This window comes from Vitis riparia, chromosome 4, assembly GCF_004353265.1.
Source record: "Vitis riparia cultivar Riparia Gloire de Montpellier isolate 1030 chromosome 4, EGFV_Vit.rip_1.0, whole genome shotgun sequence".
NCBI classification, from domain to species: domain Eukaryota; kingdom Viridiplantae; phylum Streptophyta; class Magnoliopsida; order Vitales; family Vitaceae; genus Vitis; species Vitis riparia.
Window position 1 is genome coordinate 13,617,974 of NC_048434.1, and position 72,089 is coordinate 13,690,062.

General features: G+C 33.7%; 1 protein-coding gene across 2 annotated transcripts; it reads right to left on the bottom strand.

Moving 5' to 3' along the window:
* Positions 1 to 42,508: 42,508 nt before the first annotated feature.
* On the bottom strand, positions 42,509 to 51,830 carry LOC117913201 (transcription repressor KAN1). Of its 2 annotated transcripts, none has more exons than XM_034828167.1 (6): positions 50,321 to 51,830; positions 50,119 to 50,195; positions 49,610 to 49,655; positions 49,180 to 49,336; positions 43,053 to 43,146; positions 42,509 to 42,957 (listed from the first exon to the last, which is right to left on the bottom strand). In XM_034828167.1, the coding sequence occupies exons 1-6, from the start codon at positions 51,234 to 51,236 to the stop codon at positions 42,844 to 42,846; spliced, it is 1,404 nt and encodes a 467-aa protein (XP_034684058.1). In that variant the 5' UTR covers positions 51,237 to 51,830; the 3' UTR covers positions 42,509 to 42,843. The 2 variants fall into 2 exon arrangements, with proteins under 2 accessions (XP_034684058.1, XP_034684057.1); XM_034828166.1 differs by having other exon boundaries at positions 43,053 to 43,149.
* Between the last annotated feature and the right edge of the window lie 20,259 nt (positions 51,831 to 72,089).

Sequence of the window (72,089 nt, forward strand, 5' to 3'; positions counted from 1 at the left end):
TTTAAATTAATATGACCTAGGTTTATACACCAAATGTTTGATTAATGCTAGGTTCATTCTTGAGATTTGACTATTCTCATCACTTGACAAAGTGATAATGGGCACACATGGAAGAAGTAGTATCTCCCACTAGCTTGCACAACTAGCCTTGCCATTGAAGTTAAGGTAAGTATAATCCTATCATATAACCTTCTTAGTTGTTGAAATCTCTATAAATATTTACAGATAGTGGGCCTGGAATCCATCCACTAGGATTGGTGAAATCCACCACTATCTAATGATGTATACTTTCCTCCTTCCTTAGGTAAACCGGGCATTCCTTTTCTAGTGTCCTAAAAAAATCATAAAGGAATCATTGTCCCTGAGCTTGCTTTCTTATTCTTTCTCTTGAACATTTATTATTTGGTGTTGTTCTTGTTTTTCTTGGTAGAAGAACCTAAAAGACCTTTGACTCCTATATGAACACTCTTATAATTTTTGAGAATCTTCTTAGTCTTCCCAAATAAATCTATTAAGGTTTCTATGATCATGTAAGCTCTAGTGTTCACAATAGTCCTAAGGATGGCTTGTTTAAAATGACCTGCCCTTATCACCAAATAAACCTTACAAACTAGAAAGTGAATATCAAAGTCCTTAGTAATAGACATGATTTCTTATAACAAAAAAAAAAAAAAAAAAAAAACAACCATGTACATAACATAATTGGGTATACAAGGTCTAGGACCTCAGGCACTACCAACTCTCCTAAAAGTAATTGTTGTCAAGAAATGCGCATACTTTAACGTTATAATGCATTCAATCAAGTGCCCACAATATTTGAACACAAGGGGACTTGATGGACACAACCAACCTCCAATCTGCCAATACCTTTTCTCTTCAAAAAGTGATATTTTATTAAAAATAAATAAATTTTACAATTTCATAAGAAAAACAATTTCAATAATTTTTTTCATTTTGCTCTTATATATATAAAGTTTGAATCTTATTGTTAGAAAATACTAATTTGAATTTATTAAAAAAAAAATCAACTTACTAATGGAAACAAAATTTCAATTTACGAAATAAATAAGATTTGGATTGTATTAACATGAATGCATCAATTTCAATTTAAAGAACAAGATGATTCTCACTTATCTAAAAAAAAAAAAAAAAAAGATTCATTATTAAAAATATGATTTATATTTTTTAAAAATCCATTTTTTTGGTTTTTTTTTTAAAGAGTAACTTATTTAATAAAAATTACTTCAATTTTATAAATAAAAAAAAGATTGCAATTTATTTATAAAGAAAATGGTTTCAAATTTATTATTTAAAGAAAAAACTGTTTTCATATTTGTTAAAATGTTTCCATGTTTATTGCTTTTCTAGATTACTTTGGTCTACATTAAAAAATATATATATATTTTAGATTTTGGAAAAATAGTTTCATATTTTATTTGAAAAAAAAAAATTCCAAATTTCTCCAAAAATCATTATCTAGTCATTACCAAAAACATCTTTGAATCTCTTAAAAACATAGCAAAGTAATAATAATGAAATAATGCACTTTTCGAATAAAAAATAAAATAAAACAAATATATATATAGCAAAGAATGAACAAATGGAAGGATTGGGATAAATGAATAACTTTACAATGCAATCTTAGTGGCTATGGTCCTCTCCACGACTTCCAAAAATGAAGCTAAAAAAATATACTAAAACTCTCAACCTTCTTTCAAAAATGCAACCAAAAATATAAAGAAAGCAGAAATAAAATCATCCACCTTCCTAAAACATAACAAAAAATAAATATGTAGGGAGTTTAAAACCCCTAAGAGGGCTATCTTCTCCCATTTGCTCTTCCCCATGCTATGTCTTCAACCACTTCACTTGTCTCCAACCAATCTACTGCAAATTTGTCTATTCCTGCTCTCAACAATATGCCAAAATACCAACCCCAATACCACAAAAATAAAAATAGGCCAAAATGAGAACAATAAGCCCATATAAAAAAGGAAAAATTTCAATAGCCTAAATCAATAATATGTAAGGCCCAATACCAAACAAGAACACAAATCAATGAGGCCAAAATGAAATAAGCACACCAAACATAAGCCCAAATCTAAAATATCCATTGTGGGAATAAAAATAAATGAACTTACTTATATCCTACACCTATGGACAAAGATGCAATAATGGGAGATCGGTGGCCATGGTATGGATGTGTAACTGGTAGTAATAGGGAAAGGAGATGGAGGGTGGGATGAGAGGGAAGGGATATGGGATGGCATATGGTGGCTGCCATGGTGAGAAAAAATTGAGAGAATGAGAAAGAAAAGAGAGAAACACACACACACACATAGAGGAATGGATGGGAGGGAGTGTTAGTCCGTTGTTATAGAAAGGCGGTGGTATCACCCATTATGGCATGACAATGGTGGAGTCACTGAAGGATGGGAAGGTGAAAAATAAATAAAAAATGAAGAATGGGCGAAGAAAAGAAGGAGAAAGGAAGTAAGTATGGGGGGTTGTGAGTGGAGAAGAGAGAAAATATGAGAAAAAAAGAAAAAAAAATGAAAGAAAAAGAAAAAGATGGTGGGAAAGGGGGGATGTGGTGCGGCTATAGGTGCTCTGCACTCTCTAGATAGGCCTTTAGAGTTTTTTGAAAAAATGAAGGGTGAAAATCAAACCAAGAAATAGAAGGCTATGATTAAATGGGAATGAGTGGGCAAAAAAAAAAATTGGATCAAAATTCAAAGACAAAATAAGGCTTAAAACTAAGAATAAGAATGAATAAATAATTAAAATTAAGCCCAAATATCAAGGACAAAATTGTGTTTAAAAACCTACCAAAAAACACTTTGGACAAATTTTGGGGCTTACAAAGGACTATTCCATAATTTTAAGAAATATATTCCATGAGACTAGGTATAATAAAACATGGAATAACTAATTTCATATAGTAATAATTATTTCATTCCCTCACTAGCATCAGCTAAGTTCAAGTTATCTTTAAAATTAGTACCATTTTACAATAATTTATTAAATTTCAGTCTCGATTTAATAAAAATAAAGAATCCATCAATTTAATATGATTTAAAATTGAGAAAGGTTATGATTTCTTCTTACTTTTCATATTTTTTTAAAAATAGAATAATTTTAAAAATAACAAGTAATTGTAATGTGCAATCAACATGCACTAATCCTAATATTTTTAAAGTGACATTTTTCTAATTTAAACTCAATCCTAGACTTTGAAAGTTGCAAATGATAATATTATAACCCTATTATAACCCTAGGAAAAACCTTTTATTTGAAACCTTAGTACCTCAGGAAGACTAGCAAACATTAGTTCAACCAGTAGAATTAGTTCAATATAATCAACAAAAACTGATACTAACCAAGTATATTTCAAATGTACCAATCATAATTAATAACATAACCTTAGTGTTACCTCAAACTTATCTTGTACCTACTATAAGCTTATGTCCTTTCATTTTAGGTTTAAATTTTGTACATTCTTTACAAAGAGGGATAACAATACAAAATAACCAAGTGAGTTTTCATCATAAAACCACAATAATTGTTTATACAAACATAAAAAATGTCTTAAATAAAAATCATAATGTAACCTCTCATCAAATTAACAAAGTAGAAGCACAAAAGGATAACATAATTAATGATTACTTAGAACAATTAAGAAATGCAGATAGATTAAAAAACCTTATATTAGAAGCATAAAAAATAGGAATTATAGGAGAAGATCCATAAAAACATTGGAATAAAAATAAGACAACCTGTAAAATACCAATTAAAAACTCAAATTTAACAATAAAAACGGCAGATATAGCATGTAACCTTATAGATACAAAGGAGTTTAAAATTCAAATAAAAGAACTATTGTAGAATAACCACATAAAACCAAGTTTTAGTCCCCATAGATCCTCGGCCTTTTTAGTAAGAAACCATAATGAAGAAAAACGAGGAAAAACTAGGATGGTTATTAATTATAAAAGATTGAATGATAATACATATGATGATGCCTATAAAATTCCAAATAAAGATTCTTTAATTAATTCTATTCAAGGATGCAAATACTTTTCTCAACTAGATTGTAAAAGTGGGTTTTGGCAAATTAGATTAGAAGAAGATAGTAAACCATGGACAACGTTTTCATGTCCTTATGGATTATATGAATGGAATATAATGTCATTTGGACTAAAAAAAATGTTCCTCGGATATTCCAAGGAATGATGGATAATATTTTTGGTAAATATTCTTTTGTTCTAGTATATATTGATGATATTCTTATTTTTTTCTTATACTATTCAAGAACATATAAAGCATTTAAAATTAATTTTTTAAAAACTAATTAGTCATGGATTAATAGTAAATAAAAAGAAACTGAAATTATTTAAAACCCAAATAGAATATTTAGAATTAGAATTAGAGGATGGACAAATAAAACTGCAAGATCATATTGTAAAAAAAATAAATAATTTTCAAGACAAACTCGAAGATTTAAAAACCCTTCAAAGTTTTTTGGGATTATTAAACTATGTATATTAAACTATGCATAGGATTTTTTATTATTGTAAAAAAAAAATATCAGTTTTTGTATCCATCTATGGTGACCCAAGAGAAAATATGGAATCTTGAGAGTTCTTTCTGAGAATCAATGGTAGTTAAAAAAAAAACTACTGGAAGTTCTTCGTTTAAGATCCATGGCAGCACAGTGATGTTGACTTGAACTCAAAATTAGGGTTACCTCCTAGTATTTTCTTAGGGCAAGCCATATATGGATTTGAAGCTTAGGAAGTCATGAATCCAATGGTTCAAGCGGATTTTAATTTAGCTTTAAAACGATGGAGATATAGTTTATTGAAGCAAGGCTACACAAATTTAGCTTTAAAACGATGGAGATATAGTTTATTGAAGCAAGGCTACACAAATTTAGCTTTAAAACGATGGAGATATAGTTTATTGAAGCAAGGCTACACAAAGAGCCTAGCAGCATAGTGACATTAACTTCAACTCAAAATCGGCACTACCTCCCATGAGCATTTTGGGACAAACCACCTATGGTTTTGAAGCTAAGGAATTCAGAAATCTAGTGCTTCAAACAGGTTTCGATTTGGAGTTGAAACAAAGGAGTATGACTGTTTGAAACAAGACTGGACAATGGGCATGCAGTTATGGGATTGAGTTCGAGCCAAATATTTGTTTTTGGTTGTTTGGGCTCAATTTTGGGCCTCTTTTTGGGCTCTTTTGTGGAAATTGGGACCATTAGGTTTTTCATTTTTCAGTAACCTTATCTTTAGTTGCAAGGTTTTTTTTTGGTAATTTAGATTTTATCCAAATTTTAGTTACCAAACATGCAACAGGATCCCTAAGGCCATGGGAATTATTTATTTAATTTCCTTTTATGTCTTTTATGTTTTTTTTTTCGCATAAAATAGATTATGGTATTTCTAAGTTAATGAATTTTCATTTTTTTTTCCTTTTTTTAGATAATTTATTAAATTGGAATGTATTAGGAATTGGGAAATTTTTATTTTAGGTAAACACAAGTTGTAAAGAAATAAGGAACTTAATTCCTTTTTAAATTAAACTCTTAGAGATTTTTTTTTTAAATAAATCTTTCTAGATTTTAGATCTCTAAGAATCTTTTTATTTTAAGAAGTTTTATTTTTCCAAGTCTTTATGAAATAAAATTTTTCCTATTTATGACAAGATTCTAATTTAAAGAAATAAATTATTTTTGAAAAATATATGATAGATAATTCATGGTTAAGATAGCTTACCAAGATATTATTTCAAATAAAATAAATTAAAACTGTAATTTTGGATTTTCTTAAAAGAATAAATTTTCATGATTTTTATTTCCATCATTATTTATTTAAGAAATTGGTTTTTGCCATTTGGAATTTCAAATTCTTTTTTAGACTTTCCTTTATTTGGTTTAGATGGTTCTCCAGACTCTTTTCCCTAGAGAGAATGAGAATGACACCTAAATTGGTCCTCCGGGCTTTTCCCCCCTGAGAGAATGAGGAAATCATTTAGTTTGAAAATGAAAGTTCAAGAATAAGGAATATGAAAGACATCCCTATTTGACACAAGAGTCCCAATTCAAGTAATAAATAAAAGTTTGGAAATTCTCATGATAGATAATTTATTTTAAGATAGTTACCAAAATTATCGTAAAATATCTCTTCCAAAATATTAAGTGGGAGTGGGCCATAGGCAAGCCCATACCCTCCAAGATTGAGCCCATCTTGATTTTGAGCCCATCACCATCCTAAAGATGGGGTGGCCTAAGGAATCAAGGGATATGGACTATCCTTTATGGACAAAACTATATATGTTTGTAGTGGGAGTGGCCAATCCTAAAGATGAAACTCTTCACTTGGTAACATTGATGTCAAGGATCTTGGTTACACACTTAACTTAGACATGAAGTGGTAGAATCACCTAAAGTGGTCTTGTTTGCATGGGTTAAGGGCTAAACATAAAAATATGTTGATCAATGCCTTAGGATAATCTTAGAAGGTTTAAGGCAGGTTGATTAATTAGAGAGGATTACTACTTAATAATAAAAGTCATGACCTACGTAAAGTAGGCTTGATTCTTATGATACTAGGATAACTTGCATGGATATATGTAGTTTAAGAGAACTATATTTTTGCTAAATTAATTACCAACTTGCCTTGAATGCTCGGTTTCTTTTTATTAATGCATGGAATTATTATATTCTTTACAGTTAACCTATCACCTATTATCTTTTGTTTAAATTAGACTTAATTATATATTGAAAATAATCTAGATATAGTATTAATTGCATAGAAGCTGATTTTGGAAGAGTTTGTTATTTCCTTTGAACAATCCTATCATAAGATAAGGGAAGCATATTAAAGGTGGCATAAGACAGATCAAAAGACTAAGTCTTTCATACTTGGATCTTTAGATAATGTGTTGTAAAAGCAACACATGTCTATTGCCATAGTCTATGCTATTCTCTTTAAAGTTGCAAGGGTTATTTGGTGATAAGAGCAAGTCAACTAGACAAATTGCCCTTGAGACTATTATGAACACCAAGATTCAAGTTATCTTGGAGATCTTACCAAATTCTTTTGGGATGGGTAAGAAGATTCTCAAAGAGTAAAAGGGTGTACATATGGAAGTCAAGGTTCTTCAGGTTTTTCTAACAAGAAGAAGAACAACATCACCAAATAAGGGAAGTTCAAGAAAATGAATGAGAGAATAAACTTATGGGCAATGATTCCTTTGTGACTTTTTAGGATACTAGAAAAGGAATGCTCAGAGTACCTAAGGATAGGCAAGTACACATCATATTCTCATTGTAAAATAAATATTGATGGATTTCACCAATTGTGATAGATAGATTCCAGGCCCACTATCTATAGTTTTTTACAGGGTTTTCAACAAGTGAGAAGGTCACATGATGGGATTGTTCTTACCTTAGCTTCAGTTGCAAGATTAGTTGTGCAAGTTAGTGGGAAGTATTACCTTTTTTGTGTGAGACTCCATTATCACTTTGCCAAGTAATGAGAATAGTTAGATCTCACTAAAGGAAAGAATCTAACAATAATCAAACATTTGGCTTCTAATGCCTAGGTTATATTAATCTAAATAGGATCTACAGACTAATTAATTTTGACCTTCTTTAATCCAGAAGATCTTTCAGTCTATGAATCCTATATAGATGGTCAAATGACTAAGAGGCTTTTTTATTTTTAAAGGACTTAGAACCAAGGAATGTTTGGAGTTAGTGCATACTCTCATATATGAACCTTTTTTTTTTAGTTATATATGGAAAGTATGGGTATTTGATCATTTTATTGATAAATACTCTAGTTTTGATATGTTTACCCAATAGGTTATCTGATTCCTTTGATGAATTCATTGAATTTAAGGCGGAATGAGATAACCTATTGGGTAAACATATCAAGACACTTTGATTAGATCGAGGCAATGTTTCTAGTAGGTTTAATCCTTTCCATATGGAGCATGAGATGATATCCTAATTGTGTGCACCAAGGACTCCATTGCAAACTGGAGTAATGGAAAAAAGATATTGAACTTTGAAAGACATAGTGAGATCGATGATTGGTTTCTCATTATTTTCCATATTCTTTGGGGATATATCATAAAGGATGTATAATACCTCTTTTTCTAAAGAGGTGTATCACTTTATAAGATATCTAAGAGGATTTAAGGAAATTACTTTATAGTCAGGATTATCATAAGGCGCTTGTTATTACAAATGCTAGATTTCTGATGAAGACTATATGCTATGTAATATGACAAACAATGATATAGATTGGAGAATACTAAAAGATAGTCATATCATACACAAGATACTATGGATCTAGTACCAACCATTCTCATTTCTAGTACACTAATGTCTTGTCGTAGTAAAAGGGTTGTTAAACAACCAAACTGATTCATGTATTTGGGAAAGTCTTTTGAGGCCATTTTAAAGGAACATGAGATCAATCTCATAGATTACGATAAAGCAATGAGCGATGTGGATGCACATCTTTGGAAAAAAACTATGAAGGTAGTGTTAGAATCCTTGTGATTCAAATGTAGTATGGGTTCTTGTAGAAGCACCTGAAGGGATAAAACCCATATGTGTAAGTTGATCTACAAGAGGAACAAAGGAGTAGATGGAAAAAGTTGAGATTTATGTGGCTAGGTTGTAGCTAAAGGTTATAGTTTGAAACATTGTTTCGAATATAGGAAACCTTTTCACCAGTAGCCATATTCAGATCCATCAGAGTACTCCTACCTATTATGGTGTATCTTATTTATGAGATATTGCAATAGGATGTTAAGATAGTGTTCTTAAATGATTATCTTGATATTAACATCTATATGTGTGTACAAGAAGGTGCAGGAAAGCATGGTAGTCTTTATGAACTTGTATGTTGATGACATTCTACTCATTGGTAATGATGTAGGGCTATTGTCATCAATCAAGATCAGGTTGTCTACTCAGTTCCAAATAAAAGATCTGGAAGAAGTGTAGTATATTATTGAGATTAAGGTCTTTAGGGATCATAAGAATAAAAAAATAGTGTTATCTCAAGCTACCTACATAGATAAGCTTTTGGTCAAGTATATGATGCAGGATTCCAAGAAAGGTTTGTTACCTTTTAGGCATGGAATTCCTCTTTCTCAGGATCAGTGTCCTAAAACACTTGAGGAGAAAGAGCACATGCAGTCAGTACCTTATGCCTCTATAGTGGGTAGTCTTATGTATGTAATGCTATGTACTAGGCTAGATATTTGCTTTGAAGTGGGTATGATGAGTAGATATTAGTCTAATTTAGGTCCAGAACATTGGACAACTATCAAGCCTATACTCAAGTATGTTAGGAGAGTGAAGGATTATGTGTTTGTGCTCCAAAGTGTTGAGATAGTTTAGGTGGTGACATGATGGTTGACGAGATACCTTCTGTAGAGAACTTGGTTGATCCTTTCATCAAGACATTAACATAGAGTGTCTTTGTTGGTCACAGGGATAACATGGGTTTTAGATGAGTATTTGTCATGCTTTATAGGCATGATGCTTTGAGAGCTAGTGGAAGAATGCTAGGATAGAGCACTTAAAAGCATGACATGATGTAACAAATTTGGAATTCATTATTTATTAATGATACTCCACTTTCGCTTTTATCTATTCTTATTCCATGTATTACACTTTGTGAGCATTCTTGCCTGCATCTTTTGCATTGTATGTGACTTAGGTGCATTAGAAGTTGCATAGAAGATCTAAGTCATGGGTTTCTTCAAAATAGATGACTTGTTCACAACCAGTTCATGGGTCTAGACAACCTATTAGAGGTTGTAGTGCACCACATCTTAATTGGAGGGATGGTTGATTTTGGCTATCGGGATGGGTTTCCCATGGTGAGTGCACTAGTGTGTGTATGGTTACACATTGGATAGGACCTACAGTGGGTCATAACTTAAGGCGATCAAGTAGTCATGACCTCAACAAGCTGTTTCATTGTGTTGTCTCTCAACCTTGAGAGAATATTGAGTTTGTGCTAAAGTTAGCAATGACTTTAACCTACAGGTGAGATCATAAGCTAATCATCTATTCCCTATGGATTGATTCATTGTTGATGGAAGTCGGTAGCAATAAGTATTCTCAATGGAGGCACTATGATATCTCTTGGGATTGAAATAGTGTGTCCCCTTGGGTGATCCTAAGGAGGTGTGTTCATGGAAACTATGGCCATAGTAGTTCCTTAAGTGGAACTTGACATAAGTTCTTTGACAGCTAAGATATATCAATTGAACACACAATAGGAGGATCTATAACTCAAGAATGATAGAGGTAGTCTTGAAAGGCTAATATTTTTCACCTTGTTAGACTATGGATGCTGGTTTATAGGGAGACTGAACATAATGGATAACAGGTCACGGACCCGAGCACTTGGTGTCTCGTTGTTATTTACATAGGATATTGGAGTTCAGTTGATTCTCTATAGTGGGATGTTGAATCAACTTTACAATTGGATTTTGATGGAGCCAGTATTCATGTGGGTCCCAGTGGTTCCCGCTCTGAACTCATATACCTTGTTGGCACGAATTATGAGGGTTAGATTGACTCTAGGTTCACTTTTGTGCAAGGTTGCACAAGGGTAAGTGAACAAGATCTCTAGATTGTGTTAATTGATTAATTAGTAGGCCCTATTGCATTAATTAATCAATTAGGACCTGTTTTGGGCTAGATTAAGTGACCTAAGCTCATGTGGGCTCAAGTTGCTTAAGCCCACTTAGGAACCCTATAAATGCCCCCTAAGGGTTAAGGTTTCCATAGTTTTTGTCTTTCATCATCCAGAGAGATTGAGAGTCATAGCATCCACCTTTTTTTATTCCCCATTGGAAGTGTGTCAAAATTAATGTTCAAGTCATCAGGCAAAAGACTTTGGGTATACGAGACTTCTGTGATTTCGATTTTCATCTACATCAATTAGAATTGATCTGGGAATATTCAGATCAAATGTATGTGGCTTTATTCTCTAGATCTGTGTTTTCTATGGTATTCTTATTGTTTTTTAATACATGTTTATCTATTGCGATAGATTTAGAGAGCCTAGGATAGATTTTTCATGCACCCTACACAATCCAAGGCATGAGAACAAAGTAATCTGGGGTTCCCAACAGTTTTTTAGCCAACAATAATCTATAATTGCAATCTAGCTGCAATCACTTATGTAAAGGATCTTAAATATCATGGAAAAACTAAGCATATAGACATTAAGAATGTTTTTATAAGAGATATTATTATAGAAAAGAAGGTGATCCGCAAATGTTTGCCTACATGTGAGATGATTGATGATCAATTCACAAATCCATTCTAAGAGACATGTTTTCTATACATGTAAAGTCATTAAGATTGCGTAGGTTATAATTTATGTTGATCACATGTAATGGATCATTATTGATTAGATATGAGATCATCTATACATGATAAAATGACATGAGTATTTGTTATTCATATCATTGAATATGAACTTGGTACATACACATATGTACTCTTAAATGTATGTCATCAAGTAAAGGTTGGCTCTTTCACACGAGCAACCGCCCCAATCAATGTGTTTATGAGTTGGGATGAGATACGATATACTAATGATGATAATTGAGTGAAAAGTATACAAAGACAATTTGTGTCGCCATGATTAAGCATCAAGATGAGGTTTAGAATAAGTGATATCTTAACTGAATGTAATCACCTACAATTACATTTACTTGTTTAAATTGGACTTGAGTTCTAGCATAAAAGGTTTAACAAGAGTTATAGATGCAAAACTTGAGCAAGCTATTAGTATGAAGCTATTAGTTAAGCTCTATATGGTGGTAGTTTGACATACACTCTCCAAGTGAAAAAGAAACCTTCATAGCATATATTTCATACTACATGTGTTTGAATGTGATTAATATGGAAAATGAGTGATTAATACCTACATCCTTATTGTGTGAGATCTTTAGGGATTGTTACAATTATAATAGTCAATTATTGTACTCTTTGTATTTTGGCTATGTTTTAAGGTGACAAATTAATGTTGATACTTTGATATGTTTCTGACGAAAATTAAATAATTTATCTTTATGAGTCATATTGGACAAGCACTTAATTTGAATCTAGAAGGCATGAGATTAAAACAAAGATTTTTTTTTTAAGTTACATTAACAAAGATGTCTTCACGGTCAACCGGTTATATTGCTTTTGTAGGTTATATATACAATTGTGAATACACTTATAATATCGTATGGTATGCAACTTTGAGGGATTAAGTGTATACATTAAAATGTAACTAAATAAGTATAGGTACAATGAAACATGATTATAATTGTTCACTTATAAATTTTGAGGTTAAGCTATTATATATTCCTAATAGGTACATAAGTTTATATTTCCCAAATTGCAGGTGTGCTCACATAGACGCATAGCCTATTTGCATATATGAACGACCTTCAAAAGGCTGAATAGAATGGACTTAAATGTTATTGATCGGGTTATTTCAGCCCATCTTGTGCAAGTGAGAGATGTTGGAGTTGGGTTTGGGTGCTCAAGTGGAATGACTTGACCAAACCCAACAAATGAGAAATAGGGGGAAATAGTTTCTGGGAGTTTTAAAACTACCACTAAAAAAAAAAAAAAAAAAAAAAAAACTTTCTTCTTTCCCACTCTCTCTCTTTATGCAAAAAATCTGAAAAAACATGCTTTTGAAGAAAGTCATTTCTCTTGGATTTCTTCTATTTTTCTTTGTAAAAATGAAGGTCAAGACACTTGTGCTATGGAACCAGAGTGGTTATCATTTTCTGTAATTTCATTCACAACTTGAGGTAGAGAATTTGTCAATAAAATAATCAATCGAGATTTTAGGCATTTCAAAAGATAATCTAAAACCTTATTTTCTATCAAAAACATCCTTAAAGCCAAAGCCATAGCCCTCAAATTTATTGCATAAAATTATTATATATATTAAGAAAAATATGTTTATTCCTTAGATTTATTTTCATAAAATAAAACTAAATCCACTCCTTGTTCACATTATTTTATATACAGGAAGTTTTGGAAAAAAGAAAAGAAACCATAAATTTTATTTTATTACCAAAAAATATTTTCAAAAAGACATTAATCATTCAACATTTCTCTTTTATTTCCAAATTAATTTCAGGAGATACCCTTATCATTCATTTATCATTTTTTTTTAAAACACAAATATAGAGTTATAGTAAAGCAATCCTAAAACAATGCTCATATTTATACTATATAATAAAAGCTATAGTGGAAGTGTATTATTCAAGTTTGTTAACTGTTTCTTCATCCTTATTTATTCAATTATTTACAATACTATCATTGACCATGTAACACATTATCTTCAATTATTTTTATTTCAAGTAAAATAATATATATATATATATATATATAAAACCATGGCCAACATTCCAATTTTGTGGTGAGGCCTGTGAAAGACATACTGTAGACCCCTTCAAAAACCAATAGTTTTTCTTTTGTTTTGGGACCACCCGGGAGAGTGAGATTTTTCCTTCTTTTTTTAAGTAGGAGGGAACCTCTTTCTAGAGAAAAACCAGCTGCATGGACGTGTGGCAAGGAGCATGGCTAGCCATGGTGGTGGTTGAGATGGTGACATGTTGGTTGAGCAAGAAGCAGGGAGCAGGTGATATCTAGAGTAGAGAGGAGGAAAATTGAAGGTAGTTAGAGAGATGAGGGTTTTTCGGAGAGTTTGGGGAGCAAGAAGAAAAAGGGGAGGGGTTTGATGAGCCAAGAAGATCGCAACGTGTTCCTTAGAAAAACCCAAGGTTCATAACATGATAAACATGCAGAGCAAGTAAGATGATCGTGCAAGGAGCTGTTAGAGATTAATTGTTGGCATAGTTCTGTTAGAAGACTTGGTCTGATGTCTGTTAGCTATTATTATGCTATTTGAATAAGTATTAGCTATTTATTTGCTAATAATGGTTGAGTCCTTATTTTCAATAGTTATGGTCGTGAGAGTAGGAGAAGGTGGGTTTTTCCTTGTATATTTAAACTATTTCAGTATGCAGCAAGAGCAAGAAAGTTCATTCAAAAATCCAAATATTGTGGCTCGTTCTTGCCCTAAGAAGAATTTTGTTTACTGATTATAGTAGCTTTGATTGGGACCTATCATTGGTATCAGAGCTCGGTTACTTTGATGGCAACTAACAAGGAAAGAATAGAACAATTGGAGGCTGGGCTAGGAGGACTTCAAGGCGGAATGAGTCGAATGGAACTTGGTCTGACTGACAAGTTGCATCAAATGGAGGAAACCATCCACAGGCTATCAAAAGCTTTGCTTTCCAACAAAGAAGGATCCAGTAGCAACACCAACGATCATAAGGGTCGTGTCCGCAACAATAGAGACAACTCTAAGGAACAAATGGAAGGGGGACAACAAATGTTCTTATCCAAGTTGGCCAAGCTTGAATTTCCAAGGTACTCTGGCAATGATCCAACTGAATGGTTCAACAAAGTGGACCAATTCTTTGAATATCAAGGCATCCCAATAGCACAAAAGGTGTCATTGGCATCATTTCATCTTGAGGGTGAAGCTAATCAGTGGTGGCAATGGTTACGCCGCTCCTACAGTGAAGAAGGGAAAGAAATGGCATGGGCAGATTTTGAAGAGGAACTCTGGGCTCGTTTTGGACCTACAGAGTGTGAAGATTTTGATGAGGCTTTGTCAAGGGTGAAACAGATGGGCTCACTACGAAACTATCAAAGGGAGTTTGAAAAGCTAGGAAATCCGGTGCAAGGATGGACACAAAAGGCGTTGGTTGGAACGTTTATGGGTGGTCTTAAGTCGGAAATTGTCGACGGCATTTGGATGTTCAAACCCAAATCATTGAAAGAAGCAATCAGCCTGGCACGAATGAGAGACGACCAGCTAACTCGCCAACGTAGATTCACAAGACCTTTGCAACCCAACTGCCCGCAGCCTGACTTTTCTACTCAAATGAAATCCAAGCCAACACCAACCATGAAACGTCTCACTTGGGAAGAAATGCAGAAAAGGCGAGCACAAGGCCTCTGTTTCAATTGTGATGACAAATTCACCATGGGTCATAAGTGTTGAGGACCGCAACTTTTGTTGTTGGAAGGGAACTCCATTCCAAATAAGGAAGATGATATAGATGAGGAGATCAAAGAACCCACTATCAATGAACAAACTGAACCCGAAATTTCCTTCCATGCTCTAACTGGATGGTCAACCCCCAAAACCATGCGGATTACAGCTAAGACTGGGCAGCATGAGGTGGTTGTCCTCATTGATAGTGGTTCCACACACAACTTTATTAGTGAGAAAGTAGCCGACATGTTGCACTTACCTGTGGTTCCAACCAAGCCATTCACTGTCAAGGTGGCAAACGGAACACCATTGAAGTGCCAAGGGAGGTTTGAGCACGTGCATGTGATACTTCAGGGTATTCCTTCCTCTCTTACTCTCTACTCTTTACCACTAACCGGGTTGGACTTGGTGCTAGGCGTACAATGGTTAGAACAATTGGGAATAGTTGTATGCAATTGGAAGAAACTGACAATGGAGTTTCAACGGGAAAATCAAACACATGAGCTACAAGGGACAAATACACAAACCATTCAAGTTGCATCCTTGAAAGTTGTTTCAAAAGAATTACGACAAGGAAGTTCTATGTTCGCAATCTGCCTGCAATCAACATCAAATGAAGTACAACAAGCTATCCATCTAGACATGCAACAATTGATTAAAGCATTCGAGGACATTTTTCAAGAGCCAAATCAACTACCTCCAGCAAGAGAGATTGACCACTGAATTACTTTGAAAGAAGGAACCGAGCCCGTCAACGTGAGACCCTACAGCAAGTGTGCATTCGGCCAGCAAGAGTTGGAGTATTTAGGTCATATTTTGACTTCGCAAGGCGTACAAGTAGATCAAGGAAAAATTAAAGCAATGCTAAATTGGCCAAGGCCTACTAATATTTCTGAATTGCGTGGGTTCTTAGGCCTAACAGGTTACTATAGGAAGTTTGTTCATAACTACGGCATCATTGCTCGGGCCCTTACCAATTTGTTGAAGAAAGGACAATTCACGTGGACAAAGGATGTCGAAACAGCCTTCCAAGCACTCAAATAGGCTATGACTTCAACCCCTACACTTGCTATGCCTAATTTTAATGAACCTTTTGTCATTGAATCTGATGCTTCAGGAGATGGGATTAGTGTGGTTCTAACCCAGCAAGGAAAACCAATAGCCTTCATGAGTCGCGCCTTAGGAGTGTCCAAACGATCATGGTCCATCTATGCTCGCGAAATGTTGGCCATTGTTCACGTCATCCAAACTTGGCGACCATATTTGTTAGGACGAAAGTTCTATATCCAAACAGATCAAAGAAGCCTCAAATACTTGCTAGAGCAACGAATAGCAACACCGGAGCAGCAAAAATGGGTGGCAAAATTGTTGGGATATGACTATGAAATCACTTATAAACCAGGATGGGAGAACTCAGTAGCAGATGCACTATCAAGAGTGGTAAGCAGCTAGTCTTAATGCTTTATTTGTTCCACAAGCTCCTTCATGGGATGAAATCAAAGCAGAGGCTATCAAACATCCATACATGGACAAAATTGGAAAATTGGCAACGGACAACCCAGGTGCTCCTTACACATGGCGAAATGGGCTAGTGTGCTATAAAAATCGAGTGGTGATACCCCCAAACTCTCCGATAATCAAGCAATTATTGCGAGAATTCCATGATTCTCAAATCGGGGGCCATTCAAGGGTGTTACGGACATACAAAAGGCTTGCACAACAATTCTATTGGTCATCAACGTTTCAAATAGTGCAGGACTATGTCTCTTCTTGTGATGTATGCCAACTAGTTAAATCTGAAACTCTTGCGCCAACGGGACTCTTACAACCATTGCCCATTCCATGTCTAGTATGGGATGACATTACAATGGATTTTATAGAGGGGCTGCCAACTTCCAACGGCAAGAATACAATCCTTGTGGTGGTAGATCGCTTGAGTAAATCAACACATTTTTTTGCCTTAGCCCATCCTTTCACCATAAAAATGGTAGCTGAAAAATTCGTTAAGGGAGTAGTCAAACTTCACGGTATGCCCAAATCCATCATTAGTGATCGGGATCCAATGTTTATGAGCCAATTTTGGTAAGAGTTCTTCAAGTTATCAGGCACACAATTGAAAATGAGTTCTTCCTACCACCCGCAAACGGATGGGCAGTCAGAAGTCGTCAACCGATGTGTCGAACAATATCTTCGCTGCTATGCCCATCACCAACCACGAAAATGGAGTTTCTTTCTTCCATGGGCAGAATTTTGGTACAACACAACTTACCACGCATCAACAGGAATGACACCATTTCAAGCTTTGTATGGGCGTCTACCCCCAAACATTCCACACTATCTGATGGGCACAACTCCAGTTTATGCAGTCGACCAAAATCTCGCCTCCAGAGATGCAATATTACGTCAACTCAAGACCAATTTACATGTTGCTACCAATCGCATGAAACAGGTGGCTGACTCCAAATGGCGAAATATTGAGTATCAAGTAGGCGACATGGTCTTCCTTAAACTACAACCGTATCGACAGCAATCGGTATTTTGTAGAGCTTCTCAGAAATTGGCAAGTTGATTCTATGGTCCTTATCAGATAGAACAACGAATTGGCAAGGTAGCATATAAATTAAACCTTCCAGAATGATCCAAAATCCATCCCATTTTCCATGTTTCACTGCTTAAAAAGAAATTGGGTGAGCCCAACAATACTACGGTTGAATTGCCTCTTACTGATGATGAAGGAGAAATTGTCCTAGAACCTGAAGGAATCTTGGATACACGCTGGGTTAAGAAAGGATCACGTATTTTTGAAGAAAGCCTGGTTAAATGGAAACGACTACCACTAGACGATGCTACATGGGAGGATACTAAAATGTTGCGGGATCGATTCATTAATGTGAACCTTGAGGACAAGGTTCCAGTGCAAGACAGGGGTATTGATGAGCCAAGAAGATCGCAACGTGTTCCTAAGAAAAACCCAAGGTTCATAACATGATAAACATGCAGAGCAAGTAGGATGATCGTGCAAGGAGCTATTAGAGATTAATTGCTGGCATAGTTCTGTTAGAAGACTTGGTTTGATGTCTGTTAGCTATTATTATGCTATTTGAATAAGTATTAGCTATTTATTTGCTAATAATGGTTGAGTCCTTATTTTCAGTAGTTATGGTCGTGAGAATAGGAGAAGGTGGGTTTTTCCTTGAATATTTAAACTATTTCAATATGCAGCAAGAGCAAGAAAGTTCATTCAAAAATCCAAATATTGTGGCTCGTTCTTGCCCTAAGAAGAATTTTGTTTACTGATTATAGTAGCTTTGATTGGGACCTATCAGGGTTCATCATTTTCATCTAGGTATGATTGAGACATGCTTGATATTTCTCTACTTCAGATTGTTCTGTCTCACCTCCTGCTATTTCCGAGTCCATGTTGATGTTTGATTGTGGATACTATATGTTGTGCATATTGGTGGAATCCGAGTTTTTCTTTGTTTATTTATGTATTTCATGACTAGTTTGGCCTTATTTCTTCGGCTCCATTTCGAGTTCCACATGAGATGGCCTATCATGCTTTCATCTCTATTTAAAAATGTGCTTGGATTCCGTTCACCTGTTTAAGCATGTCGATTAGAGCATGAAACAGGGCTTCGTTCGGCCATTGGTTATCTTATTTTATCTTCACTCTCCATGCTCTGTTCTTGCTGTTTACTCTCTGTTTTCGGTGCCCGTTTCTCAGGTGAGTGTTAGACTGTGCGCATTCCCTGTTTTGCTCTTGACTGGTACACTAATAAATGTCTCTAAGTCTTAATCATGTTGTCGTTTACTCTTTGGCGTGTTAAAAAAAAAAAAGCAAAACAAAACATCAAACCATCATGACAGCCCTCTAGAGGTTTTGGAGATGAGAGTTTGCATCCTGGAAATTTCACTTTTCTGCTAATAGTCTTGAGCAAACTATTCAGCAAATAATGGGTACAAGCGAAAAAAGTTGGGACGAGGGGACTGTTATCCATGTACTTCGAACAGCTCACCACAATCCAGAGCGAGCTATAGATTGCTTGTATTCAGGGATTCCAGAAGTGGCACAACTTGTGGTTCAAGGCAACTCATCCCCCAACAGATCGAGAAACTGATGGAGACACATTCGGTGTTGCTGCAGTAGATTGGCCAAATTTATCTTGGCCTCCGGAGCGAGTTTTGCTTACTCTAGACAAGATCAGTTGGGTTCGGGGCTTGCCGCCTAACGAATGATGAAGGGCCGACTGTGGTAGCAGCCTCGAGTTTGTCGGCAGGGGTGGTGCGACCAACATGAGCAGCGGGAGACGATTCCAATTGAAAGTGACGTGATTGCAATGAGGTTCGCGTGCTTTGGGTAGGTTCTCCTATCAATGAACGCTTCGGAGGCTTAAAATGCTTGGCATTTTGGGGTTTGTAGACGTAGGAGTTTCAGCGTTTTGGTTTGGAGATGTCGGCGCCTTTGGCGGCATTGGGGCGGTCTCGGATCTGACCGTTCACACTGGTTTTCAAGAGTGGACCGCTTTTCCAACTCTTCAAAAGTGATAGGTTGGGAGTTTTGGAAGAAGTGCTAGTTATCTTGACATACACTACACATTTTTTTAGTTTTCTTTAAAAACAATCCTAATGTTTTGCTGTAGAGAGGTGACGAAGTAAATTTGGCTTTGGGGTGCTGACTGAAACAAGCTTTTGCCTAATCACCAAGTGGCCCTTGTTATCGGTCACAATGGGATCCTTCAGAATGACACACAAACTTTGAAAATTAATTTTTGAAAATCCAACTTCCTAATAGTTCAACTCCACAATTCTTCATCTTTAGAATTTTTAGTTCCTAAATTTAATTCCAATTTCCAAAATTCCAATTCTCACTTTTGTTTATTATTAAAATTTATTTTTTTTAAATTTCATCTTTAAACAATTCTTCATCTTTAGAATTTTTAATTCCTAAATTTAATTTCCAATTTCCAAAATTCCAATTCTCATTTTTGTTGTTATTATTATTATTATTATTTACTTTTAAATTCCATTCTCGAATATTTCTTTAAAATCCCATTTTCTTAAATTTTTTTTTTTTTTAAATTCCATCTTTAAACAATTCTTCATCTTTAAAATTTTTAGTTCCTAAATTTAATTTCCAATTTCCAAAATTCCAATTCTCATTTATTATTATTATTATTATTATTATTATTATTATTATTATTATTATTATTATTATTATTATTATTTTATTAATTTACTTTTAAATTCCATTCTCGAATATTCATTTAAAATCCCATCCCTAAATACTTCTTCAAATTTCCAATCTCTAAATTCAATTTCCAAATTCCAAAATTTCAATTTTCACAATTATTTATCTAATCATTATTATTTTCGTTATTATTATTATTATTCCATTTATTTATTTATTTTAAAATTCCATCTTTAAACAATTCTTCAAAATTTCGACTTCCAAATTTAATTTCCAATCTCAAAAATTTCACTAGTCACGTTCATTCGTTTAATTATTACTTTCGTTACTATTATTATTATTCCATTTATTTATTTATTTATTCTAAAAATTCTATCTTTAAACAATCTTTCAAAATTCTATCTCCCAAATTTAATTTCTGATTTCAAAGATTCCACTATTCATGTTCATTCATTTAAGTATTATTTTCTTTATTATTATTATTATTCCATTCATTTATTTATTTATTTTAAAATTTCCATCTTTAAACAATTCTTCAAAATTTTGACTTCCAAATTTAATTTCCAATCTCAAAAATTCCACTATTCACGTTCATTCACTTAATTATTATTTTCGTTACTATTATTATTATTCCATTTATTTATTTATTTAGTTATTTTAAAAATTCTATCTTTAAACAATCTTCCAAAATTCCGTCTTCCAAATTTAATTCCTAATTTCAACGATTACACTATTCATGTTCATTTATTTAAGTATTATTTTTGTTATTATTATTATTATTCTATTTATTTTAAAATTTCTATCTTTAAACAATTTTTTAGAATTCCGTCTATCAATTTCAATTTTTGATTTCAAAAATTTCACTATTCACATTCAATTGTTTAATGATTATTTTCATTATTATTATTATCTCATTCATTTATTTATTCACTTATTCATATATTTAAAATCTCATCTCTAAATAATTTTTCAAATTTTTAATCTCTAGATTCAATCTCCAATCTCTAAAATTCTATTTTTCGCAATTATTTACCTAATCTTTATTATTTCATCATTATTATTATTCCATTCATTTATTTATTCACTTATTCATTTATTTAAAATCTCATCTCTAAATAATTTCTCAATTTTTCAATCTTTAAATTCAATCTCCAATCTCTAAAATTCTATTTTTCGCAATTATTTACCTAATCTTTATTATTTCGTCATTATTATTATTTCATTCATTTATTTATTCACTTATTCATTTATTTAAAATTTCATCTCTAAATAATCCTTCGAATTTCCAATCTCTAAATTCAATTTCCAATTTCTAAAATTCTACTTTTCACACTTATTTATTTAATCTTTATTATTTTCGTTATTCCATTCACTTACTTATTCACTTATCCATTTATTTAAAATTTCTTCTCTAAATAATTCTTCAAATTTCCAATATCTAAATTCAATTTCCAATTTCCAAAATTCTCATTTTCGTAATTATTTGTCCAATTATTATTATTTTCGTTATTCTATTCACTTGTTCATTTATTGAAAATTTCATCCCTAAATAATTCTTTAAATTTCCAATCCCTAATTTCAATTTCCAATTTCCGAAATCCTAACTTTCGCTATTATTTATCCAATCATTATTATTTCGTTATTATTATTATTCCAATCATTTATTTATTCACTTATTCATTTATTTTAAATTTCATCTTTAAATAATTCTTCAAAATTCCATTCCCAAATTTAGTTCTCTGAAATTCCAATTTTCCAATTTTCGAACTTAATTTTCAGTTTCCAATATTCCAATTCTCGCATTTATTCCGTTACTTATTTATTATTATCATTATTATTATCATTTTATTCATTTATTTCTAAAAATTCTGCCTTCGAATGATTTCCAAAATTTCCAATTTTTTATAATTCAATTTTCATAGTTTCTACTTCTCAAATAATTTTCAATTTTGATTTCTTTCCAAATTTAATTTCCAAAGTCCCAATTTTCGTAATTTAATTTTTTAAAATCCCAAACTCTCAAATAATTTTCAAATTTCCAATTTCTTTCAAATTTAATTTCTAAAATTCTCATTCTTACATTTAATTTTTAAAAATCCAATTTTCAAATAATCTCTAAAACTCCAATTTTCAAATAATCTCTAAGATTCCAATTTTCAAATAAATTTCAAAAATCCAGTTTTCCTTCGAACAATTTTAATTTCTGTTTGGTGATGCGTGTGATATATTTTGTGCTTTTTATTGTACATTGACCCCATTTAGTAAAAAAAAAAAAAGTTGTAATATGAAAAATGAGAAAAATAAAATAAAATCATATTTATGCATTAGAGAAGATAATAGAAAAAAAATATTTTATATATTAGAGTTATTTAATATTTACCAATTACATATATTTATCATTTACATAATTGGATTCTAAATTTAATATTTATATTTGAAAATATTTTATTGGAGGTAGGGATAATTCAATATTTTTAAAAGATGAATTATCTATTTTTGAAAGATAAACTCCCCAAACCAATATGCAAAGAGCGGCAAGCCCAAACCAATATAACAACCCTCAGGCCGAATTCAAATTAAAAAATCTATGCCCAGCGACACAAATTCAAATCAATGTTTCTAATTCAAACCAGTCAATGGCCAAAGCAAAATCAACAAGTAAAGCCTAAAATAATGCAAGCCCAAATCAAATCTAACGACTAAGCCCAAAGCCCATGTTCAAAATGGTCATAGTCCAACACAAGTTTCATATAAAATCAATGATCCAAGGCCCAAGAAAACATCAAAGCCCAATGACCAAACTTCCATATATAAATGTTGAACAAATTTATAATCTCATTTAAATAATAAAATTTTGGGCAGTACACTAAATTAATAACTTCACTAAATGCATAAAATAATAGTTTTAATTAGAAATCTTTAAGGGCCCAAGAAAATATAAATTAATAATTGATAAAATTGATTAAAAAAATAGCAAATGAAAATTCATAATAGAATGAATTTTGAAAACTTTTATTTCTCTTTCTCAACTCAACTATTTCTTGAAATTATTGCATACTTGAAACATTTTTATTTTATCTTTTACAATCAATAATCTTCTTTTTCTTTTTAGAGTGTCACTTTTTAACTCTTGTTCACATTCATTATTTTCGGATATATAAGTGATAAGTATTACTAAGTAGAAACATAATATTTTGTAGAATTAAAATTTATTCATTAATTGATAAAATAATAACCCCACTAACATAAAAATTTATGTTGATTCCAAGACTATTATCTTACAAAGGGTTTATTGTAGATGTAAGGAAGAAACCCACCCCAATATGGAATCTAGAATAAAGAAAAGTTCCACAAGGTTGCGATGACAAAGTTGGTAGGTGTAAGTAATAATGGTAGGTTGGAGAGAGTAGTGATGACTGGTCGATTGTTGGAAAAAAAAACAGCAACAATAATAGTGGAGATATTAATGTTGGCATTGTTGGGCCAATGATAATGTAGACAAATGGTGATGAAAATGGTGATTGGTGTCGAGGTTGCATCAGAGGGAAAGACAATGGAGGGCATGAAGAGTCATAGGTTGATGAGTGAAAGTGATTGAGGACAGCTTGACATCATTGAAAATGGGTAATGTTGTGGTGTTAGTAACGAATGGATGGCGCAGGAGCCACGTGACTAACATGATGACCGTGGTTGAAGTTGGGGGTAGTTGTGTGTTGGGTCTTCTAGGTTTAGAGATTGAGATAAGAAGATAATCGGGGGGATTTGAAGAGTAAAGATTTGGTCTTGTTATGGGCTTCAACCCTATTCTTGAACTTAAAGAAAGGCTAAGGGAATGAGCCTGAAAGCAATGTAAAAAATACTTGTGTATAATGGCAAAAATTTTAAAATATTTTTCCTTTTTTCAATTATTATTTAAAAAAAATGTTATAACATTGATTTTTTTCTTTTTTGCATTGTTTTAAAAACAAGATCGGATCGGTCAGTCCGATCGGTTATACCGTCAGCCAGTCACCAATCCGATCTGGTTAGACAATTTGAGTCAGGGGGAGCCTTTGAACCGACATCGGATAGCCAGAACCGACGATCGGACCGATGAACCGGATGACCCAGCCAGTTTCGGGTGAACTGAATGATTCTCCTCCCCCTCCAACGCTTCATCAACCTGCCTCAACGCTGTCGTCCCTCTGCAACCTGTCCTTCTTCCCAGCCCCTCGTAGTGCCCTCACCAAGATTTTTTCCTTTTTTTCGGTGCTAAAACCCTTCCTTCTTCCTCGCCTTTCCTCATCCATATTTTTTCTCTTTCCGTTTCCGTTGCCCTTTGCAACCCTTCCTTCTTCCCAACCCATCACGATGTCCCCACCCAAATTTTTCATTTTTTTTTCCCTTTTCCGATGCCCCCCAAAACCCTTCCTTCTTCCTTGCCCTTCAATGCCAAAACCCTTCCTTCTACCTCTCCCTTCCCCACCCAGTTTTTTTCCCTCTCCGTTTCCGGTGCCTTAACAGGAATCGAAGTCTTGGAATCTTCCTCCCCAAGGCTTCTACCCTCACCATCCACATCACCCACCTCTGAGCACGACACCGACTCGTTCCACTCCAGTGTGTTCGTCGAAAAAATTGAAGAAAGGCATCGAACGGGAACTACAAAGACAACTGGCAAGGAAATTGAGGGTTGTTGGAGAGCAAAATCAGGGATAGGAATGGATAGATAGGGTTTTGTGGAGAGCAAAAAGACAAGGGCACGAGGAATTGGAGAAGCAAGTGAGGAGTGTTGTAAACGGGTGTGGAAATGGGCTGAGAAGCATGACCCTCAACTGACTCCGCCACATCATCTTCATCTTTGCATATTGCCCGATGCCTCTCTATTCACTTTTTCCCACACCCTCAGGTCACTTGTGGTTGTATATAAATTAAAAAATGCCTTATATTTTTAGCCATACGGGTGTATGGTCTCTTCCACTACTTTCATCATTTGGTCATCAACAACTTAGAGTTTTGGGTCAAAATGACCCATTTTAAAAAAAAAAATATAACATCTAACCACTTTTTGAAACTTATGTTTAAATTGGCCTCTTTGGTGCCACGTAGGCGTCATGTCATTAAAATTTTTTTTTTTTTCATCATTTTAGTTAAAGCCGCGGTTGGTAACTGTTACTTCATATTTGAACTAAAGCCGCAATTGGCAACTGCAGCTTTATTTCTTTAACTAAAGCCGCAGTTGACAACTATGACTTCTTTTTTGAACTAAAGTCATAGGTTTTCTCCTTGTGGAGGCATGTGAGATTATATATGTTTTTTATTTTCCACTACATTAATGTTTAGTGGATATTTTTTATGATTTTAATTAAACTATTAAAAATTACATTTTGTAGTAGACTTTTTGTAATTAATTTCATTAACTAATTTTGTAAAAAAATCTATATATGACAACTACGGCTTAAGAGTATACTATTATTTCGATAAAGATAAATTTGTTATAATACAAATAAATTAATATCTTAAAAAAAACAAATTAAATATTTTAAATTAATAAATTATACAATTTTATATATTATTTATATGTTATATAAAATTATTATTTTAAGATTATTAATTTAGTAATAAATAAAATATTCATTTATAATATCTTCTATTTATTAATTTATGTTTGTTGAAGTAATACTAGATTTTTAAGTTTAAATATAAATAATTTATTATTTAAGTATATTTTTTAAATTTCAATCATAAATTGTAATTTAATAATTTTAATTAAATTTTAAATTTAAAAAAAATTAACTAAAGCCTCAGTTGACAACTGCGGCTTTAGTTAAAAAATGAATTCATAGTTGCCAATTGCGGCTTTAGTTCAAATATGAAATCGCAGTTGCCAACTATGACTTTAACTAAAATGATGAAAAATTTTTTTTTTTTTTAATAATATAGCGCCTACATGGCACCAAAGAAGCCAATTTGAAAATAAGTTTTAAAAAGTGATTAGATGTTACAATTTTTTTAAAAAATGGGTCATTTTGACCCAAAACTCAACAACTCGTCTATTAAGTTTTACAATGTTATACTTAGTTTTGGAGTGATTCTAAAAAATGATTTTAATATTTTTTAATTTTTTTAAAATATTCAAATATTAAAAAAATCATAAACACTTCTTAAATTTATTAACAAAACACATAATAATTTAAAACTAATTTTCTCATTTTTCAAATAAAATTTTATTTTAAATAATATATAAATTATTATTATTATTATGAATTTTAATTTTAATAATATATAAATTATATATTTATAACATCAGTTTGATTATCGGTCCGACCAATGAACCGAAACACATAATAATTTAAAACCAATTTTCTCAATTTTTAAATAAAATTTTATTTTTTAAATAATATATAAATTATTATTGTTATTATTATTTTTAATTTTAATAATATATAAATTATATATTTATAACATTACCAGTTTGATTGTCGGTCCGACCAATGAACCGTGAATCGATAATTTTTTCGATTCAATGATCTATTAGATTATAAAAATATTGATTTCTTGTCTTTTAAAACATAAAAAGACCCTTTTCAAGAATGATTATTAAACCAGCCCAGTGGATAGAATTTGGTGGGAAAAAAGGTGAACAATACGGTGTTTCCAAGTTCTATTTAAGAGAGAGAGAGAATGTGGGTAGAGCATGTAATTAGAGAGGTAACCCTACAGTAAGTTTAAAAAGGGTTTCCCTTTTGAGAAAAAAAAAAGGGGGATAAGGGTTAATGATGGAAAGCTGAAATAGTTGTCCGTGTCAAGATCATGCTCCCTTGATAAAGTAGTCCCACAAAAGGATTTGAGTCCAGAATCCAGATTGAGGAACCCTTTATACAATTATCAATTATCATTTTCTAACAAACCCAACCCAACAATAAATAAAACCTTCCCAAACGGGCCTTAAACACAAGGCATTCAAGTGTGTCTGTGACTCTGTTCAGACGTCAGCCAGCCAAACACCATAGACATCCAATCCAAGATAGCCGAGTGTAGTATCGTAGCTACAAGTCCAAATTTTCCAGATTCCATTACAGCCTCCATCTTCCTGTCATAATCACACTTCATATCAGTCCCACGCGCTCACCAATCACGATAATCACACGTCCTCCATTTTCTGACTAGCTCGTCAATTCATAAAGTTATCGTCAGGGATGCACTTCACTCGTTGAAACCCGCTTTTCGACACTCACCTCAGAGGCTCATACCCTGAAAATGGCGGATTTCGAAGATGCCCAGAAGCCTAACGGCGGCTTCCTGGAGGTGGATGGGGGCGATGACTTTACTCTCTACCATGTTCTCCACCGTCTGATGGCCGCGATCTTCTTCCCGGATCCACTTCCAGTGCTCCGCTGCTGCGCCGGGTCAAGATCTCCGTTGCCGACAACGTCCCTCTGCTTCGACAAGCTTCCAAAAACACCGCCCGGAATGTGGTGCACTGGACCCGCCGTGGCAGCGGTCTGCGAGCCCTCCTCGTCATCTCTGTGAGTGCAGTGCTGGAATTCTTTGTACCTTTTGTTGATCTATGTTGTACTTTCTGGCTAGCAGAAGTAGTTTGATTTTTGGTTTCAATTGAAATCGCTTGTACCTTGTGCTGAAAAATCTTGTACCGTGGATAGAGAAAGGTATTTTTTTCCCCCCCCTTCTTTTCGCGTATTCTTTTGCTTATTGAGTGTGCTTTTGGTTGATTGTGTTAGATTTAGTTGATTATCCGTGTTGATTTGTATTTGTTATTTTGTTGTTTGATTTATGGTTTGTGAAAATTACTTGTGCCTTGTGCTGAAAAATGTTGTACCGTAAGAATACAGAGTCCTTTGCATGGTTTGTATTTTTGGTTGTAGGGTTGTTTATGGTTGAATTCTGTAGCTTTTAATTCATTATGGGTGTTGATTTGTATTGGCTATTTGTTGTTTGTTTATTGGTTTATGTGGGTGGGGAAGCCTGTGTCATGCTTTTGTCTTTTGGTTACAAGGTGCTGTTTTGTTTGGATTCTGTTTAGTACTGTTAATTTGTATTGGGGATTTGCTAATTGATTTTGTTGAAATTTTGTTGTTAGGTTTGGTTTTGTTGGATGTGGTGTTAGGTTTAGGTTGATTTGGGTCTTATGATAATTAAACAGTAAGTAATGCTACATTTTTTGAACTGCTTATCCAAGTAGACTCTTTGACAAGAATAAATGCTCTTGATTTATCAAGGATGTATATGCTCTTGTCACAGGAAATTTGTGAGTGTCCTTAAACAATTGTTGTCATGTATCTCATATAAGGATGGACAGTTTGGTAATGGTATTACTAGATGGTGATTCGAGCTTAATTTTATTTGGTGATAGTTTAGAAAATATGCATGAATTCCTTGATTTTATCTCACTTTCTTGTTCCCTGGATTGTTAAACTCTGCATGTATGTCTATAATATAAATCTTGTTTCTAATTTTATTTAATTTACAATCTTTATTTTATTTTATTTTTGATTGTGATGTAACTATGGACCTTGTGGCAAGGGCCAAAATGAAGGAAGAGGAGAAGGAAAAGTGTAAAATTGGATTCAATCTCTGCTAGATACCCTAGAATCCTCCTCCAAAGGGACAGGAGCAAAAAACATTCACTAACAAAAAAGCTGCAAATCTGATTGAAAGTTCTGCAATTATTTTCAATTTACTTGATTAACATGATTAGGTACCGAAATAACCTAAGCTTGGAACATCCTTTGCCATTAGTGGATTTCTAGCATTATACAATATTTCTTAGCTACTTAACTCCTTTGAACCCCTTTAGTGAAACAATAATAGACCTTTTATATAAATATAATTGATGAACTACTTAACTCCTTTGAAGTTTGTTGGAAAACCATTACAATGATGGCTGAAAGAAAATTTTAAATTTTATTGCTTTGTGTCTCCTTTAGTTTGAAACAATTTTTCCTCAAAACTGCTCAATGCAGAATTAATTTCTAACACCCATTTGCATTTTCTGTATTGGTATGGGTAAGTGAAGAAGGCCAGCCTTATTCCATCATTAGCTTTCCATTTTTAGAGATTGTAGTAGGATGTTCATTCTTTTGACATTTTTATAGTTCTCCTATATTCGTAAGGTAGTCATGTTTTACACTCACACCAACTAGTGCATGCATCATATTATCAATTTTGAACTCTTTTTATTGTATTTTTTTATTTTTTATTTTTGCCTACTGAGTCTTGACCTAAACCTCCACATCCCTAATCTAACCTTTGAACTCTTGACAGTTAAAAACCCATTAGTTTTGTTGGTTGAGGTGATTCCAATTTCTCATTAAAAGGTTGCAATATAAAATTTTGTCAGCATTTTATTGAATGGATATGCATTGATTTTAATGTTGTGGATTGTATCTTTGTGATACAACCATGGCCTTCTCAATTGAATGTGACAAGCATCCATGGCACCATTGTGCCAAATTTTCTGTGTCTTAAAGTCGTCTTAAAACGATCCATGTTTGATGATATGATTCTTTGAAGTGAGAAGAAATTGTGTCAAAGAAAAGCTCATTTTTCATGTAGTGTACATTGACTTTAGTTAGACTTATTAATAATTTAATTCTCAGAAGTAATAAGAATTTGTCTCAATGTAAAGCCCATTTTTCTATCTGGATATGGTAAATTGACCTTAAATAGGGCTAAATAGCCTAACTTAGCTAGTCTTCTTATGAATTGCTTTACATTGCTTAATTAATCCTCTAAAGTTTTGGATCAAATCAAAATAGATTTTCTTTCAAGATTCTAATATGGATGATACTCAAAAAATATTTTTCTTTGGTGTCTTGGGATGACCTTTTTTGTCATCCCAAGTGTGAAGGAAGTTTAGGTATTAGACCTAATGTTGACATAAACAGTACTATAATTATCAAATGAGGTGGGCAAATTTTTAACTGCTAATAAGTTTGGGTAAGGCTTATGAGAGACAAGTAACTCAAACATGAAAACCTTTTTAGAGTGGCAAATAAGAGACTTGGTTCCTTTGTTTGGAAATCTATTCTTGAACATAGGAAATATGTAGTGGCTAATATTAAATGATGTATTGGTAATGGTAGGAATATGTGCTTCTAGACTAATAATTGGGGGTATCTGAAACCTTTATTACTTTTAATGGGGATAAATTAAATGTTTTGTCTTTGGTTGTTTATTCATAATGGTGTTCCAACTAAGACTTTTCTTTGCTCTAGGGGTATTTTTATTCCCAGAGTGCATTTTTGCAACCATGATTATGAAGATATTTATCATCTTTTTAAGACTTGGTTCTTTTTCTTGCAATTTTCGGGGTAGTATCAAGTACAGTTGTCCTCCACCTATATCCTTTGAAGGTAGCTTCATTGAATTATTGAGTTCTATTCGTGATGATTATTCTTGTTTGAGTTAGGCTTTTAAGAGTCCTGTGAAAAAAAAAAAAAAAAAAAGAAGCTAATTCTTGTTTGGAATATATGGAATCATAGAAATGAGGTACGTAAAACTATTAATTCTTTTGCGGTTATTAATAATATTAATTAGGATTTCAGTGAAATTCGTGACACTGTCTTAAATTTTGTTAGTGAGAACTATATTTCTGTTAGTTTTAAATGCTCTTGTCGGGTGATTGATCTCTGGATGAGGTGACATCCTTCTATATTTAATTGAAGTTAAATTTTGATGCTTCTAATAATGCTAATGGTACTACTGCAGGGTGGATTATTAGAAATATGAATGGTCATTTGTGCTTTGTGGCCACTAGAAATCTTGATGCAGCTTCCATTGTTCTGGCGGAGTATAATGGTCTAAGAGATGGTTGCTTTTTTTTCCTAGTCAGCATAGTATTCGATGCATTGGACAACTTTCCTAGAAAAAATATAGAAAATTTTTTATGTATTTTTGAGGATGAGGCTAGAGGAGTGTATCTAAATGTTGTAAGACACGTTTAAATTCTGTTTCTGTTCATAAAAAAAAAAAGGATGTTATTGCCCATAGTAAATTTAACCAAGCAAGGGGAGACAACTATTAAACTAATTTCCTTCTAGAAACCTGTCAACTTTGTGAGGATTATGGTGCTTTTTGTATGCAACACTTGCACCAATGTTCTTGCTGCTACGACCAAAAGAATAACACAGCAAATCTTACCCCACAAAAGACTTGTGTTCTAAAAGAATATGATGTTATCTCCAATCTTCTTTGCTGTTATATTTGATAATTTGCTATGCTACCAAAAACTCCACTTGCATTACAAAAAAAATGAACATTTTCCATTTCATCATCATATTCATCATATTTTGGCTTTGGTTGCTCCTTGTCTTCATCTCCAAACTCTGGATTTCACCCAATAAGAATTGTCTCCTTTCTTATCTACAAGTGAAAGATCAAATTTTTGATGTGCTATCTGGTTTTGAAGGATTTACAGCCTGCAGTTTTGCATTCTAGACCTTGTTGTTCCTTCTCTTTTCCATCCTTACCACATAGATAATTCTTATCGTCAATGATAAAAGCCCTGCTCATTCTTTTTGGGCTGTTTGGTTGCTTTGAACAATCTGAAATGTCTCATAACAAGTGGTGTAAGAGTTAAGATTGGTGGTATACCTAGAATGACAACAAAAGTTGAGGTTTAGAAGTTTGATGGAAGAAATAATGAGGTATTTTGTGTAGTTGCAAAAGAGGATACAATTGTCAAATTATGGTTGAAGTCGGGAAGTCTGTATATGACAGGGTCTTACAAATTGTTAGTATTTGAAGAAGCTATTGTTCACTCTCCAAATGGAAGAAGGTACGCCCACTAAAGACCACCCTAATGAATTCAATAAAACTATTATGGATATGAAGAATATTGATGATGGGATCAAACCATAATTTTAATGCATCTACCAAATTCTTATGAGCACTTCTTGGATGCCATGACGTATGGTAGAGATAGTGTCTCTATAGAAGATGTTAAGTCAACCTTAAGCTCAAAAGAATTGAAAAATAATTATATTTGAGAGTAAAGAAGGGAGCTTTGGTGGCTAGAGAGAGAACATGAAAGAAATATAACGGTGATGTGGTAGTTGCAAAGGAAGATTTAGATATTGTAGATGCCCCTTCAATTATGTTAGTAACTTAAGTGATAAGCGAATCCTTAATCCAAGATGCTTATATTTCTCCCAATAAGAATTGGTTTAATATTTACCTACCTATAGATGATGGGAAGTTTCTTATGGAAAACAATATAGTTTGCAAGGTTATTGGGATAGGTACAATTTGAATTAAGATGCGTGATGACATTATAAGGAATCAATTGATGTAAGCTATGTTCTAGAGTTGAGGAAAATTTTGAAATTTTGCCTACACTTGATTCCAATGGGTGTCATTCTCAGTTTGGTTAAGTTCAGGGAGGCCAGCAGTGACTCTTTGCAGTTGATGAGGATTGAAGGGTCGACGTCAGAGCTCACTAGCTTGAGGGATAATGGCCTCAGAAGAGGATGAGGGGACATCTTCAGCAACCTGATTCAACAACAGCGATCAAAAGGAGCAACAAAAAAGGAAAAAGTGTTCAGATAAAGCTTAGAAGCTCACCGGCTTTGGAGACTAAATTGGTCTTTTCTCCCTTTCTTGGGGAGAATAGGGGTGAGAGGTACTTTCCATGTGTTCAGCATTTCTAGTCTCTGAGCTCTGATCAGCCACTTGATCTGCAGTGGGCAGTGGAATAAAAACCCTCTCTCTGGGTTATCTCTTTCTTCAACCACCGTTGGTTCATGCCCAACAGGCTCTACATTCTGGTCAATGAACGCTTGAGGGTGGTCGTTTTGAGAATTTTAAAGGGTGCTCTAGTTGTGATGATAAGATAAAAAACTAATGGTCTTTATATGTTTAGGATAGCATGGTTAGAGGTGCAACTATAGTTCCAATCTCGAAATCAATTTCATATAGTACCTAATTGTGGCATATGTGGTTTAGACAATTGTTTGGGATGTATATATTTTTTTTCCTTACAAGCAGGAAAAAAAGATATATTAATAGTGCCTATGAACAAGAGCACACTAGAGTACATGGGTCATATAAGGGGTACCGAAGGCAAAATCAAAACAAAGAAAAACAAAAAAAAAAAAATCAACAAACACTCCCCTTATATAATGCCAAACCAATTGACTAAGTCTACCATAGACATTGTCGTTTCTTTTGATCCTACTCTGATTCACTCTAAAACTAGACATCAGAAAGAGACTTTTAGTGCTTGATCTATTCCTTCCATGTCCTTGAAGAACCTCTTATTTCTCTTTTTCCAAACAATTTAAAAAATGCATGAGGGGGCAACCTTCCATGCTTTTATTCTTTTCCCTACAAAGGATCCCTCTCAACTTAAGAGAGCCTCTTTGCTTGAAGCTAGCATCACCTATTATACGCCAAACAATGATAAGACTAGCCGCCACAAGCTACTTGTCTTGGTACAATAAAGCAACAGGTGGTCTGCTGATTCTTCCTTATTTTTACATAAGAAGCATCTATTCGTCAAGGTTTAGCCTCTCTTTTTCAATTGTTCGGTGGGAAGGATCTTGCCCTAAGTCTCTTCCCAGAAAAATCCCACTTTTGTTGGTACCATAGGGTTCAAATAATATCTTTTGGAAAGAGAGATCCTATCGCCTTAACATCAAATACGAGTATAGGGATTTTGCTAAAAGCATAGCCATCCTATCCCCGTGATCCTTGCTTACCACTTTTGTTTGCAATCTTAAGAGGAATTCATCCATTCTTTCAAGGTTCCAGTCATGTACCGTCTAACAAAACAAGGACTCCAACACCCCTTTTATCCTTTTTGCTCCCGCACATCCACTCTCAAGAGTCCTTTGCAATTTAAGCAAATGTGTTTTTCTCGGTGGGTGAAAAACAAGAGAATTATGGGAAATTATGTATGATGAACCTTTGTATAATTATTCACAAGACTAAAATTACATTAGCTTGCATTTATTTAGATCTTTGGGCCCTTTCTCATGTTGAAGACTTTTGAAAGAGCCATGGTGAAAAATTCAAGAGAGCCTAAGTCTGAGATTTGTGGAAAATCCTAAGGTGAAGATTATGGAAGAGCTAACATTGGGAAATCTTAAAGAGGCCCAGATAAAGATCTTTTGGAGACTAAGGAGAACATAATGCTCAAGAGGATTGACAAAGAATTTTTGGTTAAAAGGTAAAGTACATCTCTCTTATTGGATTGTAATACATGAAGAATGTACTTTGTTACCCAGAATAAGTAAAGTCTTTCCTTTACTTATAGATTTAACTGGATCATTGTTAATTGATGCAATAATTTTATAGATTATGTCATTATCTATAGTTAATAATTTATGGCTTAAATTATATTGAAACACAAGGAAGGATATGGTTTATACAAGTTCAGGTTTAATTTTATTTGGATCTGGCTGGATGTGAATTCTCAATGGGCCCTAAATTGAAATAGAGTGGATCTGGATCCTGGTTTTATGGGTCAGACTGGATTCAGATCTGGACTCAAGTCCATGCATAAAAATATGGATTGAGAGTCTGATCCATGTGATTTTGCTGTAGATTTGTTCCATTTCATGCCCTAGCATTGCTTGATGAGTCAACTGCATCAAAGATCATTATGAGTTGGATCAGTTTTAACCTTGAGTTCATTATCTTATTCCTCCATTCACTGCATCAGGATTTCCTTTTTCTCCAGAAGCAGCTCCAGTAAATGTCTTTTAGAATTAAGTGGAATAAGATACTGATGTTTTCTTTTTATGCATTTTCCTCTGTGTTTGTTGTGAAATGAAATGGGTTTGTACTTGAGTATTGACTTATAGGAAGGGGAATGTATGGTCAATTGCTATCCACACACTCATTGAAATTATTACGTGAATAGCACCGTTTAATGTTTTGATCAGTGTACTAAAATTTTTCTTCTTTGTATGTTATTGAACATGTTGAAGCATTAGCATCTAGTCCTAAGTTTGAGCATCAACTTCTCATGGTCATGTTGTCATTTTCCAATAAATACTTGGCAACTGCTCTTTTAAATTACAAACACAGACTCCTGACATTTTTCTCCTCAATATAAATTACAAATAACCCTTCAGACCTTAGTTCCTGTGAATGCTATGAAAGCCAGAAATGGCATTAGTGCCATTCTACTCATAAGGTGTAATTTCTGCAAATGTAGGCTTCAATACTACATGTGGCTGAAAATTGCTCATGCCATACTAACTGTTTTGTTGACTGAATCAGTGTATGTTGTACTTGGCTTTCAATTGTTGTGTTTGTCCTTTTCCTCTCTGCACTTTTCACACAGCATTTATTTGTTTACTTTTAAAGCTTGCAATTGTTACTGCAAGATGAGATGATATATGATCTGCCTCCAATTACAACATTATGAGTGCTATTAATGGAAATGCTGTTCTTTTACTAATTAATATTACAGAACCCTTAGTTGTTGGATCCTTTAATGTTATTATAGTCCTTTTCAGAATGCCAGTCAAACCCTAACATTTGCAACTTTATCTTACTTTAGATTTTCCCTAAATTACCTTCCAAATTTCTGCAGGTTGGGACAGTAACTCTTCTGGCCTCGACAGGATTGCTTGTCTTTATGCTTTTCTTTCTGGCAGCAACCTTTAATGCTATTGTCATATCCCTTCTCATGTCTTTGGCAGCAGCTGGAGGCTTCTTGGCTCTTTTCTTTGCCTGTATTACAGCCATTTACATCGGGGCATTATCAGTAGCTGTGGTTGTTATTTCCACTGTAACAATTTCAGCAATCATAGCCGTTCTTATAACTACTGGTAGGCCTTTTCCATCCTGCATTCTCCTCTTTGTTTTACATTTTGACCATTTATTGTTCACTTTTTCTTCTCCCATTGCTACATGGTTTTTTCTTCCTCAAAATCACGTGAGCTACAATCAAATCATTCCTTTTCTCAAATTTTCAAATGTGGTCCTTGAAACTTGTGGCCTTGAATTCTTGATTCACTTGCCAAGTTAGTGAACTTTAACTTTTCATGTTTATGGGTCTGTCATGAACTCTGACTGAAATATTTACTAATTGTGAAGGATGGATTGCTATAGCAGGGGGGTTTGTTTACTAGGCAGTTTGTGTACAATCTGTTCTTTAGAGTTGTTATACATATTTGAGCCTGCTGATAATTTTTCCTCCAGCTTGTACCACATGAATGCCATGAATATGTTTATTTGTGTTAGATGTCCAAAAAATTCTGCATGGTCTTTTGGTGACCCAAGACACATATCTGAGGCTTCTGATACCTGACCCTACATCTTGTATCACTTACCATTATCATATATCTGGTTTTTATTTTATTTTTATTTTTTTTTATTTGTGTTTCTTTCTTTCTTCCTTATTTTTGTTTTGTTTTTCTTTTTCGTTTTGTACTCTGTTGGAGCAAGATAACCTTACACTATTTGAGAGTTGAATGTTATTCCTTAATGGAGATGCACGTGATACTTGTAGGCTACAAATGGGGTGCTACACTGTTTGTTTGGCCTCCAAAATGTTATATCTGGTGTTTACACGAGTCTATCTGCACTGAACCAACAGATCCATTTGGCTTGCTTTCACAAGTGGTTGGTCGGACACCAATCTTTATTTGTGCCTATTTTACTTAGAGCTTGTTTGGTGGTAATTTTAGAAAATGTTCTAGTCTTTCGAATTTGAAAACAACTATTAGATAAAAATTTTCAAGTATTAAAAAGTTAGAAACGCTTCCTACAATTATTGCCAAATGGGTTATTACTATTAGCCAAGGTGCAATGCAATGCTTTGCTACGACGAAATGATTGGCATCTAGACCTCATTGAACATATGGTCAATGATGGGAACATGTAACAGCCGTTACAGCAGATTGTGCCAGGACATCCTATTAAAGCTATGTTTTTTGTTGAATTCCTTTACTGTGTGATGCTCTCGAGTCTTTCGCAGTGGATTTGCATTAACGGTTTGTCATATTTCTTATTCCACTCCTTGAGATTGACATTTTTTATTTGCGAATCAGGTTGGATTGGGTTCTTTTGGACTGTGTGGTTGGTGACAAAGAAAAGTGCAGGATTTGCTAAGCACTCGTTGGGCATGACTGGATCGGCAATTGCAGCATACTCTTCTGTTCGGCATGTTCGGCGCCATCATGATTTCGACAAAATTTCTGATTGAATTGCTAGTGGACAAGAAGTTTGTGTATGTAGACAATCTTTCATGCTTTGAATGCTTGTACATGCTTTTGCTTTGCTTAAACAACATGACAACGTTGTTACCATATATTTCTTTTTTTTATGTTGGCACCCCTGAAGCATAATAATCTAGTACCATCAGGCAATGTCATGTTTATACTTTCAGAAGCACAATCTAGCATTGTCAGCCAGTATAATAATGGTTTGCATATTTTAGCTCTTATTATAATTTCAAATACATGGTCCCCTTGTGCATACATATTTTCCTTTTTCCTTTTCTGTATCTCCAGTATGTGTTAATTTATTTATGTTTCCGCTTGATGGGTGATATTAAAGATGTTAGGCTAGAGATCTCATTGATCACGTTGGTCTGTTTGTCTTTCTGTCGCTCAAACAGTGATTGTCAGACATTAAGGTTTGAATGTTACATTGGTTGGTGTTTTGATAAAGTAGTAGCCGTGAAGCTCAAGCTCTATCAGAGTTTTGAATTCAGGCTTCAATCAGATATTGTACATGAGGCCTCCATTCGAATTGCTCATGCCACCCATTGTCATAGAAAGTAGCGGGGAAAATGCTGCAGCCGGACTTGGATTCTCTTTTGGTTTCGACCCTGGCTTGGGCTGCGCTCAGAATTTAGCCCTTACCTTAAGCTTTAGATTTATTCACCTAAAGTACAAAAAACTGGGTTTGATGATTAAATCTGTGATGTCATCTATTCTACGCACAACTACGAATTAGATCCCTACTTCCACTTGTATTAGAGAGAGGGCTTTTAGTTAATTTGATGGACAATCAAGTTAAATTTTTTTATTCTCAATGTCTTCGTTATCTTTGGGCAAAAATTGTGAGAAAGAAACTGTGGCACGAAAGAATATGGTCTTAACTATAATGTAAATAGGAAAAATTTATGAAATGTTTTCACTTAAATCTCAAAAGTTTTACGATTTTGTTTTTAATCTCAAGAGTTTTATGATTTTCTTTTTTTAAATTTCTTTCTATGAAGACTTGTTTTATGCTTTTCCTCTCCCAGAGATTGGAAAATATTTGCTTCCTCAAAATTCAATTATAAAGTTTATTCAATGCTCTGTTGGGGAGTTAAGTACACTTTAGTATCATATAATATTAAATTAAAATATAAATTAATTAATTATCAATTAATTAATTTTTCGAGTTCATGACCTATTATTTCTTGCATACATGTTTCTTATAAATTGATATTTATAATCCAACAAGATAATCAACCTTTCAAGAAATTATATCTTTAATCCTTGAGTCAAATCCACCTATATGATGATCAATTGATATACTCTTGTCACAAAGAACATATTTCAAATCCCACTTAGGGAATTGATATGGTAATATATTTTTGATCATGAATTGTTAGGATCATCATAGGGATATACTCTCTTATACTCATGAGATATCTCGATGTTCAAGAACATCTATTTCTATCTGCCTAAACTACCAATCATCCAATTCATAGATAGTATATAATTCCTTTAAGATCCTATTCATAGATTAAAATTATTGATGATCTTAGTACTAGTATAATATTCTTTTTAAGTTTTAGAATCCATGCAATACAATAACTTAGAGCAGTTATGACAGCCCGCAACCATTCAATCATTAATCTCTATGGGTATTATTTAATATGTGATCAATACACATTAGTACACTATGGAAAATCATTTTAGTATTTTAGACAAATTATCCAACTAATTAGAAGGTAGTGCTCTAGGACTTCTAATAGAAACTTGACAAAGAATTAAAGGCTAGTTAGGTGAATTGAAGTTTCAAATCTTGACCAAAGCATTGAAGTTTCAAATCTAGACCAAAGCAGAGAATTCCAAAGCTCTGCAACCCCCCTTGAAGCCATGTGTTAATCATGAAGGTGAAAGAATAGAAACTCGAAGAAAAGGGAATCATCTTCATGGTGGTTGGATGAAATAGAGGCACAACCACCAACTCCTTTTGTTAGCATACCCTGACTGGAGAAGATTGAGGAAGGCTATGCAGACGAGTTAGAAAGCACAAGGGGATTTGCTAGCAACAAGAGGGAGGATACATAGGGAAAGTGGAAGGATAGAAAGTTGGTTTTTACATATGTTAAAAAAGGCAAGTGAGTGATGGTCTCATTGTAATTATGTTCTTAATCAGTTTATGAAAAATCAGCTTTTGAGAAGGAAGTATTGAAACTTTATTTTTCTTAGCCATTGCAATTGTTTTTGTTTTTCTATTTTTATTTTTATTTTTATGCCTGAAATATTTTTTAAACTTTTAGAGATTTGAGGGAGAATAGGGTTAGATAGTAATTCAGAATTTTAATAAAACAAGAAAATTAGGGTTCAATGTAGCCTTGGGTTATAGAACTTTGGTTGATCTCAGTTGACCAAAGATTCTAAGTACTCGAAGATCAACTTAAATTGAATACTTTTGTTTAGTCCAAAACCCTATACCCCAAGTTGGATGATGAAGTTCTACAATCTTGAATTAATTGAATTAGCAATCAATAATCACTTTATTAATTAATTAAGTTTATTTTAGAAATCTCAATTTTGTTTGAATCAATTACGAAAAATCTCAATCTAAGGAATTAGGTAAAAAGCAATCACATTGATCAAGTTACAATTTTCGTAGGTTTGTCATTAAGGATGGTACCTGAAATACTATAAAAGCCATAACAACTCTTCGTCTAGTTTTCTTTTTTACTATAGTTGTTACATAATTAAACATAGTATATTTGGGATAACAAGGAATTACAATCAATAAGATATAATCAAACTTAGTACTACAATGGAAACAAGTTGCAAACCTATATTAATACATCAATAGGCTCAGTAACATTAGCCTTAATGGTGTCAATATGGTTACAATTTGGATGGTTAGAAGGCTAACCTCACACCAAACTTGTCTATCAATATGTTTAACTTAAGCCAAATCTAACTCGAGGTTTGTTTAAGCAATTATCAATTTACAATAAGTCTGCAGGTAACTTGGATATATAAGTTTTCACAAGTTTTCATAGGTTATCAAACAAAAGGCCTACGATGAAATCTTTAAGTAAAATACTTATTCAAAGTTATAGCACATAAATCATATTATAAAATAATATTTTAGAAGCTAAATTTGTTTCAAAGCCATAAAATATATTATTAATTAGCCATAATATGTTCGATTTTGGCAAATTTTTAATCTGGGCTCGATCCAAACCGTTCATACTTTGTCCATGCCAGACCGAACTTTGAGTTGGGCTTGGATTTGGCGATTTGAACCCAGGGGTCAAGCCCTCTGATCTAAGCATTCAAGACTCCATGGCATGTTGATGAGAGTGAGTGCCTCATGGCTGCATTAAATTTCAGGATATTTTACCCACTTCATGCTACTTAAGCATTTTAAAAGTTAAAAATTGGAGGGCTCTGAAAATTTTCCTTTGCTTGGCATGTGGCACCAATCCAGCTAAACAATGGCCTAACCCATATCCTGATAAGGATAAAATTATGTCAAAGATAAAATAGTTCAGGGGTCAAAATGGAAAAATAACAAGATAAAACAATAGTTACCAAGATCCGACTTTATACCCATAAATACGCTTCTATTAATAAAAAGGAAGACCAACTGCAAAATAGGGAAGAATAAGCTCAATATATCTATATATCTTTTATGCTATGTTTGATTTATGAAAAATATTAAAAAAATATTTTATAATATTTGGATAACATAAAGGTGAGAAAAAAATAACTTGAAAAAAAAAGGAAAAAAAATGTGAAAAAAGTTCAGAGAAAATACACTTTTAACCAATATTTTAAGGAGTGTTTGACGACGGCTTTTTAGGACAAAAAACCTGAAAAACTTATTTGATAACAAAAAATTGTTTTTTATTTTATGTTAATAAGAATATAAAATATGTTGTTTTTAGACAATATCTTTTAGTTATTTTATGTTGTTTTTATTTTTTTTAAGGCTATTTAAAAAAATAATTATACAAACATTTAGAATGATTAAAAATAAAATATTACACATAAAAATTATTTTAAAAACATATTTAAAAATATGTTAAAAATGTTTTAGGTTTTTAAATAAACTTTTGTTTTACAAAATATTATATAATCGTTTTCAAAAACTGTTTTAAAAAACTTTCTTTTTAAAAAATTGTTTTAAAACATTACCAAAAAGATCCCAATTTTCTTTCTCTCAACTTTTTAATGGACAACTAAATAAAAGAAAATTTTAAAATTTCTTTGCATATATATATATATATTATATATAATATATATATTTTAATTTTCTTTTCTTTCCTTCAAAAAGACATAGCTTTAAAAGCTTTAAAAATTTTCCTCTCCTCTTTAACACTATCAAGCATTAGATGGAAAGGACACCTAGTGGGCTTTGGTATGGTAACAGCCCATGCTGCCCAGCTAGATTGGACGCTTCAATATAACCCAAACTCAAATTCTAGTAAGCTTAAAAATTTTGGGTCCAAATTAACGCTACCTAACATCATCACAAAAAGCTCAACGAAGTCAATCCATTAACTCTTAACCATTCTGAAATAAAATGACTTAATAGATTTGATCGTTTCTGCATAACATGTACTGAACTTCTAAGCAAATAAGATTCAAAATTTTTAACCCCACCCTAGCATTTTTTCTTCGTACTTTAAAGGCGAAAGTAATCAGCCCTCAAGCTACATAATCGAAATTCAAAATGAATTATGCTACAATCATATGAGTTAGCCCCAAAAAATACGATCATTCCAAGCTTGTGTGACAGTTAACTCACATCTAAATGATGGCAGCTGGCTTGACATAAAGTTCTCCACTAAATTAATCAATGCTGAAAGTATCTAAAATGATACATGTTCATGCGCTTTGATGGAAATATTCACAATCAATCGCTATCCTATTTGAGTGAGGTTTGTTGAGAAATAATATAATGATTTGATTGTTTACAGTTTAGAAGAATACCTTTTGTCATACATAGTCCAATGAAGATGGCCATAGCCATAGCCACAGGAAGAAAGATTTAACCATATATGAACTCAATAAACCACCAATAATTCCATATTCATTTTCCTTTTCTTGTCACCTCTTTCTCTCTTGTTTTTCACGTGTACAACCACATCAACTCTAATGGAAGTGTAGCTTTAGCCACTCATAGCATCCCCAGAAGGGATAATACATAAATACAAAAGACACTTATCATTCACAAATCTAGAAGAATTATGGCTGCTTCTTCCTCACCAACACTTCTTTATAAATATATTCCTTCTTATCGTTCATGAAGACAATGAAGCAATCCCAGAAAGCAAAATCAAAAATCAAGGAAGCCAGATGTATCGTATCAGTCATGCTCTTTTCCGTGCCAATCCGGTCTGCCTAGCGTGAACTCCAAGCTCGGGTTTTTACAATCCAGATTAGGCCCTAGGTAGTCTTTCAGTAGAGTTGAATTGCATTCCTGTAACATTTGGAAATTTTGGTTCTCTCTTGCCATCCAAAGTTGCTTATGCAATATTAAAATTGAGGATGGTATGGGAAGGCTTGAATCAATACCTCTATTTGATGTCCCGATCTTTGTTGTGACGGAAAAGATGCTGTTTTGAGCCCATCCATCTCACTAGAGTTTTGCTGCAACCAAGCCTCTCTACTGCTAAAAAATTCATAAAATATGGAGTCAGTCTTAACTTGTTTGGCTATCATGAAAATTCACACAAATGGTGTTATTTATATACAACATTACTCCTATGATTCACACAATCTGATATCTCGTCCTAGATCTGCTGAATCAAACTGCTGTGAATCCTTTTTATGGGTCTAGGAAAAGAGATTGAAGGACAAATTAAGAAACCCCTTCATGTCCCAAAAAGAGCAACAAGTTACACCATAGAGGGCCAAGTGAAGAGGCTCCTAAAAGGCAGTAACATAAAATAATGAAAAGCTATGGTCCTATTCGAATATTGTAGTCATGCCAATGAATTTCTGATGAGTCAGCTTTATAAACCAGAGATGGAGAGATTCATTATCCCATATGTAAGTGATCCAATTACATGCTTTCATATAGAATATATAGAATTTGAACTGGGACTTATTTACACATCTAAAAGAAAATAATGAAGAAACTTTTCTACTAGATTGAGTTCAATAGCCACAGCTGTCTAACGAGAACTCCGAGCTTGGGTTTTTACAATCAAAACTCTTTCACAATAAAAAAAAAATGAAATTTTTATAACATAAATTCCTTTAGAACTATCCAGGTTAATAGCCACTGCTGTCAGGTACTAATTGAGACTTCTAGCATTGCAAAAACAAGGAAAAGAAAGGCATAAAGAGGACTTCATGTAAGGAATATTTATCAAGCTGGTTTCAATGTAACGATAATTATGGGCTCTTTTAAAGTAAAAACGGTATGGAAATATACCCTATCATAGAAATATGGTTTAGTCTCAATTACAGGAAGAAGTGATCTTTATGGATCATTGGGATATGGTGCAAAATAAGTAGCTCAAAGTTATTAGTACAATTCATGTGCTTTGGGGATTCAAGAGGTTTTAGTACAGATCTTGTTCATGTTTCCTAATTTTAATTGAAGAACTGAGGGGAAATACTTTCTTCAGGGTTTTCTATAGATAGGCTATAACCTCTATGGACCAAAAATTTTTATACTTGTATAAGGGTCTGAGAGCTAGTGCCTAGTTCTTCGAAAGCTGCCTAGGGAAGGAGCAAAAGTTCTCATTACTTGTCAATCACCCAGATGTATCGTAGTTGGAAGGTACACATCGTACTGTTTTAGTTCCCAGCATATAATAACCAACCAAACGTAAAGAAATCAAATTACAGTTGATGCTTATTTAATACTTCTATAATTGAAATATCTCACTCTCAACCCTCAATATCCATATGCCCAAATCATTGATTTATTAATTATATGCAGTCCTGACAGTAACTTCTAAAGCTACTAGGACATATTGTTAAGATTCAATGGTGGCAACCTGTTTTAATAAAGTTAATTAGCTAGGTTTGGGCCACTCATAAAGTCCTATATATTTGTTACAATGAATAATGAAAACTATGTCTGGAAGACATTTTGATATGATCACCCCTAAAAAACATCTAAGTGACCCTTTTCCCAAACAATGGAGTTGAGTTTGAGTTGAAGTTGAATTTAGTTTCAAGAAAGGAATTTTCTTGTAAAATTTCAGAAAACATTGGGATTTAAAGGGATTCAAGAAAAGAAATATAATTACCTTTTGTGGCATGGGAGTTAATTAGCCCATATTTCAATGGAGAGATAATTAAAAGATTGAGAGCATAAACAATAATATTTCTTCTTTCTCCTCATTTTGGAGACCCTGGAACTGGAGTAAACTATTAGGAAGAAACTCTTAGAAGGAAACTAAGGGCTTGTTTGGCCGTGGAAGTGACTGTTGTTTTCTATCTCCAAAACGAAAGGAATATGATAGAGAAAACCTACTCCACATTGTTTGATTACTTGCCGCAGATGGGACTTCCTCTTGGACGTGGGTTCAATAAAAGGAGCGATAAACAAAAAAAAAAAAAAAAAAAAAGAAAAAAGAAAAAGAAAAAAGAAAAAGAAGAGAGATTCAAAACCAAGTCTTTAGGGCTCATAGCTCTGATGACATTTTGAGCAACATTTTATCCATAAGCTTGAACTTCTGGGAAATGAGTTGATGACGTATATCAAGTTTGTAATACTTGATAGATAGAACAAAGTTGGTGGTATTTTCCATATGTAGAGTTTATAGCTTCCTATATAGTGATTAAATTTTTTGATACCACCTGAAGACTGATAGAACTATAGCGCTAACGGAAATAGAACAGGTAAGGATAGAATAATATTCAATCTGTATTAGACAAGTTGAAACCTAATCTGTTGTTGCATATGAGGTATAAGATGAGGGGCAGGCGTCTTAACTTATGGTATATATGAGTTTTCATACAAAATCTTTTGGTAGGACGTATAATGGTTATGGCATAATATGATCATATTAAGGATGCATGTCTCAGTACACTTCTTATTTTGTCAGATCATGATACTAATTTCTTCTGTTTTGGCTGCAAACATGTAGCCACTAAAAGCATTTCCAAATCTAGAGTCTTGGTACAGAAATGTACACAGTATAACTTTTCCGGTATTAACATTCAAATTCAATCAAGTGACAGAATAGAAGAAGTTTATAATGTTTGAGCCTAGCATCAAATTTTCGAAAGTCTAAATTGAAAGTTCAAATAGAAATATGGGTCACAACCCAAAAATCTATTCTAAAGAATAACTGGTTTTCTAGTTCTAATTTGGTTCAATGGAGGAAAAGATTTGCTCCTTAAGGTTTTCTATACATTGTTAAGGTATATGGTTTGTCCAAAAGGAACAAGAAAGAAAGATGAGGATATACCCAGAAGCACATTTATTTTGCAACACTTGATTCCAAAGTATTGAAGTTTGTATCATTCATTGACAACCCTCACAATCATACTTAAACCCTAGTTAGAATTTGATTTCGTAGTAGGTTTTGCAGTGTTCCATAGTTTGTAGAATGTAAACCAAGCATAGTATATAAAAGGCTTGTAATGTACAGCAACAGTCGATGGGAATACAGAAGAGTTCCCATATATTCAGAAATTTGCAGCTTACCAAGAAAACTTCTAATCCATTAAAAGTGAGATCACTGAAATCTTGTAAACTCTCAAGCCATTCAAAGCTAATTAGAGAACCTTATGCATGTTTCTAAAACAACCATTATCACAACATAAATTCCATTGATACAACAAGCTTACCTAGAGGAATTTCATTTTTGAAGACTAAGTCAATTTAATTTTCATGGCTTATGAGAAGATTTTAGAGTAGAAGACCTTTTTTCTCACCAATGAAGAAAGAAGAAATCAGCCAATAAAAAAATAAACTAAACTACTGCTACAAGGCAATCGAAACCCTATTTTGTTAATATCGTTATCAATTATTATCTACAAATTTAGCAATAAGTCTTTGGCAAATTTGTTAATTTTTTACCTAATATACTGATGCTGTAATGTGGTTCTTGTGTTCTAATGTTGTGCTCCTCAAGTGTAAAGAGCTTGAAAAACAAATGTGAACTTTGAGGTAAATACTAATGACAATTATGTTTAATTATTCAAATACGATCCTCTAACCAATATTAATTATCTTAATTAGGATGTTAAAACTTTACCTATATTGCTTCCTCTCACTTCCATTACCGAAGGAGATATTTAAAATGAATGGATCCAAAGAAGAAACAAATTGGACAACCATAGAAGACTCTCTTAGACTTCATATTTTCATATGCTCGATACAAACACTTTGAATTCAAGCTGCTGCAAGTTCAAGTTATCATTCAGGTTCCATAGTGGTTAAAGCCACATTATGGGTCTATATAAGTTGGAAAAGATGCAATAATTCTTAATTTTTCCATGGCACATTAACTAAAAATAGTTTTATTTTATTTTATTTTATATATATATAACACAAAATGTTTTTATTATTAAGCTATTATTACTTTTTACACAAGGTGTAACTAAAGGGAACAAAATTAAAAGCCAAAGAAGAAATGAGACCTTAAATTTTACTATTTCTTCAAGATATGTAATGAAATATGTTTAATGTTACAACCTTATTGGAAAATTTCCGGCTAATCTTTGTTTTAGAGTCTATTTGGTTGTAATTCTATAAAGTGTTTTCAACTTTTCTAATACTTAAAAATTTTTATCTTTCAAGTATTAAAAATATTAGAAACGCTTCGTAAAATTATTACCAAACGTACTCTTAATAAGAAATGAAGGTTTGTATAGGTTTATAATTACAATTTTTTACAATTGGTAATAAAACCTATGCAAGTTGTCAGTCATTCTAATTTAACTTGTGGCAATTACAATAAGATCCAACAGCATAATCACTTTCAAGGAAAAGAATCACACTATTGAGAGTAGCTGCCATTATACTTCTTAATTTGGACATCTGTATCATTATATTTAGCTTTTGTATTTTATATTAACTCCAAAAATTGTTAAATAATGTCTAATACTAGTTTAGCGCATTAATAAAAAAAATTCAGACAATATTATATTCAACTTGAAGTATCTATACCATTCTCATGAGTCATGACACATGGCCTAGAGAAGAAAGATGAAAATGAAGTTCTATGTGATTTTGGTGATTTACTTTGGTTTTTGAATGTGATGAAATTATCAATGGCTTTAATAATTTCATATCGGAAAGAATCTCTATATGTAAATGGGCTAATGACTTAATGACTTAAGTGATTCCCAAATTAAGTAAAATTTTAATCACTAACATACAATAAATTAAAGCCATTTTCTATATTAAAAATATTAGAAACGCTTAATAAAATAACATGTTAAACACACTCTAAGTTCTCTCATCCTTCGTCTTTGATATATTTTTTTTTGGTAGCGTTTTAACTGGTTACATAAGTCAAATATCAAAAATAAAAAATCAAACTGCATATATATATATATATATGGAAAGGCATTCTATAGACCCAGAAGGAAAGACACTGTCATACCATAATTCAGACAGCAAAGGCATTATGTGTACTCAAGATAGAAATGAATTCTCATATCATAATACTAGTTGAGTCGTTCCATCATTCAGACCATAAAGTTTCTCTATGATTAAATAAGATATATATATCTTAGTCAGCTAGGTGCACTCAAAAACAAAAAATATATCACTTTGAATTGAACATAAATCAACAATCACCCAAAAGAGTGCTAGCTATCCTCTTTTGAAATGAGCTCTGGCATGCATGAAAAGAATCATCATAGTTGAATAAATTCAGTAACAAAAGATCTAGTAAACTTCATTACATGCACAATCGGGCCAGTGTGGCAGGCTTAGATATTGTAAACCCAGAAAATGCTCATAGAAGCACCAAAATGAATATGACAAAAACAAGTTGAATAAAAAAATAAAAATCGCTTTGGATTGGAATTCATAATGAATCATAAAAAATTATGGCACGTCAATTAATGTAAGACTGTAGTTATGATCTCCAATTGAAATAGCGGAGTAGAAGAAAAAAATGAAGTGAAAATGACATGATCACAGTGAAGAGATAGATACGAAAACTATGGGAAAGAGGAGAGCATGCGCCCAAGTCAAGTTGGCGAGTAGCCTTTTTGGTCATATATGGAGTGCCCTCGTGGAGAGAATAGGAACCGGAGTTTAATAATAAGAATAATGATAATAACAATAGTGAAAGCAGTGAGAAAGAGTTCTAAAGAAAAAGAAAAAGTGTTACCGAGGTTGCTTTTCCCTTATCCTAATTAGAATTTAATAATGTTCCTGTAAGCTTTTCTCTTTAATACTCCATCAAAGCTACTTAATTATCTGATAACACATCTCAGCAGAGAAAATCTTCCAAAACAAAAGATTGAAAAAGAAGAACAAGCCAAACAGGGAAAAAAATTAAAATAAAAATGGAAAAGCAAAAGCTGACACAAGAACCCTTTTATTCTTCAAAAATGGTGGACGTGGGTTTGCATTTCCAAGCTAAGGTACCATGCAAAAGAAAAAGGAAAGCAAAACGCATGACTCCATCATATTCAAAAGCGTACGTGGGCAATGGGCATATAACTCTCTAGGCTTCCACACACACACAAAGAGAGAGAGAGATGGGCAGTGCACCTTGACGAGTTACTCCACAAATTTGTAGAAGGGTAGTCAATTTCCTGTTGCAGAGACCCCTCCGAGGCTCCTCTTTGATCGGTGAATCGGCATAAGCCACAGTCGCTGGCATTGCCCATTGGGGAGATGTCTTCTTCACCAGACCCATCTGATTGGCCTTCAACAGAGAAAAAAAAAAACCCCAAAAAGTCCAAATCAATGTCAATTTGCAATGCATGTATCCACATGTATGTATGTATGTATGCATGCATCTATCGACTCATGGATGCATATAGGAACATTTCTTTTATCCATAATGGGTTATGGTGGAAGGAATAGAAGTGAGAAAGAGAGGATTTGCCTGATGTGTGGTGAAAAATATTTAGAAAATAAGGCTGCTTGAAAGAAGAAAAGAGAAAAAAAGGCTGAAGGGCTAAGCAATACGAATTACCTGAAGAAGCTGCAGGCTTGTCAGTGGTCTTAACTGTTCGATACATCTGCAAAGGGCATCGGGAAGCATTTGCAAAGACAATTGAAGGAATAGAGAAAGAAAAACGAAAAAAAAAAAAAAAAGGAAAGAAAAAGGAAAAAAAAATAAAAATAAAAAATCCTCTCTCTCTTCTCCTTCTGTGGGCTTCAGAGGCTTGTCTTGGTTTCATCATTAATCACGAGGTTGATGTTTGATAAGTTAGTAATTGAGGTGTATTATTAAGAAATGATGACTTCTTTTGTCTCTTATGATTCCAGTTCTCTCCCTTTCTCTCTCTCTGAAATCAGAAGCTGTCGGTCTCAGAAGATCAGACTCCTCTCACTCTTTAATTCATTCATTCATTCACTCACTGCATTCATCGGCTACTGTGCCGGAGAGATAGAAGACCACCGCCATGGACAAAGAGAGAGAGAGAGAGAGAGAGAGAGAGAGAGATGGCGAGAGTGGGGTAACAGTAGTGAGATTTTTACCTGTAAATGACTTTTGACATGAGCTAGTGTGAGATCCTTAACATCCATGAGCTCAAGAACTGACTTTGGAGTAGCCCCTAAACCAGAAATATAAAACCCATCAAACATGATACTAAAAAGAGAACATACCCAGAACTCAAAAACTCAAATCAAATCATGTGAAAAAAAAGGTAGAAAAGAAGAGAGAAACAAGAACATTTACTTTCATGGCCGCCGAGAAGCTCCACGGCGTGAACGAATCGAGCGTGAAGAGTGCTTGTCCAGCGCATCCTGGGAGCCCTCATGCTTCTCTTAGTAGGGAGCTTGGGTATGAATCTTGATCTCATCATCCCATGTGAAGCCTCAGAAGGCCCAACTCCATGGTGACTAGGGACATGGTGATGGTGTAGTTGATGGGATTTGAACGCATCCGACGAGAGCCCATTGAGCCTAGCTGCAGCCGCTATCCGATAGGCTGATGAAGAAGTATTAGGTCCGGAATTCAAGATTGACATGGGATCCAAACCTCCTCCAAAATAAGGTGAAGGAGGGTGTGAAACAGAAGAAGAGCACAAAGAGGAACAAGAAGAAGATGGTGCCAAGGACGAAGACCAAGAGGGATATGACAATTGGTACAAGTTCATCCTTGAATCCTTCTCTCTGGAATGGTCCAAAGGCAAGAAGGGAAAGGAACGATTGTGATAGACCGGAATCCCTTTTATTGGCCTCAGAACATCGGATACATCGAGCAGTGAAACCCCATGATTTATGTGATTTAAATTGTTATTAGGGTGGTGGCTGAGATGATGATGACGATTTTGATGATATGGGTTGTGCAGTTGTTCTTGATCAGCTCCAACTGTGAAATTCCTCGAACATCGGCCGTCTTCATCCATCACATTTGCTGCGTGTGCTAAAGAAAGCTCGGTGTAAGCTTGCAAGTTGCTCCTTACGGAGGTGTTAGAGTCAGATTTAAGAGCTTGGCATTGGCCCAAAAGATTGGTGTTTGAACCTCCTTCATTGCTGCTAATATTGCAAATTGATGTGGGAGAAGAAGTGTTGTTGGGAGGGCTTATGTGAAGAGAAAGATCCGGGACTGGGTTTGAAGAGGGTTCAATGAAAACTCCTTCCAAGGGCATCTTCACTAGATTTTCTCTCTAAATGGTGGCTTTTTCTCAAGCTAGTCCAACTTGGTGCCCAAGAAATCCGGGAAAAATGAAACTTTTCTCAGGTGGAGAGAGAGATTTGGATTGATAGAGGAATGAAAAGCTATGAAACAACTCCTTGGTATGTGCCAAAGGTGAGTTCCTAAAGAAGGGCGAAGTGAAGAAAGACTCTTCCAACTTCATCAAACAGACATGCCATAAAGAGAGAAAAAAAGAGATGGGGATGGAAGAGAATAGATTTGCGTGTTGTTGAGCAAATGGACGGAAAATTAAAAAAGAAATATACAGAAAAGGCATGGAAAGGGGAGGATTTGGGTGTGTGTTCCTCGAGAGTGTATCTCGGAAAATGACACTAGAACAAGGCTCTACTCTCTCTCTCTCTCTTCAAAACACAACAAAGCAGCAAAGAAATGGTCACCTTGATTTCCTTCCCCGGAGACGACGGGGTAAAATATCAAAGAGAGAGAAAGATAGCCTCATGTGTGATTCCTTTTCCCCCACCCTCTTCGCTTCTATGCCTCTCTCTCTCTCTCTCTTTCTCTCTCTCTCTCTTTCTCTCTCTCCCTCTCTCTCTCTCTCTCTCTCTCTCTCTCTCTCTCTCTCTCTCTCTCTCTCTCTCTCTCTCTCTCTCTCTCTCTCTTATATATATATTACCTGGTGATTTATTTTTTCAACGAATAAATTAATGGGGAGTCCCATTTCCATGCTTAAACGAGAAAGCAAGACTGTACTCTAGGCGGAAAATAAAAAATAAAAAATAAAAAATAAGAAATATTCTCAAAAGTCTCAAGAGATATTGAGAGCATATAGACCCATTGACCTGACGGAGAGACCCACAAAGGCGTGTTTGTTTGCTTTCATATGTATACATCGTAAACCCTAATTCCAAATTACCTTCTAATTCCCTTTCATCCTCCCAAATATTCCTTCTAAAACTTTCAACAACCTTGTCTGGCATCATGGGTTTTATTATGTTCTCCTCCACATGACCACCCAACCCTACATTGACTGTAGCCTTTTCAAAATAGATTAAAAAAAAAAATGTTCATTCATTTATATCTGGGAATTGAAGTCACCCTCTTTCTTTTAATGCCTTCACTACCAGAGATAACAAACTAGGTCTTGGGACATAATATTTTATTCCACCCTGCTATCCTCCCAATGTTGCCCTAGAGGCACCAGTTTATAGGTGGAGTTTGGAAGGTGCATTGCATTGAATGGTTTTTTTTTTCTTTTTTCGGTAATTAATGCTGTTTGGTGTCTCACTTTTTTCTTTAGCATGCTCATTTTTCTTAAGCAAAAAATGCATCAATTAAAAGAAAATTGCCCAAGGTGTGAAATGCATTTTTTAATATATAACCCTTTGCACTCGAAAATTGGCATAGACTTATCTCACAAAGAGCTTATTACAACATTACTTATTTAAGAGGATTGTATAAACCAATTGGGGTGAGTTTGGTTTATTGGAAGAGAAATGAGTAAGAATAGCATAGAATTGAATGGCAAGACTCTGTAAATATGTGGAGGAATCAAGACATGAGCAGTTTTGGTTTTCATAAGAATGAATTTTCTACTCTTATTCCTATTTATGATAAGTCATAATCCAAACACAATAAATAATGAATAGGAATGAATTTATTATTTTCATCTACTCTTCAAACCTTCCAAACATGCTCTTAATCTAAATGGTTATAAAAAATCAATCTAGACATCTTAATTAGTAATATAATTTCCCTCTAATCCAAGAGAGATGATAAAACCACCTTGATATATATGGTTTTGCATTTGCAAGATTATATTGAATGCAATTTAAATGCTATTAACATTGTCAACATGCAAAATTAGTGGAGGCAAGAGAAATTAGACACCAAAATCTTCTAGTATTACTCTTTATTATTCTCATCAAATTTCTTTTCCAATAGATAATTTGAATCCTTGTTAGAATATGACTCTTAAAAGCATGACATATTATAATAATTTTGGATTCATTATTTATTTAATGATTCCAATTTTATTTTTATTTATCCTATTTTATGTTATACCATATTGACATGCTGACTTGACATATTTTACACTGTACATAACTTGGGTGCATTAGGAGGTGCACAGAATATCAAATTCATGTGTTCTTTGCAAATAGATTATTTATTCATGATCGATTTGTGGATTTAGGCAATCGATTTGAGGCTAAATACACTACCTCTTAATTAGAGGGATGGTTGGTCTTGGTTATTGAGATGAAGTTCCCATGGTGAGTGTACTACTATGTACGGTTACACATTGGACATGACCTATGGTGAGTCAAAACATAAGGTTATCAAGTAGTCATGATTTCACGAAGCTGCTATATTGAATTGTCTCTCAACCTTAAGAGAATAATAAACTTGGGCTAAAATTTGTAATGAATTTGACATATGGTTGAGGTCTTAAGGTGATTATAGATTCCTTATGGATTGGGTTATTGTTGATGGAATCCAATAGCAATAAGTATTTTCAATAGAGGTACCATGATATTTCATAAAGTTTGAGATAGTGTGTCATCTTTGGTAATCCTAAGGAGGCGTGTTTAGGAAAATTATGACCATAGTGGTTTCTTAAGTGGAACTTGATATAAGTTCTTTTTAAACTAGAATATGTTAGTTGATCACATGATAGGAGGATCTATAATTCAAATACGGTAGACATAATCTTGAGAGGTTGATAACATTTACCTTGTTAAAAATATATAAATCAGTTTATTAGGAGTTACGTATAGTGAATAGCAAGTCATGGACCCCAATACCTTGTGTCTCGTTGTTATTTACATAGGGCACTAGAGTGTAGTTGACTCTATAGTGGGATATTGAGTCAACCTCATAATTGGATTTTAAGGGAGCCACTTTTATCTTATGGGTCCCAATGGTCCCTACTTGAGCTCATATTCCTTGATGACATAGTTTATGAGGATTGGATTGGGTTCTTGGTTTACTCTAGTGCATAAAGAACATTTTAGTAAATACACAAGGTTGCACAAGAGTTAGTGAACAATTTCTTTGGATTGGGTTAATTGATTAATTGGAACCTTATTGGGTTAATAAACTAATTGGAACCCTTTTTGGGTTGGATTAAGTTGTTAGGATAGAGCCCTTAAAAACAAGACATGATATAACAAAGTTAAACTTGAGGTTTCACTTGTCTACCCTTGATATTCATTGATATTGATTTAAGCATTTAAGCTCATATCACTTGCATTATACTTCACTCAGGTTCATTGAGAGTTGTATAAAAAATACAAAGCATGGTTCCTTGCAAGATGATAAGTAGTTCCTAATCAATTTATGGATTTAGGTAATCTAGTAAAGATTATAGTGCACTACCTCTTAATTAAAGGGATGACTTGTTTTGATTGTCAAGATGAGGTTCCTATGGTGTGTGCACTAGTGTGTATGGTTACAGATTGCATAAGACTTATAGTGAATGATGGTGTAAAGCTATCTGGTTGTCATAATTTACCAAGCTACTATGATGCATGCACTTTCAACTTTGAGAGGATATTGACCCTGTGTTGAAATTAATAAGAGACTTTTACATATGGGTGAGACTCTAATGTGGTATTATATTCATATAGATAGGGTAATTGCTAATGGAGGTTGGTGGCAATAGGTATTTTCAAAAAAGACACCATATCAATAGAGACACCATAATATCTCATAGGATTGAGATAACATGTTCCCTTGGGTGATTCAAAAGACATTTGATCATGATGCTAGGACATTGAGTCTTGTTTATATGTTGACAATTTTGTTCTTTCTTATGTTTGGCCATAGAAGTCTTTTTATATAGTGACTTGCTCTCCATTAAAGATTAAGGGTTTTTGTTCATCTAATCGGGAATTCATAAGTATGTTTAAAGAGGTTTGGCTTAAGAGGATTGGTTTTTGTTTTGAACTTAAAATGATTTAAATTTAGTTTTTGAAAAAGAGTAAGATTGTTTAAGTGGCTTGAAGTCCTCAAGCATTAAGGACCACTCAAGTGAGCCATGCTGTTCGAGCACTTGAGACACTCAAGTGGTCTATGAGTTGGCTTGAGTGGTCATGCAATTTTTGTTGAGATTTTCAAACAATTTCAATTGAGAAACTTTCCAAAACCAAGACTCTTTAGTCTTTTGCCTATAAATAGCTCTATAATAACCCTTAGGGGTTATGAAGAGAAATTATTGAAAGACCTTTCATTCCTTAGAAAATATCTCCTAGAAAGAAAGCCTAAAGTGCCACACCATTCTCAATTTCTCATTCAAGGATTTTTCTTTGAATATTGGGTTGAAGACCATCATCTCTTTAGAGTGGTTGAAGGATTTACTAGGGAGTAACAAGAGGTTGCTATGTTGCGGATGTGAATCAAGTTGTAGGTACTTGAGAGTGAGTCTTTAAGGAAAACTAGCTAGGTAAATCTGTGTAAATTGATTTCGAATAGTGTATTTAGATTAGTAGGTCTTAGACGGTTTTTTATTTTTATTTTTATTTTTTATCTCTATAGTTATTTTTGATATTTTATTTAAATTGCTTATAATTGATAGAATAAGAATAGATCATCCCTAACATCTCGCAGGGTAAAAGAATTGGGTATAACATATAAATCTTTATTAAAAATTTTTAATTCATCCATTCACCCCCCTTTAGGTGTTCCCTATTGGACTTTCGGTTTTTTCAATTAGTATAAGGAAAGGATAAATAATCGATTCTTTATCCTATTGATTAAAAAATCCAATTTTTATTGATAATATCATTTAAAAATCAAAATTTTATTGATTTTGAAATTTTGATATGGAACAGTAAAAAATTGGTGCTCCTTTGAATAGTCCACCCTATTTTGATGGGAGTAATTACTCCCATCGGAAAACATGAATGATGTTTTTCCTTTAAATGCAAGGCGAAAGGGTATGAAATTCAGTTGAATATGGATGAGGACCCTTATTCATCCTTGATGCTCAAGGAAGATCAATAAGAGAACTTAAATCTAAACACGAATGGGACAAAGCTAACAATGAAGGTAGTGAAGCCAATGCTAAGGCTTTATTTAGTATTTTTAACAAAGTTTGTCCATATCAGATTCGTAGGATAGCTAATTGCAAACCTGCAAAGGAAACATGAGATATTCTTCAAGTCACTCATGAAGGTATGTTTGCTGTAAAGATTTCTAAGTTACAAATGCTTACCGCTAGATTTGAGAATATTAGGATGCATGAAAATTAAAACTTTTCATTCTTTTATTATGAATTAAGTGATATTGTTAGTTGTTCTTTTAACCTTGAAGAACCTATTCTAGATTCAAAGGTAGTTAGGAAAATTTTGAGATCTCTTCTAGAAAGATTTATACCTAAGGTTATTGTCATAGAGGAGAGTAAGAACATCGATTCCATGAGAGTTGATGAACTTATGGGCTCCATACAAACTTATGAGATGACCTTACCTAGTTCTCAAAAGCCTAAAGAATGCCTTTAAGGCTTCTAAGAATGAGGAAAAAGATATTGAAATGCCATATGATATGACTAGGGATGAATTGGCACATATGGCTAAAAGAATAAAAAAGTTCATGAAATTTAACAAAAGGTTTTATAAAAACCAAGAATATAGAAAAGGAAAGAAGCCTACTAAACAAACACATGAAAAGTTTTCTAATGACAAATGAAAAGGTTCTTCCAAAGGTTTTTCCCAATATGAACCCTATAAATGCCCCTTTAAGGGTTATGGTTTCCATGTCTTGTCATTTTCTTTCTATAGTCTAGAGAGAGAACTCTAACCTCTACCCTTGAGATATCCACTATCCCAGTGCCTTGACACAAGGAAGAGTCATCAGATGAAAGATCATGGTGTTTACGAGATCCATTATGACTTTGGAGTTATCTACATTGATTGGAATTGATCTGAGAACATCCAGAGCAAAGGTATGTGGCTCTGTTCTCTAGATTTATGATTTATGTGGTATCCATATTGATTAATTAATCATACAAAGCTTAAATTAATCAATTGGTCTAGTCTAGAGATACCTCTCACTTATCTTTGTGCAACCTTGTGTAATTACCAAAACACCTTTATGCACAAAAGTGAATTAAAAACTCATTCAACCCTCATAAACCATGTCATTAAGGGATATGAGCTCAGAGTAGGGACCACTAGGACCCATAGAAGTACTGACTCCCTCACAATCAAATTCTTAAATTGACTCAACATTCTACTATAGAGAGTCAACTGCACTCCAATTGATGTGAAAAACTCGAATATCTTCGTTTCCTAAGTTTGGATCATGTTAAGAATAGGCATAACTATCCTAGTTTTTTTCAAAATCTTATGCACAATGAAAAAATAACATTTTTATTCTTTAAAAGGATTCAAAAAGTGATAACAAAAACCTTACCTCAAATTTGGATGTTCCCAAATCAAATCCACATGGTGAAGATGAAGATTGAAATCACATAAGTCTCGTAAACCTGAAGTCTTCCACCCGATGACTCAAACCTTGACCTTGGTACACTTTCGGTGTGGAGGAAAAGAGGGTGGAGGCTATGGCTCTCTATCTCTCTAGATGGTGGAAGACAAAAGCTATGGAAACCCTAACCCCTATGGGCTATTTATAGGGTTCTTAAGTGGGCTTAAGTGACTTGAGCCCACATGGGCTTGGGTTACTTAATCTAGCTCAAAATGGGTCCTAATTGATTAATTAACCTAAGGGGGCCTACGAATTAATCAATTAGTCCAATCCAGAGACCTTGTTCACTTACCCCTGTGCAACATTGCGTAATTATCAAAATGCCCTTATGCATAAAAGTGAACCTAAAGTCAATTCAACCCTCATAACCCATGCCAACAAGGTATATAAGCTAAGAACGAGGGCCATTAAGACTTATGGGAATACTAGCTCCCTCAGAATCTAATTCTAAAGTTGATTCAACATCCCACTATAGGGAATCAACTGAACTCTAGTATTCTATGTAAATAACAATGAGACACAAAGTGCTTGGGTCTGTGACTTGTTATTCATTGTGTTTAGTCTCCCCATGAGTTGGTGTCCATAGTCTAACAAGGTGAAAGCTATTAGCCTTTTAAGACTATCTCTACTATCCTTGAGTTATAGATCCTCCTATTATGTGTTCAATTGAAATATCTTAGCTCTTAAAGAGCTTGTGTCAAGTTCCACTTAAAGAACTACTATGCCCATAGTTTCCATGAACATGCCTCCTTAAGATCACCCAAGGGAACACACTATCTCAATCTCAAAAGATATCACAGTGCCTCTATTAAGAATACCTATTGTTATCGGCTTCCATCAACAATGACCCAATCCATAGGGAATATATGATTAACTTACGATCTCACTCGTAGGTCAAAGTCATTGCTAACTTTACCACAAGCTCAATATTCTCTCAAGGTTGAGAGACAACATAGTGAAGCAACTTGGTGAGGTCATGACTACTTGATAACCTTAAGTCATGACTCAACGTAGGTCATGTCCAATGTGTAACCGTACGCACTTGTGCACTCACCATAGGAAACACATCTCGATAGCCAAGACCAGCCATCCCTCTAATTAGGAGGTGGTGTACTACAACCTCTAATGGGTTGCTTAGACCCATGAACCGATTGTGAACAAGTCATCTATTTCCAAGGAACCCATGACTTAGATTTTCTATGTAATTCCTAATGCATTTAAGTCACATATAATGAAAAAGATGCAAGAAAGAATGCTCATAAAGTATAATACATGGAAAAAGGATAGATAAAAGTGAAACTTGAACATCATTAAATAAATAATGAATTCCAAATTCATTACATCATTTCATGCTTTTAAGGGCTCTATTTTAACACCAATACCCTATGTATATTACAACGAGACACCAAGTGCTTAGGTCCATGACCTACTATCCACTGTATGCAAACTCCCTATGAACTGGTGTCCGTAATCTAATAAGGTAGTGTTATCACCTATCAAGATTAACTCTCAAATCCTTGAGTTACAGATCACACTTATTGTGTGATCAAATGACATACTCTAGCTCCAAGGAGCATATGTCAAATTCCACTAAAGGAAGTACTATGACCATGGATTTCATGATCACATGTCCTTTGGATCACCCAAGGGGACACATTGTCTAAATCCTAAGAGATATCATGGTGCCTCTATTTGAGAATACCTATTGCCACTAGCCTCCATCAATAGTGACTCAATCCATAAGGATATATGATCACTTTAGGATCTCATCCATAGGTCAAAGACTTCTATTGATTTTGGCACATGCTCAATATCCTTTCAAGGTTGAGAGTCCATGCAATATAGTAACTTGGTGAATCATGACAATTGATATCCTTATGTCATGATTCACCATAGGTCATTTCCAATGTGCATCACATACACTAGGGTACTCACCATCAAAAACCCATCCTTAGACAAGCTATCCCTCCAATTAGGAAGTGATGCACTATAGTCTTTGCTGGATTGCCCAAATCTATGAACTGACTGTGGACAACTTATCTACTTACAAGGAACCCATGGCTTGTATCTTCTGTGCAACTCTTAATGCACCCAAGTCATGTACAATGTAAAAGACATGGGTTGAATGTTCAAATCAATGTCAATACACCAAAGCGATAGTAAGGGGATAGTTAAGTTTATCTTTGTTACATCCATGTCTTGCCTTTAGGGCTCAATCCTAACAAACTCCCACTAGCCCAAAAAGCAGACTGGGCACTGTAGAGAAAATTATGCTCCATAGTCTCATCACCTTTATATACTATCTCATAATAAGTTAAGACTTCATTTTTATGTATTTTCTCTTCTAGTGGTACTTTAGTTTTTTAGACTATGCCACGATCCTACTGTTATCACATAACCATATCTTAGACGATATAGTTAAGGGGACTACCCATATGCTAAAAGGCTTCTTTTGTTGCTATAGAAATAACAAAAAAAAAAAAAAAAAAACACACACACACACAGAGTGTACACATACTTAAAGGTAGACCTGCTAGAGTCTTTATCAGACTAAAATCCAATTTCCCAATATGAAAGGAGTACCAACTCATCACAAAGACTCACAAACATGTAATCCCTTGTTCTGTTAAGATAATGGAGTATATGTTTTACATCCAACCAAAACTCTAATTAGGAAGTGGGCTAATATCCATTCATTATTCATATTGGAAAATAAATATCTGGTCTAGCACATAGCATCACATACTTAAGGTTATCCATTGCAGAGGCATTAGATACCACCTTAATGTAATCTCTCTTCACAGATGTCCAAGGACATTGATCCTAAGAAAGAAAAATCTAAATCCAAAGAGAAACAAACCCTTATTGGAGTTTTGCATCATGTACTTGACCAAATTCTCATTTATGTAGGTGACATGACACAATTTTCCTATTCTTGTAGTCCTAAAAGAGCTTAACCCCAAGAATATATTGCGTCTTCCTCTAGATTTTTATCTAGAACCAAGTAGGCTACTAGATCTTGACTAATGAAAAATATCCCTACATCATATCAATTAAGTAGATTGTCATCTACCTACAAGATCTTAGAGCATCACCACGCTTCTCTATGCCTTTTTGTACACATGACCCTTTGATATGAAAATGTTTGGTTGTTAAATCTCATAAATGGGACATACTGCAATAGATAAGATTTAAGTATGACCATTGTTAAAAAGGTTTTCCATAGTTGAAACAAAGTTTCAAACTATAACCTTTAGCTATAGTCTTAGTCACATAAAACTCAAGTTTTCCATCTACTCTTATGTTCTTCTTGTAGACCAACTTATACCTATGGGTTTTATCCTTTTAAGTTTTTCAACAGGAACCTAAACTATGTTAGAATACAAAGATTCTAACTACCTCTTCACAGCTCCTTGCCTTAACTGAGCACAAACACTACTATTGCTTCATCATAATCTGTAGGATAAAAACCTCCCACTATGATGAGACACTAGTGTACTAGAAATCATAGGAATGGTATGCCTTTAATCCTTTGGATCCATAGTATCCTATGCAATGTGAGACTATCTTCTAATATATCCTCCAATCTATATCACTTTTTGACTTATTCCTAATCATATAGTCTTCATAAAAAATATGACATTTGTGTGAATATCCTATCATTTAACTTTTTCACTAGTTGAATATCCTATAAGGACTTACAGACAGTGGGCCTGGAATCTATCCACCATAAATGGTGAAATCCACCACTAAATATTCAATAATGAGAAAATGATGTATACTTTCATTTTTCTTTTAGTTAAATTGGGCATTCCTTTTCTAGTGTCCTAAAAGTTCACAAAGGAATCACTTTCCCTTGAGCTTGCTCTCTTATTCATTTTTTTGAACTTTCCTTATTTGGTGTTGTTGTTTTTCTTTTTGAGAGAAGAACTTGAAGAACCTTTGATTTCCATATGAACACCTTATAATATTTGAGAATCCCCTTAGCCATCTCGAAGGAAAATGGCAAGGTGTCTAAGATCATATGAATACTAGTGTTCATAATAGTCTTAAGAGTAGCTTGTCAAAGTTAACCTACCCTTTTCACCAAATAACCATTGCAAACTAGAAAGAGAATATCAAAGTCTCTAGTAATAGACATGTGTTGCTATTGCAGCACATTATCCAAAGATCCAAGTATTAGACACTTGGTCTTCTAATCCGTCTAATACACCTTGATATACCATTTTTTTCTTTTGCTAGGTTAGTTTATAAGGAATAGATAGTTTACTTAAACTAGCTTCTATGCAATTAGTTACTATATCCAAAATAAAATTAATCTCATTGATTAGTTGGGCTTGGCCTATTGTGAGAAAGAGAGTAAATAATCGAACCAACATGATATCTATAACAAAGAATATAACCAAGCATATGACATAATTGAGCATTCATGACAATTGGTAATTAATTTAGCAAAAGTGGGACCGCGAGTCCATTCTACCACTTTATATCCAATGTCAAGTTCATAACTAGTACATAACCATTGTCATTGAACTATTAGTGTCACTAAGTAAAGAACCCTACCGTGGGAGTGGTTGCTTCCACTATAGATATATTTAGTCTCATCCATGAGGAGAGTCTATAACTCCTAATTCATCTTTTAGGGTTAAAGTATTAACCTTTAGGTTTTGATGTTCCCAAACCCTAAATTCCATGTGTTGAAGAAGACCTTAAAGTTGTTGGAAGTCTCATAAACCTACGATCTTCCGCCCGATGACTCAACCTTGTTCTTAGAACACTTCTGGTAAGGAAGAAAGGAGGGTAGAGGCTATGGTTTTCTTTCTCTCTGGATGGTGGAAGACAAGAAGGTGGAAGACAAGTTATGGAAACCTTAAACCCTAGGGGGTATTTATAGAGATCCTAACTAGGCTTAAGTGACTCGAGCCTATATAGGCTCGGGTCACTTAATTTAACCCAAAATGGGTCTTAATTGATTAATTAACCCAATAAAACCTACTAATTAATCAATTAGCCCAATCCAGAGACTTTGTTCACTTAACCCTGTGCAACCTTGTATAATTACCAAAACACCCTTATGCACAAAAGTGAACATAGAGCCAATTGACCCTCATAATTTGTGCTAAAAAGGTATATGAGCTTAAAGTAGAGGCCATTAGAACCCATAAGAGTATTGACTCTCTCAGAATCCAATTTAGAAGTTTATTCAACATTCTACTATAGAGAATCAACTGAACTCTAGTATCCTATGTAAATAACAATGAGACACTATGTGTTCTGGTCCGTGACCTGCTATCTACTACATACAAGTTCCCCATGAATTGGTGTCCATAATCTAACAAGTTAGTGTCATCGCTTATAAAGATTACCTTTCAAGTCCTTGAGTTAAAAATCCCACTTATTATGTGATCAACTAACATACTCTAGCTCCAAGGAGCATTTGTCAAATTCCACTAAAGGAATTACTATGACCACATATTTCATGATGATTACATGTCCTTTGGATCACCCAATGGGACACACTATCTTAATTCTATGAGATATCATAGTGTCTATACTGAGAACACATGTTGCCACCAACCTTCATCAATAGTGAATCAATCCATAGGAATATATGATCACTTTAGGGTCTCACCCAAAGGTCAAAGCTTCTTGTTGATTTTGGCACATGCTCAATATCCCTTTAAGGTTGAGAGTCCATGCAATATAGTAACTTGGTGAATCTTGACAATTGATAGCCTTGCGTCATGATTCACCATAGGTCCTGTCTAGTGTGCATTACATACATTAGTGCACTCACCATGGGAAAACCATCCCGGTGGCCAAGATAAGACATCCCTCAAATTAGGAGGTGGTGCACAATAGTTTTTACTAGATTGCCCAATTCCATGAACTAATTTTGGAAAACTTATCTACTTACAAGAAACCCTTAACTTGTATCTTCTATGCAATTCCTAATGCACCCAAGTCAGGTACAATGTAAGGGATATGGACTGAATGGCCAAATCAATGCCAATACACCTAAAAGATAGCAAGGTGATGGTTAAGTCTAACTTTGTTACATCATGTCTTGATTTTAGGAGCTCAATCCCAACACTATAGTTTTTACAGGTTTGCCCAAATCCATGAATCAACTGTGGACAACTTATCTACTTACAAGGAACTCATGAATTGTATTTTCTGTGCAACTCCAAGTCATGTACAATGTAAGAGATATGGGTTGAATGCTCAAATCAATGTCAATACATCAAAGAGATAGCAAGGGGATAGTGAAGTTTAACTTTGTTATGTCATGTCTTTCTTTTAGGGGCTCAGCCTCAACATAATACCCTTATGTAATTTAGGGTAGAAGCTATTAAGATAGCCTGTTATACCGCCAATAGGATTTTTCTAAGGCTTAGAATAAAAAAGACATCTTAGGAATTATGGATTGGGAGAAAACCTAATCTTAAATACTTGAGAACTTTTGGAAGTGAATGCTATATACTCATGAATGGGGAGAACCTTGGAAAGTTTGATGCTAAATTTGATATAAGCATCTTACTAGGCTATTCTACTATTAGTAAAGCCTATAAGGTTTATAATCAAAATTAACAAGTCATCAAAGAGTCTTCTAAAGTTGTTATAAATGATATTGGGTAGGATAATGATAAAATTGAGAGACAAATTTTAACCTAGGAATATATTGGGGATAATCCTAAAGATATGGAGACTACAAAACATAACCCTAATGATATCCTTGAAGGAGACATTGACCCTAGCATGGATGAAGATGTACCTCTAGATGACACTCTAGAAAATATGATGAACAAGCATAGATCCAAAGTACCCAAGAACTACCCAATCTCAAATGTTATAGGTAATGTTAATGAATGAGACTTGTATGCTACCAAGTTGGAGTCAAAGAATGTAAAGGAAGCTTTAGGAAATGAATCTTAGACTAGTGCACTTTAGGAAGAGTTAAACCAATTCTCTAGGAATGATGTGTGGTACTAATGATGTGGTACTTAGTCCCTAGGCCTAAAAATAAACATGTCATAGGTACAAAATCAATCTTCAAGAATAAATAAGATGAAAATGGGGTTATTATGATAAACAAAGAAAGACTGGTTGCCCAAGGATACTCATAGATAGAGGAGATTGATTATGAAGAGACATTTGCACTCGTAGCAAGATTAGAATTGATTAGGATACTTTTGGCAATATTATGCTCCTTAAGGATAAAGCTTTACTAAATGGAATTCTGAGTGAAAAAGTTTATGTTGAGTAACCTAAGGGATTTGAGGATATGAAATTCCCCAATCATGTCTATAGGTTAAAGAAAGCCCTTACAGATTAAAGCAAGCTCTTAGAGCTTGGTATGAGAGGCTCACAACCTATCTTTTGTACAAAAAGTTTGAGGAAAGGGGAGTTAATAAAACCTTGTTTATAAATAGGTCCAAAGATGAGTTGTTAGTAGCTTAGATTTATGTTAATAATATAGTTTTTGGAGCTACCTCTAATGACCTTGCCCTTAGTTTTGCCGAGAAGATGAAGAATAAATTCGAGATGAGCATGGTAAGTGAACTAACTTTCTTCATAGGATTGGAGATTAGGCAACTAAATGATGAAATCTTTTTTTTTTCAATCCAAGTATGCTAAAGAGTTAGTTAAGAAATTTGATCTGGAATCCACCAAACACTCTAAGACATTTATGAATATTATCACTAATTTTAGCAAGGGTACATCTAGAAAGGATGTTGAGCAAATGCTTTATAGAAGTATGGTAGGAAGCTTATTTTACCTCATAGAGAGTTGTCCTGACATATTTTCTAGTGTTGGAGCTTGTGCTAGGTACCAAGCAAACCCCAAAGTCACACTTAACTATTGTTAAAAGAATAATTCACTATATAAATGGAACTCTTGACTATGGTTTGTGGTATTCTTATAATTCTTCTATTATGATTGCTAGATATTCCAATGTTGATTAGGCTGAAAATGTTGAGGATAGAAAAAACATATCTGGTGCTTATTTTTTATTGATGATTGTCTTGTGGCTTGGCTTAGTAAGAAACAAAACTATATATCCTCATTTATTGTTGAAGCTGAATATATTGCTATTGGAAGTTGTTGTATGCAACTATTATGGATGAAACAAATTCTGAGTACTAACCTTTAGGTTTGGTTGTTCCCAAATCTTAAATTCCAAGTGTTGAAGACAACCTTGAAGTTTTCGGAAGTCTCGTAAAACTACAATCTTTTGCTTGATGACTCAACTTGTTCTTGGAACACTTCCAATTGGAAGGAAATGAGGGTGAAGATTATGGATCTGTTTCTCTTTGGATGGTGGAAGACAAAAGTGATGAAAACCCTAACCCCTAGGGCGTATTTATAGGGATCCTAATTGGGCTTAAATGACTTGAGACCATTTTGGAAAGTATTTTCAAAATATTTTATATCTTCAAGAAATACTAAAAGATTCTATTTCTAGTAATATTTAATGAAATAAATTATTTTGGAATTTCCATTGAAATATTTATCAAGTTGGAAAAGTGTAAGGAATAAGGAAAGTAAATCTTATGAGGATTTTTGAATATGAGGAGCAAAAGTTCCTTTCTTGGATAAGATGCTCTCAAGATTATTCAAAATATCATAAATTGGCAATTTCCTTATTACACAAGAGTGTCCAATTTAGAAAATAAATATTTTGGAAATTTTCATTAGAGATAATTTATCATTAAAAGATTATTGCCAAAAGGCTTAGTAATTTGATGGAAATAAATTTATTTGAAACATTTCCTAGATAAAATATTTATTAATTGGAATTGTGTATACAAGGAGAATTGTATGAAAATAGTTTTTAAATTTTGTGAGAGTGGATATTTTATCAAAGTTCTTTTTGAAAATTACTCTCATGGAAATTTTAAATTTTTCATATTGGTATTTTCCTATTACACTAGGTTTCCAATTAAGAAATCAATATTTTTGGAAAATTTAAAAGTAGATCATTTATTCATCAAGGAAATTTATAATAGTTTTAAAATGCTCTTATTTATCTCAAAAGATTAAGTGGGAGAGGGCTTTAGGTAAGCTCACGACCTCCATTGTCGAGCCCATCTTGATTTGGGTTCATTACCACCCCCACAACGGGTTAGCCTTAAGAATAAGGAGATATGGACTTTTCACATGGACGAGACTAGATATGTTTGTAGTGGGGATGACCACCCTCATGGTGGAGTTCTTTACTTGATGACATTGATAGTTCAAGGACAATGGTTATACACTTGACATTGGAAATGAAGTGGTAGAATTGCCCCACATGGTCCCACTTGCATAGTCCATGGGCCAAATAAAAGGTATGTTGATATTGCCTTTGAATACCTTTATGGTTAAGGTAAGGAGATCAATCTGAGAGGGTCTCTAACTAGTAATAAGGTCATTACCTGCCCCATGTAGGCTTGATTCTTATGATACTAGGATACCTTGTAAAAGGATATGTAGTTTGAGAGCACTATATTTTTGCTAAATTAATTAATAGATGCCATGAATGCTAAATTATGCCATATGCTTGGTTATATATATTTTTTTTATTACAGATATCATGTTAGTTCTATTATCACTCTCTTTCTCACAATAGGCTAAGCCCAACTAATCAATTGGACGGATTTTATTCTAGATATAGTAATTAATTGCAGACAAGCTAGTTTAGGTAAAGCTAGCTATTCCTTATGAACTAACCTAGAAAAATGAAAGAGTGGTATATCAAAGTGGTATTAGATGGATTAGAAGACCAAGTGTCTAATACTTGGATCTTTGGATAATGTGTTGCAATTGCAACACATGTCTATTACTAGAGACTTTGATATTATTTTTCAAGTTTGCAATGGTTATTTGGTGATAAGGGTAGGTCAACTTTGACAAGCTACTCTTAGGATTGTTATGAACACCAATATTCATATGATCTTAGAGATCTTGTCATTTTCCTTTGGGATGGCTAAGGAGATTCTCAAAGATTATAGGGTGTTCATATGGATGTCAAAGGTTCTTCAGGTTCTTCTACCAAGAAGAAAAAGAAGAATACCAAATAAGGAAAGTTCAAGAAAAGGAATAAGAGAGCAAGCTCAGGAGTAAGTGATTCATTTGTGACCTTTTAGGACACTCGAAAAGGAATGCCCAGTTTACCTAAAGGAAAAAAGGAAAGCATACATCATTTTCTCATTGTTGGGTATTTAGTGGTGGATTTCACCATTTATGGTAGATAGATTCTAGGCCCACTTCTTGTAAGTCCTTATAGGATATTCAACAAGTGAGAAGGTTAGATGATGGGATTATACTTACCTTAGCTTCAAATACAAGGTTAGTTATTCAGGTAAGTGGGAGGGAATATTTTTTTCTTTTATATGTATTCCATTGTCACTTTAACAAGTGATGAGAATAGTAAGATCTTAGGATTAAACTTAGCACTAATTAAACATTTGGTTTCTAAACCTAGGTTATATTAATCTAAATAGGATCCAAAGACTAATCAAGTCTGGACTCTTTGATTCCAGAAAATCTTTCAATCTACGAATCCTATATAGATGGTAAAATGATCAAGAGGACTAGAGCCAAGGAATGTTTGGAGTTAGTGCATACTAACATATATGGAACTTTTAGTGTCCATGCATGGGGAAGGATATGGGTATTTCATCACTTTTAGTGATGATTACTCTAGGTTTGGATATGTATATAGGAGATCCGATGCCTTGGATACATTCATTGAATTTAAGGTAGGATCGAATAACCTATTCAGTATATATACCAAGTCACTTCGATTAGATCAAGGTGATATGTCTAGTAAGTTTGATTTTTTCCATTGGAGCACTAGATTATTTCCTAGTCATGTGCACCAGGGTCTTCATTGCAAAATGGAGAGGTGGAAATAAGATATCAAACTTGGTTGGACATAGTGAGATCATGGATAGGTTTCTCATTTTTTCCTAGATTCTTTTGGGGATATATCTTATAACTATTTAATACCTTTTTTTTTTTTAAGAGGTATATCTGTTTATAGGATATCTAAGAAGATTTTTAGGTTATTACCTTTATAATCAAAATCATCAAAAGATATTTGTTGGTACAAATGTCAAATTTTTGATGAAGACTATATGATAAGTAATACGACAAAGAGTGATACAAATTGGAGGATATATTAGAAGATAGTCCCACATTGCATAGAATACTATGGATTTAGAAGGTTAAAGACATACCATTCCTATGATTTCTAGCACACTAGTGCCTCATCATAGTGGGATGTTCATATCCCACAGATTATGATGAAGTGTGAGCAATGTTTGTACTCACTTAAGGCAAAGAGCTATGAAGAGGTAGTTAGAATCTTTGTATTCTAACATAGTTTAGGTTCTTGTAGAAGCACCTAAAGGAATAAAACCCATAGGTGTAAGTTGGTCTACAAGAGGAACATAGGAGTAAATGGAAAACTTGAGTTTTGTTTAACTAAGACTATAGCTAAAGGTTATAGTTTAAAACTTTATTTCAACTATTGAAAACCTTTTCAATAGTGGTCATACTCAAATCCATCAAATTACTCTTATCTATTTCAATGTGTCTCATTTATGAGATATAACAACCAAATGTTTTCATAGCAAAGGGCCTTGTGTGTACAAGAAGGCGCAGTGGAAGTGTAGTGATGCTCTAAGATCTTGTAGGTAGATGATAATCTACTCATTAGATATGATGTAGGGATATTGTCATCGGTCAAGATCTGGTAGTCTACTCAGTTTTAGATGAAAATATAGAGGAAGACGCAATATATTATTGGGGTTAAGGTCCTTTAAGATTGTAAGAACAGGAAAATTGCGTCATGTCACCTATTTAGATGAGCACTTGGTCAAGTACATGATGCAAACTCTAAGAAGGGTTTGTTACTATTTGGATTTGGAGTTGTTTTTCTTAGGATCAATGTTGTTGGACATTTGTGGAGAAAAATCGCATTAAGGTGGTATCCAAGGCCTCTGCTATGGATGACCTTAAGTATGCGATGCTATGAGCTAAACCAAATATTTACTTTGTTTTAGGAATAATGAGTGGATATTAGTCCATTTCCTGATTAGAGCTATGGGTGGATGTCAAACATATACTCTAGTATCTTTGGAGAACGAGGGATTATATGTTTGTGAGTCTTTGCAATGAGTCGATACTCTTTTCATACCGAGAAATTGAGCTTTTAGTCTAAAGAGGACTCTCACAAGTCTACCTCTAAGTATGTGTACACTCTAAGTGGTTTTTGTTGCTTTTATAGCAACAAAGGAAGCCTTTTGGCTTTTGGGTAGTTCCCTTGGCTATATTGTCTAAGACACTATTATGTGATAACAGTGGGATGGTGGCATAGTCCAAAAGAACTGAAGTACCATTGGAAGAGGAAATGCATAAAGAGGAAGTGTTACCTTATTGTGAGATAGTAAAAAAAATGTGATATGACTGTGTAGTATAATCATTTTGCAGCATCCAATTTACTTTTGGGGCTAGTGGGAGTTTGTTGGGATTGAGCCCTAAAAAGCAAGACATGATGTAATAAAGTTAGACTTAACTATCCTTTTGCTATCCCCTTGGTATATTGACATTGATTTGAGTATTTAACCCTTGTCTCTTACATTGTACATGACTTGGGTCCATTAGGTGAATGGGTGATTTTAAAAAATTTTAAAAAATATTGATAAATTATAATCATTTTTCTAATCCCAAGATATTATAGGGACAACCTGGATATTCAAATAGGATTTCACCCCAATTAAAAATATGATTTTTATGGTGAATTGATATCCAAAGATTAACAATATATGTTGAAATATGTTAGGAATAATAATAATCACTACTAGAATGACCAACCTAAGAAACTCAACAATAATCCTAACAAATCAATAATTGGTTATAGGTATAACCACCACAAGATAACCAATTACTCTATAACCAATTAATCAATCAATCCAATATATTCCATATCATCAACCATAATATATGTAGGAAAAAATTTAAATATTTTAGAACAGCCCTGCAAAATATTAGGTTAAAACAAATTAACTTATTCTAAGCAATTCAAACGTAATATCAAGTAGATATACAATGAGGCATACGATTTTTTATGTGGAAAACCCCTAAAAATTGGGGAGATAGAAAACCATGAGGTCTAAGACTTATCAATCGAAATCCACTATTCAAAATAAAGTCACATAGATTTACTTGGCCGCTTTACCCTAAAGACTTACTCTTTAGTACCTACAACTTAATCTACATCCGCGATACAACAACTACTTGTTGCTCCTTACTAGATCCTTTGGTCTATCTGAAGGGATTGCAATCTTTAACCAACAATTCAAAGAATCAAAATCTTGAATGAGAGAATAAAATGGTATGGCAATAAGGCTTTTTCCTCAAAGGGCACCTTTAAAGAATAAGAGGTCTCTAAGAAACTTAAATATCTCCATGATCTTTCTAATCTCTAATCTATTAGATCTCTTGGTCTAAATCTCTAACCCTCAAAAGGTTACAAGGAAGGTATTTATAGGCAAAAGCCATAAGGATTTTGGTATCTTATGTTTCCAAATTAGAGTTTGATTGAAATTTATTCAAAATACTTTTCTAAACTTAATAGGATTGTCGTGACTGCTTGAGCGGACTTAGACCACTTGAGCACTCTAATTCCTTGAGTGGAATTAATTGCTTGAGTGCTCCAACTACTTGAGCAAGTTAAAATCTTTAGCAGTCCTTGTTTTTTTAAAAAACATTTTTAAACATTTTAATCTAAAACATGATACTGAACCATTTGTACCTCAAATAAGTCTTTATATGGCATGAGCCAAACCTTTTTAGATGTACCTGTGACTTCCTGATTGGACGAACAATAATCCTTGATCTTTAATGGAGAGCAATTCACTATCTTAAAAGACCTCTATAGGCAAACATAAATTGGAACAAAATTGCCAACATATAAACAAGACTTAATGTCCTAACAATCTCCCTCTTTGGCAAATTTATGACAAAAACGTCATTACATAAATCTACCCATACTCACATAATGAAGTTAACATAACACATATTAATGCTCACAAAACTAAGGGAAAACTTTGCAATGCTTTGTAGTACTTATCTTCCAACCCTATAACTTGCACACATACAAAAAACTATACCAAAGGTAAAGTAATGAGAATGATTAAATAATGTTATGAAAGCAAAATAGGATAGTTGGAGATTTTGCATGATGCCTCGTGAAACCATGAAAAAGAACAAATTCCTTTAGTGACACCAAGGTACAAAGTAAAGTTGAAGAGGAATATGAGTGTATGCAAATCAACTCAACAAAATAGAAGCTAGGTAAGACACAATAGAT

Coding starts and splice junctions, on each gene's coding strand:
- LOC117913201 (XM_034828166.1), bottom strand. CDS start 51,236: ATGCCCTTGGAAGGAGTTTTCATTGAACCCTCTTCAAACCCAGTCCCG. Junction 43,150..49,179: donor TTGTGGAGTAACTCGTCAAG/GTGCACTGCCCA, acceptor TGAATTTTTTAG/CAGTAGAGAGGCTTGGTTGC. Junction 42,958..43,052: donor GATCGGGACATCAAATAGAG/GTATTGATTCAA, acceptor CAAATGTTACAG/GAATGCAATTCAACTCTACT.